Source organism: Empidonax traillii, unplaced genomic scaffold, assembly GCF_003031625.1.
Source record: "Empidonax traillii isolate 1590-97213 ecotype Southwest subspecies unplaced genomic scaffold, ASM303162v1 scaffold433:size1479616, whole genome shotgun sequence".
In the NCBI taxonomy this organism is placed as follows: Eukaryota; Metazoa; Chordata; class Aves; order Passeriformes; family Tyrannidae; genus Empidonax; species Empidonax traillii.
This window is the reverse complement of record NW_020955626.1, coordinates 1062469-1134557: the sequence shown is the minus strand read 5'-3', so window position 1 is coordinate 1134557 and position 72089 is coordinate 1062469. Positions and strand designations below refer to the sequence as shown.

Here is a 72089-nt window from a genome sequence, read left to right as displayed (position 1 = left end):
TCCATTCCAAAGATCTTCCAGCCAATCTACAGCACATGATTTGGAAAAGCTTCAATATTAATCTGAAACCCTCAAGCGACCACATCACACAACTGCTTTGGTGCTTGGTTATCTGTATTAGTACCAACGTTTTTCCACATGTGATCAACCATTTTAGAAGAATTCCAGTACAGACTGAAGGAAGCCACATTTTTCCCTGCAGAAATGCACTCTTTTAGATGAAACACAAATGCATGTTCATGTTTCCAGAAGGCTGTAATTCTCACCATACATTTTTGCTGCTGCTCTGCACTTGCCCAAGGCACTGCCCACCCCAGACCAGCAATCACAGGACTTGCTGTGAGCTCTTCTGGGGAACAGATGTCTGCAAAATCAGGTGCCACCATGAGCCTTAGCAGCTTGCACTTCAAACATGAGCTGAAACATCTTACAAAATACAGACTAGACAAGGTCACATGCTAATTGTACAAATACTTTGATGTTACTCATGTCACACCAGAGCCTGCCTGAGTCCCCTCAGAGGTGGCATCAGACTGTGACTGTCTGGCTGAGCTGTGAGAATCTTAAGATTATAAATGGGAAAATAACGTACCTAAGAATGAAGTAATCTCTCTTTCCCTGACAGTCTAAAATTCAAGGCTGGGTGTTTTTTTCTAAAAAGGTGTGTCAGAGCCCAAAGACAAGTTATTGGCTTGATGCAGAGATTGACGGGCAAGGGTCCATTGGTTTGTTGCACAGGAAGTCAGACTGAGATAAGAAGCCTTTCTGGTCTTCATAACAACTCCAGCTGAGACATTCCATGAAGACCTCACCATTATCCCCCCTGGAGCAGAGAGGCTGTGGATAGCACATGCAATCTGTGCTAAGAATGCTGCTGTTAAAAGCTTATTTTTAACTTTCCCACATCAATCAGTGAAGAAAAGAGAACAGCAGAAATCACATTTATGTGGATGTCTCTGCCAAAATGTAGGGCTTGTAAAGGCTATCAAGGAGCAAAAGGGCAAGAAGTGAGACATTCAAAGACAGTGACAAAGATATAAACAGGTAAATACTCACAGACCTCTGAACTGACACAAAAAAGAGGTCTATACAAGCCCCTAAAAAAAAAAAAAAAAAAGAAAGAGAAAAAAAATCAATTGAACCATCAAGAAAATTAAGTTAGAGGCCAGCCAAGTATCTGAGTACAAGAGAAATCCACAGCTAATGGAGGACAAGTGCTGTGATGTCTCGAAGGACATTGATTGTTCAAAAGAAGCCTGACTGGTATCCAGGACCCCAGGGAGCTGTGTGAGCAATAAAACACACACCACAGGCAGGCACTGCTGAGGGGCAGCTGGACACACCTCACTCAGTGATGAAGTAAAGCTGGTAGATTATCAGAGCTCTGAAGTCACTGTACAGTCAGATGATTATGTAAGAAATACAACACTGAGGTGCTTAATTACATTGGTTTGTGCAGGTAAAGAAAGCTCTGTGGGACATTAAGAGGAACAGTTTCAGAAAGAAAATATTCTAAATTTATGAATGAACATTCAGAGTGCATCACTTCTGATTTTGCATCACACTTCTTTCTACTCCTCTTGGATACCCTTCCACACCTAGGATTTTACAGGTAAAAGGTCTAAAAGAATCAAACACAAATGCTCTTTAAAGCCAGGAATAACACCATCCAAAAAATAGTAGGTAAAAAACTCTGTAATAACCCCTAAATTAAAACTGGAAAAGCCTCTAAATGGACAAAAAAATATGTTTCAGATTATTAAAAGTTCTTCTTAGCAATATCACTACTGCTTTCATTGCAGACTCAGATAAGAGCTTTCCAGCTAAATGGCTTTTTGCTTTTGGCCAGAGAAGCACAGTTTGACTGAGACCTTTCTCCTGAAAGCCTAATGATTTCAGTGGCACGAGTCTTCCCAGAAATGGGATAAAACTTCCGATGCAAATGTGTGAGAAGTATTTCCATCTGCGCAGAGAAGAGCGACTTCAGATGTCAAACACTTCAATTGTCAACCTCCAGCCAAAGGACTGTTCCCTTCTGTCCCCCTCAAACACTGCAGGGCTTCTCCATCCTCAGCCCCGCTTTCTAAAAACTCAGATCAAATATTAATTGGAGCAGGACTTGAGTGGGATCTTTCACTTAATAAGCAAATGCTGTAATTGCTGGGCCAGTGCTCATTAACACCTGTCTTCCAGTCTCGCTCTTCCAACACTGCAAGCCCAAAATCACACCGTGTGGTGGTTAAAAACCTCGAAGTGCAGATGCAAATAATACTTTCCTATTCATTGCAGTCTTTACAGGAGCACTGAAAGCACAAGGTTCTCTTCTCTTCCCAACAGGCAGCTTCATGGATAATTGGGAATTTCACATTCCAGCTCCCTCACAACAAGCTCAAAACCCCTCGTAGGGACACACATCCCTCCCCAAGGAGCAGGAGATGCTGCAGAACCCCAGGACTGCCAGGCTGTGTCAGATTTGCCAGGTACGTGATTGCACAGAACGGTGTCTGAAGTTCTCCACGGGTTTCCAAACCATTACAGTAATTTAAGTGGTTATTCTGTGGTACATTTGCTATTGTTACAGCTCCAACTGGATGCAGAATATTACTTGCTCTGGTAATTCACAGCCAAGTGTAGCAATTATGTAATTTTAAGCAAGTGTGGGGGGAAAAAATCAACTATTCACACCCCAGTTCACTCCAGCTTGCAACAACTAGGTGGGTTTTCTGTTTCTAATGTTTCCACAAATCTGCAACCTCTTTAGACAACTCTTTAAAGCAAACAGTTTATTAGTTTATTTATCTACTGATATTCAAACAGTTTCAGTGCTCAAGGTGGAGCTGAAATTTTTAGGACAGCAACTGTGCCAAGTTTGGACCACAGAATTCCATACAGACTACAGGACTACGTAATTATACACACACACACTCCTTTAAAAGAGAGCCCTATAAAAAGTTAACAACATGAAAGCATCCAAATGTACATAAAGACAAATATTAACACTCAGAACACCCACAATTATCCAATATCCCCCAAACAGCTCCCCATGGTTAGATATCCCTTAACAGAAATAACTGTGTTCAGCTATGAAATTGTTACTTTCCTATAAACTCACACTTTTTCACAAGCTTAAAACTCATTGCTGCTTGGCAAAATTTTTAAACATTAAGCAGACCTTGATGTTGGCTTGGTATCCAAGTTGTCCTAAGCCATACTCAGCATTCTGAAATCTCATTTTCAGCGTTGTCTCAGTTCTGCTAAATTTTTGAAAGTCCAAATTAATTTTTTAAGTCATTCCCACTCTGCCTTACTGCCATTAAGAGGAGGAGATACAGCACACAATCCTGCCCAAATTCCCAGTAATTCCATTCACTGACTTCCCAAAACAAGAGAGATCTGTCACAGCCTCCCTACGGAAGTACCCAAATTGCCGTATTTATGAACCCTAGAAAAAAAAAAAAACAGTTTAAACTTCATTAGGAAAGAGCCATTGCAATTTTGGCTGTAAATTCCTGCCCTTCTTCTGAAAGTCTCCATTCCAAAATGCAGCATTTAGTCGGCAATTGAACTAATGTCAGATAAGGGTGATAAAAGAAAAAAAATTTGGTGTCTATCCAATACTCTGGCCAAGAAAATGGCCTTAACAATAACAAAAAACTCTCAGGGCAAGATTTAAGGAACTCCAAACTCAGGTTTTCTGGAGAGTTCGACTTCTCCAAGAGAGGCACCAAACCATCCAGTTAGCATTGAGAACATCAACATTGCAGTGGGGTGTGGCTGGTGGACATTAAAATAAGCGAATGTGTGTTGTTCTGTATCCCAAACTAGAGCATTTTTCATCGTTTCACATGAAGGGAAATAAGTGTCATCCATTGTTTACTCAGAAAAAACAAACCCTTTTAGGCTTTGGAATGGGTGAAATCCCACAGCCTTTTCTTTAGACTTAAGTTATTGCTCTTTAAAAGGAAATTCAATACAAGCACAGATACCTAATTACTTGTGAATCAGTCCTATATAAATATTAGACTATAAATTAGACCGCTGGAGAGTAATTCCTCTGCTTCTTGAGGTCTACTGAAAAATAAATTAAAATAAAATACCATGGTGCCACAAAAAAAAAGGCTTCATATTTTACCAGAGCTGAAATAATGAAATATTCAAATGTTTTAAATTCTCCTCGAGTTTCAAAATGTTGTGAAATCCATATATAGGCTCCCATACAAACTCCTTTATGCACTGATAACAGCCCTGCTGCCTTCAGAGCGCTGTTTAACCAAGTTAAGTTTAGCACTCACAGGTTCCTAGCAAAGGACAGACCCTTTCCCCCCAGCTACCACTGTTTTTAAGGTGGGTCCTAACTTTGGAGCTCAGTTCTGACGAGTTCCAAGCTGGTCAAAATAGATCCAGGCCTTTGTTGTTTCAGATGTGGCGCTTCAGTGACAGATGGAAGGAGCTGCACCACGAGAGCAGAGAAAGAACTGCCAGTCTCCAGAGGGAGATTCAGCTCCAGACAGGCACAGATGTAGCAGGAGCCTTCAAGTACCATTTGCACCCCAGCATGAATCTTGTAATGGATCTGAGCAGAGCTGACACTTGGCATCAAACCCTTCTCCAAAGACCGGGCTGTCGTCTCACACGAGGGCTGTGAATCTCCGGGAAGGAAAAGAACATCATAATTATACCAGGATTTTCAGGTTGGCCTCTGGCAAACTCTGCAAAGACTGGTCAACAAAGCTGCCTTTCTGACAGGTGGATTTGCCCTGGTGAACAGCAAAGGAGCCTGTGGAACTCGGCACAAGATTCATAACAAAGAACCTGCTTGAGGCTCGGGTGGTTTCTGCAGTGCCAGCACGCCCTGGGAATTTACCCCACCACAACCACTGACATCAAAACAACTGGTTTCACTCCTCTTAAGGAACATGTACAAAACTTTCTTTCTTTCTTACCAGTAATCATTACTTCTCAGAGGCATCTCTCACACACAGCTAAACCAAATGATGTCCCAGCTCTGACACTGCTGATTGTTTTCTGCACAGCCCGGTGCAGTGATAGGACATTCTAAACTACCCTTCCTATGGCACTCATGACATCCAGCTGGTAGAAAGGTACAGGCCTAGTTGCTACTGAAAATGTATATTCATACTTCATTTCCCACTGAGAACTAAGGCCAGACACTGAGTCAGTGCCATGAGCTCCAAACCATCACAAATCAACGTGTGGGTTTATCCCCCCCATCACCCACGTAGAGCTGAACTCATCTCAAATGCAACTCCTTCATCTACACAAGAAAATAATCCTGTTCAGAGTTCAAGTGAAGATTCCTATGATGTCTTCCAGGATTTCTCCGTAAGTGAATGAAGCTGTGATCACCTTTAACTCGTTCTACCTGAAACTGCATATTTGAGTTATACTGATACTGAATTTGATTTAACAGTGTCCTGTTAGAAGAGCTAAAGATCGAGAAGGTAGTTAAATACACCCCTTTACAGCGCCTCATCAAACCACTGCAGTTGTTTTAATCACAGTTAATGATGTCTGAGATCAGGAGATGTTTTTTATAATGGGCTGTCACCAAGACTGGAAGTGTAGCAGCAGTTTTATATTCCTCTTTAGGCTACAGGGAAAAACAACATGCAAAGAAATTGTTTAAGATGGCAGTTTGCATAATGCCCAACTGCAGAGAAAAGCCTATCCCATCACAAATACCCGAGAAAACTATTAATTTTGTCCATCTCTGTGAAAACCACCATTTCTAAATTAATTTAAATGTGTTCTGTACGAACAGCCTGGATGCCTCAATCCAATCATCTTGTTTGGTATTATGGACATAACAGCTGAAGTCAGGCACAGCAACATCTGTGTGCCTGCATTCTGAATAAAACTGTTGTCTTGGAGGAGAGAGAAGCTGCAGTGCATTGCAGTGCTTAATCTACACTTTCATAAAAAAACAAACAAACAAACAAAAACACAGGCATGTGGGAATTCCAGTATATTAAATAGTTAAATACTCCTTCTTCCTATCCCCCACACCCTTCTTTTTTATTTTAAGATCCTTCCACCAGGCTGCTCTCAGCAAACTGCTTTTATTTACCTGGGTTGCCAGTCAAGATCTGTGGGCAATGATCTCTTTCACTGCATTACCCAGTGCCAGTCACAGCCTGTCACATCACACTGATGGGAAAATCCAAAGTGACTGGTATTCCTTGATACAAATGGAGCACAAGGCACATCTCCTCTGATTCTGCTGTGACAGGTTCTGTCACACAGTGACAGCTGAGCACATGTTTACCAATAACCTGCCTTGCTTAAACAGCATCTTTGGTATTGGCCTTACAGCAACAACATTCAATCTGCTTGGTTCATGGTTATATTGAGATTTTATTTTATGAAAACCACACTATTTCCAGCAAAATCGCTCATTAATGAAGGTAAGAACATGCAGGTATCTGCAGAATGGGGACACTAGGCTGAGCTGATTTTTTTAATTAGGTGTATGAACAGTGCAATGAAACCTCAATTAAGCTCTCTGGAGGTTACAACCATCCCAGCAATAAAGGCACAGTGGTGATGTCGCCTGCCATGTGCAGTTGGCACACGAGATCCCAGCACACCAGTTAATTTTGATTTACAGAGACACGAGTGCTCCGTGCTGGGAAGGGCCTTGCGCTGCTCTCCCTCGGTGAATGTTGGTCTGTGCACTCCGCAGACTGGGGCAATATTCAAATCAAATTCCAGGTGAATTATCACACTGCAGCATTTTTGTCTGTCTTTCCCACCTTCTTCCATGCTCCATTCACTACAGGTTAACAAAGCTCTGTCTCTGGAATTGGACTCTACCCTTGAAGTCTGAAAAATGGCCAAAGTTTGTGACAAATTCTAGACAAACAAAACCCATTTTCGCCAGAGCTATAAATATCACAGGCAAGCCATAATCTCTGGTTTATGATGTTTTGAGTAAACCATGGTCAAGTATCAAAGAAACCTGCATTAAAGCTATCCTGAAATTCCAGTGCAAGGTAAGATTTCAAGTGTTCCAGTAGAAGGCACAGAACTAAATCAGAAGCCACACACCTCTTTGATCCAGCCATTTTCACCCAATTTTAGTTCATACAAAAACCTTAAACTCAAAGATGAAAATCTAGAACTCTCTCACTGAAAGCAGTGATCAAACAGACATCTAAAGACCCGCTTCCACAAAGCCCCATTAACCAGATTAGAGTAGAAAATAACAGACCTTTGCTGGGTAAATTGCTGCTGACAGTTGGAGCTTTTCCAATGAAAATGTCTTATAAGCAATAGGGACATCTCCAATGAGGAGGATATTGGAAATCCTGCTCTGAAACAGCTGCTATTTCTCATGTTATCACCCCCTTGGGAACTGATGTCCTTGCACAAAACAGATTTTACATGAGGAAGCTGGAGCTGGAGCACTCAGAGCTGCTCAAAGTGCCTCACAATCCCATCTCAGATGTGCCCTGTTTGGCTGCTCCCTAAACAATCACTTGCCAGCCAGGACTCGGGCATGACACTGCCCTCAGCCTGACATCAAATCCACTGTGTTTATAATCAGTTAGGGTGGATCTGTGAAGGGCAGAGTCCCTCTATTCCACCTCTCACTTTTGTGGAATTTGGATAACAGCACAAATCAGGGCAGCTTTGGGAAGCAGACAGGATTTTGTCCTGGCTCAGGAAGTGATCTCTGTGAATGCTGGTGAGTTCTTACCCCCACCACCCCGTGACCAGCTCCCAAACCGAAGCAGGACGTTTCCAGTGGCCACTTGCACGTTTTGTATTTTGTCCTTTCTGCGATTGAGGCAATTTTCCCCTGCTTTCTTAGGAAACTGTGCATTTAGCTTTTCTTACTATAGAGGCACAACAGAATTCAAGTCTCAATCCTGTTTCCCTCTCACCCACAGCTTAAACACAATTAACTTTTCATTTGATGCATTCTTCCTGTCTGCACTCATAATGCTCCCCCAGGAAATGAGAGCCAATAAGTCCTGCCCAGGAGTAGGAGAGCAGGGTACTGACCAAATATTGTATAATGCTGTGTTACAGGCCTATGGGAAAAAAGTTAATTAAAGACCACTGGTATCCTTTGGGAAAATGTTTAATATATTAGCTCTTGCAGCACAGCAATACAATATAAACAAACCCCTCCTCTTTGGAAACTGAATATATCACACATTTGGGGCGGGGGGGGGGAAGCAAAATCCAATGCTATTTTTATTGGTCATTGGCCACAAATATGTCTAATAAGACACAAAAAGAATATTGACTTCAACAAACATGATCTCTACCATGGCCCATACATCACAGTCCTGAATTGGGAAGCGCCTTTGTGTAGTTCAGGTGCCGTCATAATTTATTTCAACAGTAGTAACAATTAATAAATATTTCCACATGGTTCCTCATGCTCAGAGAGCACGAGAAAAGGCTCAAAGACAAACCCACAGGCTTCCAAACTCTCCCAGAGCAGGAGCCTTGGAAGGCTGAACAGTTGCATCCAGAAACTAATTTCAGAGGGTCTCTCTGCCTGCCTAACTCTCTCCAAAGGGATGTACAACATTAATATACTGCAAGGTATTCATTTTGGGAGGTCAAAAACTACATGCCCCAATAGTCACACATTTTATGCAGTAGAAAAGGGGAAGTTTATTGAATAGCTTTCTCATTAACATACATTTCCAAAGGAGCTAACCCAGTCTCTAAGGTGATATTAAGCAAGCCCCTTGGCTGGGTTTTCTTTAACTTGTATTACAAACTCCACTGGAGCAGGTGCCAAATTCGAACACCTGCAACAGGTTTACAGGATTGTTAGCACTTGAATTCAAATGCAAATAGGATGTTTGCTTGAAAATGAAGGTTTTTTTCTGCAAGAGGCTCCAAAGAAAGCTCAGCTGTGCAAAGCAATCCCAGCTTCCACTGGCTTTGGTGAGGCAGAAGCACACTGACACCCAGGGCTCCTTGGATCTCCCACTGCCATCAGCAGGAAGGTAGGAAGAGCTTGCTTTGCTCTGTGCTGATGGATCACATCAGAGGAAGTCCCTAAACAAAAATGCAGACTGTGTTTTATGACATGAGAAAAATGACACCACCCAAACAACAAAATGGGAATAACGTGTTTTCCAGGGGGATCTGAGACTCTGCCTGCTGGGATGGAGCCTCCCTTCCTGCACACTCCCACAGCATCCAAGGTACCTACTGGCCCAGTGAGCAGAGGTATCTGACACACAGGTGCCAGAGAGAAAATCTGCACAATCCAAAGCTGGCAGCACAGCAGGTACCTGAGAGGTTCAGATCTGCAGCTACAGAAATCTGGGGAGGACACACAACACAGGGGCTACATTTCACCCTAAGTCTCATCACTTAAGGCAGAAACATTGATCTGGAAGTTGAATTCTGAAGCTGGGTGTGCAGTGTGAGTGAGGAACAAACAGATAAAAATGGCTACAAACACACAGTTGAACATAAAAGTGGTTTGTGGTTTGTTTTTTTTTTAATTTACACTACCATTTTAAGCTCACATCTAACATGCAGCTCGCCCTTGTTCTTACTTAACCAGGACACTGGCACTGAGTCTTGCCAGAAAAATCAAGTTATGTGAACAGTTTCCCCCCACCCACTCGCACGTGTTTTCACCAGTGGATCTCAGAACACTTCATTCAAGGGGAGGAAGAAGGCTGACATGGCCAATCAGGCTACTGCCAAAGCTGTCACCTGCCTAAATCATAAGAACTGTATCCTGTAGATAACATTGCCAGCTCCAAAAAAGACATAAACCCCCTGAATGGGATCCTCATGGGACTACCAGCAGCAACAGCCAGGTCAGCTCAAAGGAATGTCCTCTTCAGTATTTGTTTTGGAACTTTTTTTTTTTTTAAATACCCACACACAAACTCATTATAATCACACACGTGTTCTTTTTCTGGTTCTTAAAAAAAAAAAGGACACATCTGCAACAAGGCCACCCACAAACTGAAATAAGAGTAGTTTGTCTAGCAGGGTTTCTTGGTGGAACACTCAACAAGAAAGGCACAGCCTCTGTGCTAAAAATAAGTGTGTATCCTCACTATGTTTATAGTTTTAACTTTAAACCTTAACTATAAGCTCCACTCTGAGCAGAGTTATTGTACCTATGATTTATCAGGCAACATATAGCTATTTATTTTGTACTTATGAACATCTTTTTTCCAACACTCAAATAATTGTTTCCTCAAAAATAACCTCACATGAAAGGAGTAATAAGCACAAACTGATGCTTCATTAAGACCCTTAAAGATTTTTTTATTAGCAGTTCCATCAGATTTAAGTGGCATCTTTAGCCTATGCATGTGCATATGTATAATCTGTGTCAGATTTGTCAGCATTTTGATGGATGTTTTCACTTTCACTGCTATTATTACTCTTATATAGTAATAGTGGCAACAGGGACCCAGTTTATTAAACCTTATGTTGCATCTGCCACAGTGCCCTGAGGCTGGAGCAGAGTCATCTATTCCAAGCACTATTCCTTGCAATTACACTTGATTGTTAACTGTGCATGTTCAGGACCACTTATTGTTGCAGTTCTGGTGGGCAGCACTTGAGCTCCCAGACAGTTAATGGGGTTATGCAGATCGTTACAGCTGAAACACAAAGCACAAATACACTCATAGAGCTAAGGGTGGATTAAAATATCGGTGATAACAGGCAACGGGATGGCTTTGAAACCTTTTTGGTCACGTGTTGTAGAGGCAGGGGATTGACAAGTGGAATTGGTACTGGGGATATGATGTGCTGATACCACCCCAAGTACCAGGGCAGTGCCTCAGTGCCATCCAGGCTGCACATTCCCCACCATCCCTCCCACAGCCAGCAGCATCCTCCATCCTACAAGTTACCCAGAAGCACAGAAAAGCCACCTGAGGTAAAGCCTGAGGGTTTCTGTGATGTATCACAGTCACACGTGCACATCTGTGCAAATGCAGATGCTGATGAGCTCAGATTGAAAAGGAAGGACAGGATTATGTCAGTCCCTCATCTCAAGTGACAAAGCCCTCAGAGCACACCAGCGAGGAAAGAATGCAGTGATTTCTTGGCTGCTGCATTGCTGTTGGAGCACATCTACCACAAAGCCAACCTCTTCCAAGGGAAAATCACTTGTGGTGCCCTTGGGGCTCAAGGAGCACAAAACTGGTCTGACAAATACCTGATAAATACCTACAAAACACCAGCACTACACACTGAGTGGCCCTATGAGAGATAAGGCCAGTCCAGAGCACCCACTGCTCCACAGAACAGGTAACTTCAAACAGCAGAGCAAAGGAAACAACCAGGAAGGGAAATCAGTCCATCCAGTGTCTGAATGGAGGTTGGGAACTGCTTTGCAGCAGCAAACAGGACGTGGTCACTCATCACCAGATCTCACAGCTTGGCCTGAGAGGGTGAGAATAAAACAGAGCTTTGAGTGAACACCGTTATCTGGAGCACTGTGTGTAACTTCCATTCATTTGCAGCAAAGGTCCTGCAAGCCAAACAGCAAAGAGTAAAACTAAATGACAATATCTTTGCTTTCATCACATCAGAAAGCTCTTTGCCAAGAGCCAGGTGAGCTTAGACCTCAGGTACAGCAAAGGAACAGCAACAGCCAGACATGAAAACAAGCAGCTGCCACCATCAAATTATTTTGTCAAGTTATGCTTAAGGGTTGATTGATGCACTTCTAACATCAAACAACATTAATCTTGGAAGCTTTGAGATACAGTCATCATCCATCAGCTAAAAAATTACCAAATCAACCAGTGTGAGATTAATTAATACAGAAGCTGTCGAGATGTCTTTCTGTAATTACTGCTCTGCAACAATTAGGAAGTTTACATTATTTGCTCAAAGACAGACAATTGCTAAGCCTGTTAACAATAATAAATCAAGTTGTCTCTTTAACGAACTGTTATTCTCAAATATAGATACTTGCCTAGAATGTATTTATTGACATTTTTCTGAATATACTTGCCTTAAAAAGCACAAGAAGCTTTTGTGCATTGAACATGAAGTTTGAGCTATTTTATATTCAGAAAAAAAAAAAAAAGTGTACTTTGTAGCAGTACCAGAAGGATCAGGGTGGCCTCCTAAAATAGAATAATTAAATAATTAAAGTCATACCAGCAGACAAGCAAAGATAGTCTAAAAAATATCAGGAGACTGAAGGCATAAATCATGATTACAACCCATATAATCTTTGACCTACACACGAGCTACAAGGTTCAAAGGTGGCATTGCATTATGTATTTATTGCCTGACCAAGCCATTATTCACCAGCCTTCATTTTCAGAGGAAGGTATGATGGGAGTCCCATACAGGGAAGAATCCATCATAAAACCTCCCCTGCAAAGGATGGCACAGCTAATTTATCTTGTGTTGCCTCCTTCCCAATTTATGGCGTGGCAGCTTTCCACAAAATGAAGATTCACAATGCAAAGCAAGAACAGACCAAAGTGCAGCCGTTCCCAGAGTGGCCTTTGCCTTCCCCACATCCCTCAGAGCCCTGCTCAGCACCCTGACAAGCGGGAAAAGGATTGTTATTCCATGGGGGTGGGAGGGACAGGAGCAGCACAGAGCTGTTCCAGCACCAAAAACTGGGCTGAACAGCCCAGCAGCCCCTCTGGACACCAGGGCCAGGTTGGCCAGTGCTCCATCAGCATCTGCCTGGAGTGTCAGAGCAAAGAACCCAAACCACAGCCCAGCTCTGGGACTTCAGCAAGGTGGAAATGTCCCATGTGTTCATAGGGAATCCATCAGTAGTGGAGTGGTTTTGACAACCCAGTGGTGGCTTTGCCAGAAAGATGGATCCTAACCACTCCTTCGCCAATATTCAGCTCTTCCCAGGAATACAGGACAACTCTGTACCAGACACCTTAATGCAAAATATTCACAAAGAACCTAAAAATTGCTGCAGCTTATGTGAGAGTGTGCATTCAGTTTATTCTGTATTCAGCTCCAACAGAGGAAGCAATTTCTGTAAAACCCAGTTTTGCTGCCTGGTTTCTGGCACAGTTATCTAACATGCCCTCAGGCGGTTATTTGTAGTATTTACATTTTTTACCAACTTATCAAGAGGAAATCCAATTGTTCCTAATGACAGTCACACTGTGTGTCTCCCGTTCTCATATACAGGAAAGTGTTTATTATCCATTTGTAGTAATTAAGGCACTGATGTTCAATGGATCCATAAAGCCAACATCATTAAGCAAACAAAGGCACTTCTCCTAACTTATGGCTGCAAAACATATTTAAAAATAAAATCTTACTTATAACAGATAATTTGGAGAGCAAACCACTACTGGCTAATCTCAAGTACTCTTAGAATTGGAAAAAAATAGTCTGTAAAATAACCCTTTTATTCCATCATTAGTTGAAGAGTAAAGAAAGAAGTAAAATAATTAGCTGGCCAAAACCAGAAGATGGTGTTTGACTATGGCTGTCTTTCCGTATTTGTGCTTTTCCTGTACAATGGTTAAGCAAACTGCTCAGCAAGGTATCTGAGCAAGGCAGAAAACCAGGATGGGAATTCAGTACCTGCATTAAACAAACATAATTAAACCCACTGCAGCCACCCAGACCAATTGAAAGCCAATGCAGACATGTCTAAATTAACTATCAAGTCAGGACCTGAAACCTCTACAAATAGGACACACATCTTTCAGCACTTCAGGGGACTATCATCAGGATTCCAGCACATCATCATCACAAGATCCTCAGAGAGGTCAGGTGAAATCCAGAAGCCAGGGAAGTCCACAGGAACACTTGCATTAAGCTTTGGGTTTATTCTACACCTTCATTCTCTGTGGCAGCGCTGCACAACCCCAGCACTTCATGCAAACACCACTTTTATTTCATTGCTTCTTATTCCTGTGGAAGGCTCCCAGCCCACCAGCATTCTCCAGCAGAAACTTGGCTCCTCATTTCTGGAAATGCTATCTTGCTCTACATCACATCTTATTATATTTTCTCTCTTGGCAGTGCTAAGTTATCCACTGCAGCACATGTTAAATCAGGACTGGAATACTTTACAAGTATTTTCTTCCCCCAGCCATGCAGTAAAACAAACTCTGTTCCTCTGCAAACCCCTCCTGTAAGTGCAATTCCAAACACAACAGCCACAGTCATTTTTCGACTTGCAGAGCTGGAGAAAGTGGGAGTTCACATCTTCTCGTGGTGTAGGGTTTAAATGAAGTGTTTGAAAAAGGTGTCTCGCTGGAGCTGTACAAAGCTTTGAGAGAGGTGACCAAATCGTAGCAACTTTGGATTTCAGTGCAATATGTAAAACTTGGACTGCATTTTCTGAAGTCTGCAAATCTCCTTGGCAGATCTGAGCTTTAGCTCAAACAGGTCTGGACCGATCTATATTTGGGTTGAAATGATGCCCAAAACGCTGATTAAGTAAGATTTCCACCAAACGCCTCAATTCAGCTCAGGGGAGTGGTCTCACTTCTCCTGGAAGATGAGCCCTAATGCATTCACTCCACAGAAGCAGACAGATGTGCAGAGAGCTTCTGCAGGGTGTTGAGATGACAAAAAAAAACCACAGAGGCTCCAAAGACAATGATGTGTCACACAGCGCTCAGCCCAAGCACCAGTAAAAAAGTCCTGCATAAATTTCTCCTGATTAATACCCCAGTTGAAGAGCAGCTCACACTTCATCCTCCAGACCTGAGCAAAGTAGAGCAGGAGGAAGAAGTTTGTTATTTGGGAAGGCAGTTTCACAGCAACATTCCTATTTTATTTTCCCCTTTGATAACTGAGGCAGCAAAGCACAGAAAACCAGGTGCTCGGTTGGAACAAGTGGATGAAGTGAGCACTAACCTAATCCAAGAGGGGACTGCTGGCCAGGGTTTACCCCCACTGCAAGCAGAAGTTGAATTACTAATGATCAATTTATATGACATTTTATTCCTATGAAAAAGGCTATTTGCATATTTATTAGGTACAGTTTGCATTTGGAACTGCAGGAGAAGTTTTATGTATTAGTGTCCTGTAACAAAGCTGGATTTTATATTATCAATGCACAGGGGGAAAAGAACCAAAATGAGTTTCAGCAATACCTAAAGGAACAGGTTATTCAATCCTGACTGAAAACACACTCACAAAACACCGTTTCAGCTTCACATTTTAGAGGACTGTGGTACATTAAGAGAGTCTTTGCAGCAGAGTCAGTTTTACAAAAAGTTTCTGTGTTCCTCTTTCCACAATATAAAGGTTAAATAGGGGAGGTTAAAGGTTAAAACTGGGAACTAAACATCCAGCTAAGTAGTTTTCTGGATAGAAAGGTGGCTCAGGACTAAGAGAACCTCTAAATGCATCTCAGCTTCCATACTGGGAAGGAGTTGCAATTCCAGGCAAGAATTTCTGCAGGGCTTAAAATCATAAAATTCCACAGGTGAGCAAAGCTTTCAGAACCAAACAGAACCCGTGTCAGAATCAATATGTTATCAAAGCTGTTGAGACACATCCAGTATAAAAATCAGCATTTTTTCTTAATTGCTTGTGCTTCCTAAAGAACAGTCCAAGGCTCATGTGGAGAAGAATCAATATAAGTTCTAATATTCCAGTGGAAGAACATCTTTTCTCGTCTCCAGTACACCATTCAGGGAAAAATCAGTTTTATTTCAACCTGCTCCATTTCTCAGTGGGGACTTTCCCCTCTGCAAAAGCCTCACAAGTTCATGTCCATGTTCAGAGTATTATCAGTAAGTCATTACCCTTATTCCCCCATCCCGCTGACCCCCTGGGCTGGGCACTGGGCTACAGGAAGGCAGATGGGAGCTTCATGTGTCACATTTTCTGCCTTTACAAACAGGCAGGTGATTTCTAATTTTTTTTTCCTTTAAACTAACCTTCACTCATCTGTATTTTTCCCCACCAAGTCACATCTTCACAAATAGGAAAAGGAAGGCTTTTATTCTTAAACCAGAGTTTAAAAAAAAAGAATCACACCTGCTTTGCCTCAAATGCTCAGCATGGTGTTGCCAGTAACAGCACTTAGGAACATAACCACTCAGATTATTTGCTATAATGGTGGCACACTATAGTTCCCAGGAGAATTGGAATTGCTGAACGCTCCAATCTCCACAAGGAAGGAAATGCTAGTGTGGTGCTCAAGTGAAAATTCACTGGATTCCTCCTCCCAGGGGAAGAGTTTCTCCCCCTGTGATAATGGTAAACATAAAACACATTGGATTTTAGGACTGATGAAAATAAAATCGGTGTGAATAAATTATTATTTATATAAAAATGCACAGTCAGGACATCAACTACATATGTAGGGCCATAAAATTTTAGTATCTCACTGTTGCTATAGCTATTGTCCATCTGTGGCCACATGTATTTATCTTCATCATCTACAAGGCTCATGCCTGGGCACTGCATTTCATTATTTAATGGAAAATGAAGTACAACTGTTTTAGGGGCAAGCTGTGGGTTGTTGTATGTGCAGTCAGCAGACCCACTCAATCCATGGGGACACTGCAGACTACATTTCCCAGTCGCCACTGAGAGTTTAGAACAAAGGAAACATGCAGGACCAGAAAATGGCTTCAGCTTGGCCTGCAGAGTCATTGCCCTTCCTCTTCCTCTTCAGCTGAATCTCTGCTTCAACCAAAAAATCTTCAGAGATAGAGGTGATGCCAGAGATGATACAGATGTGGTGAGGAAATCCACTCTGAAGACACATGGTAATGCCTTTACAAGCAAGCTTATGGCACGAGTTCTTGCATTAACATGACAAAGGCTTAATGCTGTTTTAAATAAAGGTTCTGGTTTCTCCTTGTTTCCTGGGAAAGCAGTAACAATTTAAACGGCAGAAATGGACAAACTCGTGCACACAGGGAGACTCAAACTTTTCCCGTCTCTCTCTCTCTCACCTGCCTCCCAACAGTCAGGGTTCTCCAGTTGGTTACCTTTATAAAGGGAGATGGTTTGGTGTGACAGACACTTCTAGGGCTGGGAATTTTCAGCCTGGGTGGATTCAGTGTTTGCAGGGCATCGAACTTACCTCAGAGTTTGCTTCCCAAGGGGAAAAAAACCCAGGCTGTTGGAAGATGTGCTTTACACTTCTCAAAGCAAGATTTCAAAAACCCCATCCCATTGATCAAGTAGTTAACCATCAAATAACACATTTAACAGTCCAAAGGGGTGATCCATAAAGAGATATAAAGAAACTGTAAGAGGAAATAATACCACGACCTATTGCTTAACACTGGCAAGTCAACACCCAGAACACTTGTTTAAAGCCCTGGCTCAGCTGGTTCCTGACAGCAGCACTTCTGGAGTGACTGGAGCCCTCATGCTCAGCCTGGAGTCTCATCCCCAGCCACCACCCCTTAATACCTGCCCAGATACAGCCCTCTTTCTGTGCCATCATTTTAATTGAATACTAAAAACTAATAGTTCACTGAATGCAAGATTTACTGTAAGGCATAAAAGTAAAATGACAATAAAGTCATACAGATAAATTGAGAAGCCCTGTGATCTACTCTGTACCAACGCTGTATTTCTCCTCATGCCTGTCTCATTCTTCACCTTCTTTGAAGTACAATAAGTTACCACTATTGGTAAATATTTATAGACAGTTCTGCAGTGTCAAGATGCTTACAGTCAATATAATTCTTCCAAAAAAGGTTCCCACCTTCCCAAGGCAAGACAAATATTTATCATATCTGCCTTTTTGGAGGCTTATGCCTTTTTGGGAATGAGTTTTAAGATTATCTTTATTCTTGTCTCAGCAACTTTTAGCTGAGGAAACTGGAACAAATTAGGACTCTGTAGCCACATTCACACTAGCTAAAATCAATAGCTTTAATTTTCACATTTAAACCTACAATTTTCATCTGACAGGCTCAGCAGGTTTTAATGCACACAACAATTTACTTTTACTGTTTTAATTGTTTTTAGTCAATCACTTTTATTGCTTCTCTGCATCTGACTAAACAAATTAATAGGGCTATGTTCATAAATGATTACTTTGTGAAATGACTTGATAGATACATTTGCCAGGTTCACCTTCAGTTACTGCCAACATTAGTAATATTTATACCAAAATTACATTTATCCATGTTTTATAATTAAGTGAGCAACAGAAGCAACAATAGGAAAAGTAAAAAAATCTATTTCCTGAGCACCATAGTATCAAATTTCATTTTTTTACATCTTGCCCCAGGCCTGATGAAAACCAACAAGACCTGCCTGCACAGTTGGCTGAAAAAAGCCTTTCCTGGATCACAAAGACAACAGGATGCTCAAAACTCTGGACTCTGCATCTTCTTCATAAATTCTTATTTTATTATTTTACCTAATGAGATAAAACACCACAAAAACAGGTCCAGCCTAATTCAACATGCTTGGCTCTCCAGACACACCCAGACATAGTCCTCTAGCAGATAATTCAGTGCTTCTCCTACAGCTGACATGCCAGTTCTTCTTCCTACCCCACACCTGCTTTATCACCAGCCTGTGGATTTTGGGGCAGTCTGTCCATCCTTCTCCATATTTCATCTTTCCATGTGAGTGAGTAAATACTTCACAAAGCTCTCCCCCCCCTCTTTACAGAGCATGTTCTTTTTCCAGGTAGTCACCAGAGTCCTAAACCAGCTGCTGATTTTGTGCAAATGATTCCACACTGGTCAAAACTGCTGACATCAAAATAGTTTTTCATTTTATATTCCTACCTAACAGCGTTTGATTTTGATTTAGACCTTCACTGAATGTGTGCCCTCACAAGGGGTCTGGGTCTTAAGCTGTAGGAAACTGATAAACTGCATAGTGTGGTAGAGGGGCTTTTTACTGTTCTTTTACAAACCTGCATAATATCTCGTATGAAAGAGCCCTGATCTCTGGCTGAGGCTGCCAGGTATTTCGTGAATATAAACTGAATGTATTAATTGCCTTGGTCCTTGAGCTACCAAGCCTACACTCTACTGTAACAAGAAAAATCGTGTAAAGCTTGTATGACAAAAAAAAAAACCAAACAAAACCAACCAAACAAAAAACCCACCTGCAAAGAAAAAGCCTGTTTATTTCCTGAGGTTTGTGCAAAATTATAATTAGGATTTGTTTCAGTGTTTCCATATTCCTTAAATTAGTTCCCTGGTCTAAATACACATCATTTTAAGTTGAGGCAGCCCAGCTGTTCTGCAGCAATATCTGAAGACCTTAATGCAACTTACTGAGTTGGCCACATCCTGCAGTAAAAGCCTGTAGGTCCCAGTCAATAGAGCCTTAAAAAACAAAACAAAACAACACAACCAAACAACAGAACAAGCAGGAAGTGGGCAAAGATAAATTCGTTCACCCCAGGTCGCATAGAAAGTCTGCATCAGAATCAAGAATGACACCTGATTCTCAGGGTCTTGCTGTCCAGACCATCCTTTGTCACTGTACAAAAAAACCCTTTTTAAAAAAAGCACAGGACATCAGCATTACTATCAAGACCCTAATTGTTTTTTCAGGAGGAAGAGCTACACCAAGAAACAGCCTCATCCACGTGTTCTTGTTGGGGACAGAAATCAGCACTTCACCTTGCTAAAGTTTATCAGAAGTTCACTGCTTGGCAAGATCCCTTCTTCCATCTCAACTACCTGAAATGAAAAATACTTGATATTACATTCCATGACCACCCTACACACATCCACTGTGCTTTGCAGAGATGTTACAGGGTGTATTCCCAACTCATACATAAATATATTAGGAATGCACTGTTTTCTTCCCTTCCCTGAATTCCTGTGCATCACCCAGTTCACTTTGCAGCCGCCAAAAGAGATGAGAAAGAATTTATAACCTGGATGTGATTCTATCAGCCCTTTGCAATTAAACACACTGAAATTCTAAATCCCCCAAAACAGACTTTGCAGTGATACAATTGCTGACTACATCTACCAAATACTCTAATGCTGCCCTTCAAACGTGCTTCCCATTTACAAGCTCAGAGCAGCAACTTTACTGCCAATTCCTCCACTGATGGCACATTTTATTGACAAAATACAGCTGAGCCACCTAAAGCAATTTCAGCTGCAGAATAACCTTTCACACAAGAAGTTAACCAGCTCCTCCATCCATTTGCAGTAGATTTAGATTAGCAAACACCACACAGGCACATTCAGGTCCTCTGAACAGCCAGCTGATGGCTGAGGACAGGGGAATGTTAAACAGTATTTCATACTCTGGGTTCTGGGAAGCAAAGCCTCCTGTGCTCAGAATGGAGAGGTTTGGATTCCCACTCTGCCACAAAGTGTTTCATCTCCCTGTACTCTTTCTACCCCATCCCCAGATTCTCCTTACCTTTGTCTTCCCCCCCTCTCCTGCATTATAATTTTCTTGTTACATTTCTACAAATGTTGGCTTTGTTTAAACGATGCTGATTAAAAAAGAAAAAAAAAAAAAAAAGAAAAAAAAAAGCTGTCCAGTCTTCCCACAAATTCAAAAAGCACCAGATATGCACAAGCCTGTCCAGAGTGCAACCACTGCCAGTGGGGTGGTGCTTAAAACAACCAGCCAGTCAAAGGGAGGCTGTGCAGCCTCAGGCTGACAATTCCCCATCATATAAATACTCTCAAAGCAGTGGACTCCAACATAAAATTACTCCTCTCTTTTCCAACACAGTTGTATAAAACTTTTGCTCTGTATGACTTATGGAAGAAATCACAAATCTTGAAACATGCCAAGACTCGGAGCTCCCTGTCAAAGAAACTTGCTAGGAAGAGAAAGTTTTAGAAGCTGCTTTTATTGACAGGCTTAATTCTGCATTCCTGTCAAGTCTGTCTTCAAGTGAGTTTGCCTGATCAAAGATCTTACATCTGACCTCTCAGAGTTTGTCTATAGATCCCTCCAAGGGCTGCTCTGCTCCCAGCTGCTCCCAACATCTGTCCAGGGATGGCTCTCATTGCCTCCTTCAGTTTAGCCTGTGCTAAATAATTCCAGAGGTGGGTGGGAAAGGAGAGGGACCACGGAGAAGCCCTTCTGCCCTCGTGCAGTTGTTCCACGCGCTTCATGACACAACCTCCCCAGCCCTTCCAGTTCCCACAGGGCTCAAGGAGTCCTGGGCTAAAATCCTCCCTTTGTCAGAAGGCAGCTGACACTAGCTCCAAAAATTGTAAGGCAAATTTTAAAAGAGCCCTATCACCTTCCAAAACCCACACCTTTAATTTGCTGGATCAGTATCCCAGCCATTTTACTGCTGTGTCAGATGTCCCCACATCACTTTCCTTCTGCTCAAAACAGATTTCCTTTAATTAAACTCAGATTCCACTGGGAGAGCCAAAGAGAAGCCATTACCATCCTTACCTGCAGAGAAACAGCAAAACCAGCATCCCCTCACACCTGCAAGAGGCTCAGCCTCTGTCACAGCCTCTCTTTATCCCACCCCTCTGCTCTGGATTGGGAAGTCAGTATTGCTGCCAGAAATCCTCCTTGCTGAAACAAATCAGCTGGGACTAGTGAAGATCCCTCCTACCCACCCATGTGAAGGGTTGATTTCCAAGTCCTCAGTTTTTGGCTGAGAATTTGGTTTTGGCTTTCTACTTTTACTTGCCTTACTACAGAAAACTCACAAGCTTATTTTATAAACACCCAGAGGTTTATTGCACCACAAGAGATACATCAATATGCAGTCCCTCTCATGGAGATTTCTTAGGAAAATGCAAAGATTAGGTCAATGTTTTCCATGAAGTTCCTAAACTGGAAGTTCATGTTATGATGTAAAAATGCTGTAAGAATTTAAGACTATATAAAGGTGAAGTTCCCGCTGTAAACATTTTAAATGATTGGGAGAAACACATTTATGCTTTAGAAGGTAACTCATTTAGGGTAACTGAGCTCCAAAAGGTGACACCTCTCCACCTGAGGAGGCCTGGCTGGTTCTGTGGCCCCAGAGGGCTCTGCAATAATGCCCTGGTGACAACCCCCTTTACAATCACACAGTGGAGATGGGCGTTTCCCAGGAGTTGTTTCAGCAGCAGCACTGCCAGATCGCTGAGCTTTGCACTGAGTTCTGAGTCTTTGCCACGCACAGGACCCTTTGAATGCCCAGACTCAAACCAGGCAGGCAGGACCTGCAGTCAGAGGGAGATCTGAAGAGGAGGCCTTTGGTGAAGGGCACACGGCTCTTCCACTGAGCTGAAAGTCAAAGAGAATGCAGAAAGGAATAAATAATCAAAAGAACAGAAGTAGAAAGAGGCTTGTAAGACTCAGAGAGGCACAGATCTATTCTGATAGTCCTACAGCACCAGGAAAACAAGCTGATTCTTTTGTTGTTTAAATTCAATTTTGTTCTAAATTGTCAGTTGTTGCTTAAAGTCAATTTTGTTCTATTACAGGGGAAGGAGAGCCTCATGATAACCACAGGGTATTTATTTTCCACATTATTTTAATTTATCCCCTGTACAAGAGAAGAGTCAAAGTTGTGTGTGTACAGGAAAACAAAACAAACCAAAAAAAAAAAGCAAGTTTGGGCATCATCCACCAGCCCAGTGATCAGGGCAGTCACCTGGTCAGGGAAAATATGTGTCAACCTCCTGCTCAGGGGGCTAGTGGGGAATTTATGTGGATGACTCCTGGAATAAACCACGAGTGCAGCAGAGACTGGCCAGGGATGCCCCGGAGACAGAATATCCAAAGGCAAGATCCTGAACTGCCTGGAGAGAGGCCCCTGTAACAGGGACTGCCACTCCTTGGGAAGATTCCCAGGGAGATAAGTGATGCCACTGGAAGGCAGGAGTCTCTCTGTCTCCCACATGAGCAGTCATTTAGTTGATGGAGAACCAGAGTCTCCTCAGCATCTTTGCAAGTTGGTTATAAAATGCCACACAGGCCCAGGAGTTCAGGAAAGAGCAACTGAAGTCACTGGGAGTCACTGTGAGCAAAGGGAAAACATGAAACACTTGAGAGAAGTGGCCCCAGAGGGAAAGGATTGGCACTCAAAAATAGGTGTGTGTTGGGAGAACTAGGACAGCTTTAAATATATCTTGGGGAAGTGGGATGGAACAGAGAGAGTTTCTGAGGAACATCAAGGAAATAAAACCAATCCTGAAAGGCAAGTACATTTGAGAGGGGAATTATCTTAAACACCTACACAACTGAGGGCTATCATCTCTGTTCTGAAACCTAGAAGTCATCTAGTCCACCCTGAGCCATAGGGCTGGGCTCCATCACAGGGGTGAAGTGAGGGAAGAGTGCTTTGAGAAAACCGGGTGAGCTATTCCAGCACATCACTTACCCCTACAGCTACCCAAACACCTGGACTATTTCCCTCTGGTCATCTAAATCCACGACTCCTTTTCCTGAGCAGATCATGCAGCACACAGAGCTGAAAAGCTTTCTGTTATTCACACGGATTTCACCGAGATCTCTTCCACAACCTCGGTCTTGCCAACTTCGGACGGGGAAGAAGCAAAAACTTTTGCAGCTCCCACATCTCTGTAGCATCTCAGCTCCCTTTTTCCTGCAGTGTGAGGTTTGCCTGTTCTAAAGCTCCATCTCCTGGAGCCACGGAATTAATACAGAAACGGCTCAACTTTCACTGAAACAGGAATGTAAATTTAAGAGGAAAGTTTGCAGAGGTGGGAAACTTTAAGGGGCAAGTTTGAAGGTTATAAAAGTATCCGTGATTTCTTTAACGTGGAAGAGTATCTATCTGATCTGTGGGTTTATTTTCTGGGCGCTCAGAGCAGGGATCTGTGGCGGGGCTGCTGTGGCAGCTCCTCTGATGTCTCATCACATTCCACGTTGCCGAGGCGGCCTCTGCCGGCACTTGGTTGTCACTGTCAGCTGTCCCCGGCCTCGCCTCCCCCTGGCACACCGAAATATCGACCTGCCGAGCAGCCGGGTCACGTCACTCAGCGGGGTTTCCATTCCAGACCCGCAGCTCCGGCGTCTCGAGTTCCCCCTCGTGCTCTGCCCCGTGTCCGGAGGCAGCTCCGCATCTCGGGTTTCTCGTCATGGGAACGAGCTGGCACACAAGTTCCTTGCCTATCCAAGGAATCCGTGTCCTTCCACTGGTGTACTGACGTGTGTGAGCTGTGTGACATCAACACCAGGACCACGCTGTGCTGGGCTCGCTGTCTCCATTCCTGTTATCCCAGTGCATCTGCCGGTGCCGCTGAACTGGATGTTCCAAACCCCCACTGCCGGTTGTGTCCGCAGGGACCAGTCACAGTCACCTGGAAACACGGGACTGTCTCACAGAACCACACAATGGTTCAAGGTGGGAAGGGACCCCTGGAGATCATCCAATCCCCCTGCCAAGGCAGGTGACCTGGAGCAGGTGACACACGAACCCCCAGGTGGGTTTGGAATGCCTGCAGGGAGAGAGGGGCCACGCAGCTGTTCCAGAGCTTTGCCACTCTCACCTCCTGTTGAGGTGGAACTTCTTCGGCCTCGTTTTAGGGCCATTGCTCCTCATCCTGTCACTGGGCACCACTGAACAGACTCTGGCACTGTTCTCTGACACCCACCTTGGAGATATTTATATGCACTAACGAGAGCCCCTCTCAGTCTCCTCTTCCTAACCCAAAAACTCCAGTCTGCAGCAGAAGAGTCGCCGGCATGAATGTTTCTTGGCAGGCTGTAGGAACCCTGGGAATAAGGTGCCTTGTGTCTCAGGACCTGCTCACACACACAGGGCTGCAGACAAGATATCGTCACCACTGCCAGCCTGTGGGAGCAGCCCAGGAGCAGAGCAACTCACCACACACAGGTACGGGGAGCACAGGTGGTGGCACAGCCTCTGCGTGCCCATTTCAGAGCCAAACCTGTCGATTAAACCAGGCAGGCACTGAGAGAGAGCACGTTATAGCCAGAAGGAATTTGCTGGCTAAAAATTAAAGCTTGTTTCTTTTGTTCCAGACCCAGGATTGTCGTGATGCAGCTTCTCAGATTGCTGCTCGAGTAAAAACCACCACACACCAAAACTTCTCATAGGTTGAAGCAGCAGCAGAAATCTCTTTCATCCATTTCCTGCACCCCCCAGGCCAGGCACACACTGAAATGCAATTCCAACTTACTCTTCTGATCAGGAGCATTTCCTGCTGTCATGTTTAGAAACAATTCTCGGTGCTGCAGAGGTGCCTCTGCCTTGGAAACCCACAGAACAATTCTTGTACTAAAAGTGAAGTTCACTTTGTTGAAGCCAGCAGTAGATCCAAGAGGATTTACACAAAAGAAATCTCAAATCCATGCTGTAGCAGGAAGCTCTCCCTAGTGCAAGCATCCCAACGTTCCCTGAGATTTAAAAATCAAGGTTGACTGAACATCTTGGATACTACAAGTAAGTAATTTTTAAAATTTGACTTCTTTTTAATATCAAAAGCAGAATTAAGAGCTGACTTTGATGTTGTACTCTGAAAACTGAACTCCATTTCACTTTCTATTTATACTCTGGTCCCACGTAACAGTTTTTAATAGGAAATACACCCATGAATGTTCTAAAGCACCTGCTGCCTGGTTTTCTGGGGTTTAACCACGTTTCCTTACAGAAGTAAAACACTGAATTTGGCTGTGTGCAGGAACACAGAATCACAGGATCACAGAATAGTCTGGATTGGAAGGGACCTTAAAGCCCATCCAGTTCCAGCCCCTGGACACCTTCCACTATCCCAGGATGCTCCAGCCCGGCCTCAAACACTTCCAGGGATGGAGCAGCCACAGCTTCTCTGGGAAATCCATTCCAGGGCCTCCCCACCAGTACTCAGGAATCTCTTCCCCATATCCAATGTAACCCCATTCTCCTCCAGTTTGAAGCCACACACTCTGGAGTGTGAGGGAATTCAAAGCAGATTTCATTTAATGGAGGGACACATTAGGATTAAGATCCTTACTGGGAGGTTAAAGTCTGATTTTTCATTTTCATGAGCCATTAAAATCAGCTGCAGATCCACACCTCAAAGTTCTGCAGGTCTCTGCAGGAGGGGCACTAAGGCTGCTAAAACAAACATCTGGAAAGGTCACAGGTGCTTAAACAAGTTTATTGACAATATCGTCACAAATAAACAATCTAAAAGAAAATTTCAGAAATCTCTAAACTTAGAAATCTTAAAATTTTCTCATTGGCAAAATATTAAAAAAAAAAAAAAAAAAAAAAAAGAACTGTAAGATGTCACTATATTCTTAAACTTTCCTAATCTCATCATTTTGGTTCAGTCCTTTAATTTGATAACACACATCCAAACCTTCAGCACAATGAAAATGAGTCAAAGTATAATTTTCCTTCTTTAAGGGGAACTCGATCAATACGATTTTTTTTTTCTTTTTTTTTGGCAAGCATCTCCCTGAATCCTGTCTGCTCACAACTTGATAGGTAACATCAGCAAGAAGTAACTTTATGAATATTCCAACTGAGCCAAATTAATTCTGGTACTAATCAAAACCTAAATTTCCCCCCAAACGATACAAAGCAGACCATGTAGTACAAGAATCTATCAGCATGCATTTTAGAGGTCATTTCTGTACTTCAGGTACATGAACTTAAAAACCAAAGAGGGACAATTGTGATAAAAATGTACTCAGATATTTCATAACATTAATATTTATTGCTTTATATGAATACTGTATTGAAAGCCCAAGCATTCAGTTTACACACAGAAATTATACAATTATATACCGTTTCACAATGGCAGTGAGCACTCATTACAATCTACAAAAAAATCTACTTTACAGAAATTTAAAAATCCTAAATATCAAAAAGGTACAGTTGAAGAAACAGGTATAAATTTGGCAGCCAGTAATCGTGACTGGGAGGTTGCAGCTTGCATGTCTTTAAATATGGGAACTGGAAAATATTGAGTTTAAAGCAGTAGTTTGTGCTTTGAGCTGGTCTGAAAAAAAAAAAAAACGTAACACTGGCTGTCAAAGTAGCATGTTCAAAAATATTTAGTTCACGTCCAAAATGTTATACAAATCATGGTGATTTCTACGCACCCCTAAACCTCGTAGCTCAGGTACATGACCAGGGTCACATATCCATCCTTCCAATCCAGTGGTGCGATCAGACCGATGCCATCTGCAAACCTTAGGGTAATTCTGAGACTCCTCTACAATATTCACAAAAGCTCCAACAAGCTCAAAAAAAAAAAAAAAAAAGGCAAGTACCTTCTCATTTCTTCCCAGATATTTTCTTATTTTCAAACGTTTCTCCTACAAAAGTTTAAGCTAATGTTTGAATTACGACGTTCTCAACATAAAGCACATTTTCTCATAAATAAACGAACTCCTTTCACTCAGGCACCTCAGAAGTGTACAAAAAATGTTGTCATCGGAACAGTTCTCTTGGAATGTGTTTACTCTGGTGTTTTCAACAATGTTAGTATTTCCAGGGTTTCATATGGGCCAGATTTCATTTGTTTCTTTTTTTTTTTTTTTTTTCCAGAGGCAGAACAAAGTGCCTTGAGAGGTGAACTCAGTCTTTTCCTATAGAAAAAAGTATTTGCTGTATTTATCTTTTATAGAAACAGAAAAATATACCCTTTCCCCCTTAGAACAGCGAGGGTACACACAGGTGTGCATGCGTGCATACAGATGTGTGTGTGAAATGTAACACATTCTAAACACACAACAGAAGGTTTCATAGTGTGTATTCAAATAAAAACCTGGAAACCAGCCTGAAACCCCATATTTCGCATGTCGAATGTTGAAACTGTAACCAAAATATGAAGTAACTGCTAAGAGCTGTCAGAAAAAGACAAGACAAAAAGCTTTCTTGCTTACATACAACTAGGTGTGGTGATCTCCAAAAAAGTTGTCAAAATTATAATTACCTTCCAGTTTAAAAACTTTTATTCTAAATAAAAAAAACTATACACAAACCACTGATTTGACCAAACGAAAGTTCAGCGGTAAGCAGGACCTGAAGGAGCTGGTATTCACAGTTCTTATCATGTACAACTCTTTCGAGGTTCAATCCATGGAGAAGTTTTATTTTACAACCTGCTTCTTTTTTGTAAAACTAAAGGTCCACTTTATTACATAAAATTATTTATACAGTGTAAAACCGGAGCCTTATGGAAAATACTGCATCTAAGTTTATTTAAATTAGTCTTGCTCCATAGGTTCATCTGCAGCTTCTGTGGCTTCATCACTGTTTTCCATCGGGGTCTCTGAGGAGTTTTCTGGAGTTTCACTAGCATAGGACCCCAGCTCTTCTGTTTCACTGCAGTCAGCTCCACTACTGGCAGATCCACTAATTTCACTGTCATCCGAGTGTAAATCCTTCTCTGCCCTCGACTGGTCGGACTCCTCCATCCGACTGTTCTCCTCAGAGCTCTCTTCGGTCGCACCCGAGGATTCAGTGTCTTTGTCTTGATCTTTTCTGTCTGGGCCAACGTTTCTGGGAGACATGAAGGACTCTGGAAATAGGGAAAGTAGAGCATTATTGAAGCGTTTTCAAACATACCTTAATCCTGCTACTTTCCATTCCCAGCTGTGCTGAGCAACACTTCCACAACACAGCCAAGGACAGGAAAAACAGACAAACCCAGATTTCATTAGATGATGTAAAGCATGAGCCACCTTCAGGACATCCAAACTATGGTAATGTACCATAAAACAAAGGCCAGTTATTTTATTTAATAGGAAGCATCGATTAATTAAGCTTGAGTGGATAAAGACACATCTAACAAGTGACTTTTTCTTGCTTCCCTCCTTTGCCTTCAGAAACAGTCTTCTGGAAATGATGAAAACACGACTGTTTCAAGCCCACAGCCATTGTGATCTGAAGGAATATTTTACAAATGTATGAGCCATCAAAAAAAAGAAAAAGAAAAAAGAAAAAGATAAATTGGGAGAATACGTAAAAAATTAAATTAGTCTCCTAATTACAGTTCTTTTTTAATTTAGGTGCTCAGAGTGAGGCAATTTTTCTAATAGGATGTGGAGAGATTGTTGCTCAGTCTCCTCAGCGAAAGAACGTAACTTTCTACCTGTATTTGAGTAATTTATATCATTATTAAAGACACTCAAACAGAGGTATGACACACCCAACCAGCAATCCCAACATTACCAGTCTCCAGCACAGAAAATCCCAACTCCTTGGAAAATGCAAAAAGACAATAAATCTGAAGTACCTTCCTCCTCTTCCTCCGTACAGTGCTGTCTGGCACAAGTAGCCTCTTTTTCTTTATCCTGAGATGTGGAGGATGCTTCTGTCTCTTCCCCCATGCCTGAAGAGACTTCACTGGAGGCAGTTTGGTTTGGTGTATCTCTGGCTTCCCCTTCCTTGTCGAACTTAAGTCTTTTTACCTCATGTCCTTCTGCTTCTGCAGGATCATCCTCAGAGTGCTTATTTTTTACTGGGCTGCTCTGAGCACCTTCTGATTCAGATGCTGGTGATTCACTGAAAGCAAGAAAAGCAGCTGTAGCTTTTACTGAAGAAAAACATTCTCTATCTTGTCAGACTTTAAAAAGTAGTACCAGCTACTTCAATTTAAACACACTATAAGAGATAACAGTAGAACTCACTCGTGACAAAACCTCAAAGCCATCATTTCTGATTTAAGACTCCCATTATAAATCCCTTGGATGGCCAGTCTCTTTTAAACTATTCTTAAAAATGTAAGTTAAAAAACTCTGAGAACAATAAAAACTCAAAGCACATTCCTCCTGACCAACCTGTGTTTCTTCTCTTCTGTTTGCTGCAAGCTTGGCTCTTTGTGTTCTGTGCTGTCTGGCAAACCGTTTGTTGTCATCGGAGTCGACAACGAAACCTTCGTTCGATTTACTGGTCTGGGGGTTCCAGGGCCATTTACATTAGATCTTTAAAAATAATAATAAAAAGTTAACCCAGCTTTTCAATAAAGTAATCTGCTCCTATTTGGCAGAAAGCAGCTATGCCCTTGTTTAAAAGATAAACAAAACAAATAGATCGAGTGCTTTGCCGTTTTACATTCAATAAAACATTCCTCGTGTACAATGACAAAAAATTTACATAACAAAAAAAATTCTCAACAATAAGGTTACAAAGAGATCAAAACACAGAGTACACAGCGTGCATGTTCATCCCTCCTCTACCGCATTCCCCCACTATCCCATGTAACACATCATTTTTAAGGCTACCCATTTGGGATCAGAACAGGTAATAAGGGATCTGAACCACCTGTTTTCAGAACTGCCTTGCTTTGATCCAGAAGGAGTTACCTCCTGGATCTAAACTCACCTGTCAGAGTACCCTGGCGAATTTCCTGGGAACATAACACCATTCATCCGATTTAAACTACTGGAATTATTTTTCCTAAGAAACAAAACAACAACAAAATGTTAGGAATAAATTACTTGCAGCTTGTTTGCACAGAACTCCCCACCCCCAAACTTAAACAGCCCCCACTGTCAGTCCCCACGGGGTTCTCCATTATCCACTTCCAAATTACTGCACTTGCAGACACCATCCCTGCTGCTGACTTAGCTATTGACAACCAAATCTGAACTCTGTCTTTGAGATACAACTGCTGCCAACAAGAGAAATACATCAGACACACACACACATTCTCCCTGTTACTAACACAAGCTGGAAGTTTCATGGAAAAGGAGATTATACTCACTCTGAAGATGGATATACACAGCTGACAACCATGACATTCTGTAACACACAAACAAATAAACACATCAAGAGTTCAGAAACAGAAGCTTCAGCTCTTGACAACATCCCAAAACTTAAAAGAGTTACAGGATTTTGGTGATATCTGTTAAAGTATCTCTGCTCCCTCTTACCAGGTCAGGTCATAATTACACTAAAATTCAGTATTTTCTGAAGTGGGTTACTGTCCTAATAAGAGCAGCACATTAAGCCTCAGGCCCAGGTGTTTGTAATTTTTAACTGAAGGATCTCTGGAAAACAAAGTATTCGGAAATGCTAAAAAATCCTATGTGGAAGCACATCCCGAAAGTCTGTTACTGACTTTTGGACAATCCCACATTCTGACACAGGTTATAAAATACACAACATCAGTGTCCTTTTTTGAAAGCACAGTCCTCCACACCATGGAATTCAAATACTAAACAAAAGACACTGTGGGGAAGGGGCCTCCCTTCTCCTTCACCTCTGGATCTACTCTGAACTCAAATGTGGAAGGAAATGCCTGATCAAAAAATTCAAATTATTTCAGCTGATTTTTTTTTTTTCTAACTAGGACTCAATACAAAAAGCGTCAATCCACCCTCCACAAACTACAGCTGGAGTACTGCACAGTGATTAGGAAACACAACAGTTGCAGCCCTGAGATTTATTTTTATGTCTCAAGTTATTTTAGAACTGGTACAAAACAAACTCATACACTTAAGAGCAGCCATCAGGTGTACTCTGAGCCACAGTGAAACCACGAGACCTTTGGGAGCAACTGGGAAGTTATTCAGTGGGAGCTGTCACTGTGGAGCTGCGTTCTCTCCCAGAGGAGTACTTACCTTTTCCACACCTCTTAGAAATTTGTCTGTTCCTGTGTAATTCCTCCTAGGATCTGTCAGCAACTCACAGAGTCGCTGAATAGTGAAGGGGATGCTGCAATGAAATAGATTTATAACAATTTAATTTTATTTTCACAAGTATGACTGTTAAGAAGCAACAACATTATTGCTTTCTGTCCCTAACTGAGAAGGTGGAACAAAAACTGCAGGGAAATTTGTTACTAACAGCAATAATAGCTTTATTTTTCCCTGTCTCATACACAAAGCTCTGCCTTCTGAGCTCAGCAGCACAAAACACAGACGGAATGAATCCTAAATGCGTCGTCCCACAACTCAAAGGATGCAATAAAACAACAAAAAGGAAATCAGATCATCAACAGTAAAGTTTCTGACTGCATTATTCCAATACACAGAGCAGAAATGGTGATTCAAAACAAATTTGAGTCATACACACTAGAGCTAAAAAAGTCTCAACTTGCAGTTTATTTCATGTTTTACAAAACGCATTTACAGATAAAGCATTAAATCAGCACAACCATTATACTTCAGCTGTTACAAACACTCCATTTTGCCACAACTGGACAGTGTACTTATCTATCAAGGAACAGATCAGGAAAAAAAATTTAATAATTAAAATTTAATTTAAAAAATTAATAATTAAACTCTGAGTGATGTATATACCCACAGGCACCACATTCACACATTTTGGGTTTTGACAGTTGTGCATCGTGCACTGAATTTCATCCCTGGCCTTTGAGACAGGCAATGCTTTACAGACATTCACCTGAGATGTCACGCACCTTCATCCCAAGCTCAGTGTCGCATTTTAACAAACTTCTGACAAAAATATTTCAGTAAACCAAGAGAGAATCATGCATTTTTACAGATCAAGATGAAGCCATAAGCATTAAAAAAAATTTATCTAGGAGGAATATTTGGCACAATACAATATTTAAGACCCATTTCTTGAGCAGCAATACAACAAATCCAGAGCAGCATCAATACAGACTTACATGCATGTGTGTATTTATTCCTATTCTGTCAATTTTTGTCAAAATTCACTTTTTATTATTCCCTGAGGAACTCAGTACATGGTGTTTTCAGCCTGTTTCATTAGCTAACACAGTCTGTATCTCAGGCTTTGTTCATTAGCTAAAAAGCCACATCTTGGAGGTGCCCTGCTCTGTCCCCAGCTCAGCACAAACAGGTCAGCACAGCTACGATTTATCATCCCACACGACACTTCACTTTAACTAAAAGCAGGTGGTAATCACAGAGTGACTAAGTATCAACAATTTAATTATGTTTTTCAGAACTGCCTGTACATGGTGTTACTGAGGAAATTCTAATCCTCAACAAACCAGAAAAAAGCACAGGAACAAGTGTTCCTTTTAACTCAGTTTATCACACGAAGCCTCTTAAGCTTGGCAATGGTTCTGCCACCGTTAATTTCCTTTCCCTTGGTCTTCAGCAACTCTTGGTCACCCAGCAATCTTTGACAACCACATTCTTCATGGAATCAGAATCATCAAGGTTGGAAGAGATCTTTAAGATCATCAAGTCCAACCATATTCGTAACATTGACCTTCTGTGCAGTGCCTTCTTTTAGCAAAATTCTCAACTCTAAGTCACAAAGAATTTACTTGATCTGTTAACTTTTCCACATAGATACAACACTAATTTGACCTGCTGTTTCTTGTGATGGCCATTTTGGGTTTGGGTTGAGAAGTCCATAATTAAAGAGATTTTGCTATTTTAAAGTTCAAAATCAATTTATTCTACTGAAAGAAAATATACACTAAATTTTAAATTATTTTTCATCAGTCAGATCTGTAAGACATCCTGGGGAATCACTGTCTGGCTGATTTGGATTTAGCTGTACCTCACATACTTCAGAAATGCTGTGACATGTTTTGGAACATCAACCCCCGTCTGTCTTACTTGGGAACAAGCAAATTCAGGAGTGTGCAGCCTGCATTTAACTCCAGAAGTAAAAGCTGCCTTTTTATTTCATTCTCAACCGTGAAAAGCTCAAACAAAAGCAAAAGCCAGTTCATTTCCCTCCAAAATTTTCCAGAGCAAAGTGAACTTCGTGTTCTGAGCAGCAGATGGCACCAGGTGTCCCGTTACCACAGCCTCTGCGGGGAACTCCTTCAACATTTGTAAATGTTTTCAGTGGGCAGAACCCAAAGTTAACTTGACCTCAGGAACTCTTTTTGATGAAATTATTGCTTTAAAATACTTTAACAAAAGTGATCTTAAAACAGAAGTAATTTAAAGTGGTGCAAATCTATACAGGAACACCAATGTAGGAGTTTGTGAGCAGTATGAGAATTGATTGTAAATGCTCAGAAATCTAATTAGTTCAGCACATGAGCTGCATGAATAGTCTTGATCTGCCCACTTAAGGTAACCACTTAAAATTCCATACGAACACACTCAGAACTGCAGTTCCAGCACTACAGCTCAGAATGAACTACAAACCAAAAATTCACTGCACAGACAGGATTCAGGAGGGATCTGGGAAAATTACTTATAACAGATATATTAAATTGTAGCATTTTATTGATGCTGTGAAGACTTTTCTGTCATCAAATGTCCTCAATAACTTATATTGGAACTTTCTTTTACTAACAAAAGATAAAAAAATGGCCAGTCTTATGAAGTTTCCTACTCCAAAGCAGTTGTAAAGAACAGCATGAGAATCTGGCTCTGAAAGCCTCTGACACCATGCTAAGTAAGACACAGACAGGTTAAAAAGCCAGTCTGTGCTTTCTTTGAAAGACACTTAGCTAGGGAGACCCTGAAACAGTGGTCATTCCTTATTCGTTACTTCTTCAACTCTAAACAGAAAAGTTGTTCAAAAACTTGCTCGTTTTAACAATCTCTTTCCCTGCTCTTTTAAACCAACACTAATTTAAAAATCCCAGTAATAATAAAGTCACATCAAGTAGCCTCCTACTCTGCTCTGGTACCGTGAAGTGACATCTACAACTCTAAAGAAGCTGAATATACCTGATCACACCACCCAGGACCTGCTGCTGTTACTTTCTGGCCACATCTCCACAGGATTCAGATTCCCCAGTCCTGCCCTCACTGGGAGGGGGTCACAGGATTTATGGAATGAGCCTCTCTACAACCCCAGATCTGCAACATCTTTACTTTCTCTCAGGTAATTACTGGTGCAGTTTGCTGCCTCAGAGCCTGGAGTTTCAGTGCCAGCCTGGAGGAAGTTGAGCTCCCTGGGAGGGATGGAAAGAGCTCAGGCACAGGGTAAGCTCCAGACTCGGCCATCCAGAGGTTTGGTCCGTGCTCTTGGGAACAACAGCAGATAACAGCAGCCCATTCATCAGCTGTCCCTGGGAGAACATTACCCACTCTGTGGGCAACGGAGCATTAACAAAAAGCTGGGGGAGGCGGGAGAGAGGCAGACTGGAGCATAAAGGCTAGGTTTGTTTTTAAATTCCTGCAGTGAAGTAGCCCGGTATAAATATTGGGTGGCTGAGAACAAGCGGAATTTCACATTCTTAGAAGTCTCCTACACGAGAGCAACTGGAGGGGGTGGGGGTGGGTTGGGAAGAGGAGAGCTGACTTGTGAGATGCTTAAACTGCAAAATAAAATACTAAGGATGTGTTAGTAGCACCTCCAAAGCTGAAATTTCAGTGGAACAGGGAGGCAAGATCAGGAACGTGCCCATTTATTATCAGGCTGAGAAAGACTTGCAGCATTTTTCTTAACAAGCATCGAGTCTCACAAACAGGATGACTCAGCTTATGGCAAGTATTTAATCCAGTTTAGAAACAGCAAAAATACTATGCAAGGCATTAAAAAAGACACACCAAGTAAGACAAAAAAAAAAATCAGCAGCTTTATTTGAAAGGAAATAAAAACTTCCAAAATGACGAAAGCAGCAAGGGGCACAGATACACTTTAATCTACGACACTGTCAGCAACAGATGAACACCCCAAGGCCCTCATTAGTAAGTACCACCCCAGCTATAAATTGGAATCTGCAGTACAATTCCAACAATTCCAACCCAGGTACACTTTTGCCTCCTGGTCACACCCTCTTTATCACAGTAGGAGTTCTTCAAAAGCTACCGAACTGCCACAAAACGATTGAGAACTCAACACCAACAGACTTCTTTCCATTAGGTATTTCAAAATACACTGAAAGAAATCTGACTTTACTATCTATTTAACCTCTTAAATACATGAAGTAATACGATGTTTCTTTGAACTGCATTGTTTAAAAACTAACTGCACACTGAAAAAAACCCAAGTGAATGATGTCACAGGACGTCATCATTTTCAAAGACAGAACAATAAGGTTCTGGAAGCACTGTAATATACCCAAGGTACATATTTGCTTCTGCTCAGCTATTTCAGGAAGCAAAATGAACAATCACAGACAGACAATATAAACTCTTATGTTAAAAAGTGGGGGAAAAGTTTGCTATCCTGATTTTAGAAAACAAAGGATACATACCCATTAAATCCAGTGACAATTTTCAGGATTCTTTCTTTCATCTCTTCAAAGGGAATATATTCCACATTTGGATTGGGAGGCCCTCTTGGTTCAGGAGCTGAGGTTCTGAAATCATCCATGACTTTCTCCAGTTTGAAAATAAAATAGCCTTTAAACTGAGACCACTGAACCCTGCATAAAACACAAGGATTAAGACATGAAGACATGCAAGTCAGTCCTAAACCCAAAGAAAAACAGTGTAAGTTTATGTTTGCATTACAACATTCACCCTGGCATGCCAGTCCTAAGATAAACGAGGCAGGTAATGCACTATTATTTTCCTTCCTGAATTTAAAGCACGACAACTATTTAAACAATGACAGCAGAACAATGCAACACGAGTCAACTGCCATTAACAGCAGGGCAAGACATTTCCCTGAAGCCCCAATATGCACTGACAAGGTGGGACAGTGCTTCCTTCTACACCCCCTGCCTCACTCAGCAGCCACAGGAAAAAAATGGGGGGAAAAAAATGGGAGGGTACAAAAAATGGGGGGAAAAAATGAGGAGGTACAAAAAATGGGGGGAAAAAATGGGGGGCACAAAAAATCGGGGCAAAAAATTAGTGGGGTACAAAAAATCAGGGGAAAAAATGGTAGTGTACAAAAAATCGAGGGAAAAAATGGGGAGGTACAAAAAATTGTGGAAACAAATAGGGGTGTACAAAAAATGGGGGGAAAAAACAGGGGTGTACAAAAAATGGGGGGAAAAAATGGAGGGGTACAAAAAATCGGGGGAAAAAATGGCAGTGTACAAAAAATCAGTAAAATTCCCTGTGCACCAATGTAGGCTGGTTTCTCACATGCTTCTGGCAAGCAGACAAACCCCTCAACTTAACATTAGAGCCAGAAGCAAGTGCTAGAACCTATGGGTGTTTCTGAATGAGCAATCAATTCTAAAACTTGAGGTGCTCCAGCACAGTGAATTCACTGAACACTGTGCCTTGCTGTAAAAAGCGAGCTCCTGTTAGGAAAACACTGGCAAACACTTCCTGGGGGGGGTGTCCTGTTCCCTTTCACCTGATAACTCATGGAAAATTAAAACGCTCTCACGTTTTATCTTCAGTAGGATTTGACCTCATGTTACCTTTCACTTTAATTAAAAATATATTGAAGGGCTCCAAAGAGGAAAAACTGGTATTTCCCACAAGCACAGAAGGTGTTTTTCCATTTTCACTCACTGATTGTTGTCAGCCTAAATTAAGTCTTTGCTCTCCTTGAGGAGCCACAGAAACTGTCAGGCATTAGAACTTCATCTACTTCAGTAGTGAGTGTTCATCCCTCTACTGCCTGCAAATTACTGCTGCTCCTGCCAGGAACAACAAAATTAGGCCTTAGTTATGGAAACACGCAGCTGAAGAACACGTTAAAGGACTATCTGTAATCATCAAGGGACTAATTCTGATCTCTGCTGATAAATATTCAGCTGACTCCAACAGAACACAGCTGTCCCACGGAACAGGAAAGTTTTTCCCTCCAAAATTTTCTAGAAAGTACATTTCTTAATATAGTTCCCTAAAACCAAACTCAAGTACCTTTCATTTCTTTTACTTTCAAGGCAGAAACTGACCACAGAGCAAAAAAGTACAAGATTACAACATTCTTCATCAGAATTAGCTTCCACAGAGCAGAGCAGGAAACAACGCACACAAAGAAACTGAAAGCCAAAAGTAAAAGTAGATGGTGTTTTCATTCACTTTCCCTCTTCCACTTGAAAATTTACCTGAAGTCACCTTTAGCTGGTAAGAATAAACTGGTTATTTATTGAAATATTCCACCTACATGCTTCTGCAGCGTACCAATATCTAAAGTTTTTCCTTACTGATTTTTTACTCTCCATATAATTTTACTTATGCACATACTCAAAATTTATTATAAATCTCAAGTCTTATTGAAAGTAGAACGGTCATCCCAGATACTGACTTTCCTATAAAGTGCACACCAACTACAGAGGTCTCCAAGTCTTTCAAACAAAGAAGTCTGGATAACCATCACATAAATATCAGCCCAGTCCTCATAGCTGAGCTCTAACTAAACTTATTTACAATTTAGTTACCTTTTTTTTTTCTATTATGCAGCAAAATCCCTGGCTCAGGCAAGCACACTAAACTTATGCCACAATATATGCAGAGCCAATACCTTCCTGCTGACACATATTTTACAGGACACTTTACCCCAAAGTTTATTTCTCTAGTCCACATAATATTTTACCAATATTCTGTGTAATTACTACATTTATCCTTGTGAAAATATTTGTTAGCACCCTTTGTACTAGATTTTCTTGAGTTTTGTGCACTTTTTAATGTGACTGACAACTTTCTAAACAATATTTCCTGTGTAAATGAACTGTCAAACACAACTGTTCAGAACTCTCAGTCATCACTTTGTGTATACAGCAACTGTTTTCCCAGCCCACATCTGCCTCATTTCTGTAGAAATCTCAGAGTGTCGTGATTTCAGTGACCACACTCTTGAAATTCCATTTCGAATCTTTAAACTTCAGTTCAAGGCCATTGGAATTAACCTTAGAATTGCAAACGATCTCACTCAAGCGGCTGGCACAAAAAGCCCATGGGGAAGGAAGGAATCTGACGTCTCTCCCAAGTTACAACCACAAAAGCCTGAAGAACATTTATATCCCTCTGCTCTGCCAAAGGCAGCTGCATCTGAACACTCACCACAGATCATCAATAGCAGATAGGCACCCTCTGTGTCAAAATGCCTCCCCAAAACCACTGACAGAGTTCAGATCTGCCTTAACATGACTGAACGTTTTGTTGAGCTTTAGACAGCCGTACTGACTCCTCCTCTAACAATTCTGGGGATTGTTCTCAGCTTTTGTTTATTTCCATTTCAGATCAAATTTGACAGAACAGTTCACCGAGTTTCAAGAGTGATGCTGTGCACTGTGTAGTGGAAATTCTGCAGGAATTCCACGCCACAGTTCAGAGTGATCTGATTCAACAGATACTGCACAGAAAAATAACCCACCAGGCAAAGGTGTGATATCATTCCATAGCACTCTGGAGTTGATGCAGATAGAATACAGGAGTATTAAAAGATGACACTTCCTCAATAAACTTGTATACTATGAGTAATATAAAATTAATGTCTGGATAACTGCATATATGGGTACATCAGCTCTTCCATAAATAAACTAAATTCCACGTATCTACTAATATAGGACTCCTGTGTTGCTCAAGGTATCATCGGTTTGTGCAGAACAATCAAATACACACAAGAAGTGCTGTAACTCCCCTGGTAAGTGTAACTATCACTGTTAAATGACCTGGTTACCTCAGAGGAGCAGCAGACCACACTGAGATCACATGGTCAGATCTTCACTACATCAAGGAATAAAGCTGGGAAACCAGATTAGGAAAGTGCACCCTGGATTTGCACTGTACCCCTACACCTGCCAGCTTAGGCACTGTCCTGCAGAGACCACAGCCCTCACAGCAGCACCACTGCCAGCAGGTAAAGGGCAATTCTGTTATTAATTCCTTCCAAAACAGAAACAAAAGCCACCCAAACTGGCTTCTACACACAGACACACGCTGAGCTTGGGCTGACGAGGTGTACCCACCTCAGTGACCTCACACACAGGCATCAGGTGTTTGTGCATCATCACCACTTCCAAACCAAGCCTCACCAGCTGTAGCCATCCTGGAAATCTTGTAATTGTCTTCGAGCAGTTTTACTTCTAAAACTGATCATCAGAAACATGTTTAACTGTATTGAAACTGCTACAGCATAAACAGTGGGGTGGTTTTCTGTGCACAGTGAACATGAACTGGCTGAAAACATATTAGCAGGCAGTGTGCTTACACAAACAACTGTGTATGGCAACAGGGAAGGGAGATGTGCTTACAGACTGAAGTCTGAATGCAAAAACAGCTACATTTGTGGGTAAAACAGCCCAATTACCCTGACAAGTCACTGCTGTGATCAGTTTGCCTTCTGTCTTTCCTTACATGTGCACTCTACAGAGAGACTAAAGTTTATTAGGATCAGTTCATCACACACATTTTATAATGGCAGTTAAAGTCTGACCTTTACACCATAAACCCCACTCCCAACAGATATGAAGTGGCAGCACTTAAAATAAAACACTACAACAGTGTGTTTCCCAAAGGAGCAAGTGATTTCATCAGTATCACAACTGGTTCCTCTGAGGTACTTCTACTATCAGATACTATCTGATACATATACAGATCTGGTTTTTATAATATAGGTAAAGGAGCAAGGAGTTAACCAAGCTTTGACAAAGAAACATCACCGGGTTTTGCAGCCCAGACCCCTCTAATTGCAGGCATCAGTGGATTATGAGACACAAAACAGTGTCAGTGGAATGGGAATTAGTGGGGAATAATTCCAGACATTTAGTGGAATGGAGTTAGTGAGGAATAATAGTGGGGAACAATGCAAGGAAGTTTACTCATATCTCTCGCTTCACTAAGAAAATGGTAATGGAAGAGGCTTATACCAAAAAAGGCACTCAGACTTCTTCCAGAAAAATATTATCCAGCTTTTTATGGCAGAAACTTGAGAATTGTTTTATTTCATTGTTTAAAAAAATAATAGGGAATTATATTCTCCAAATAGGTACTAAGATCTCCAGATAATTATTTGTCTTCAAATCAGAAAAAATACTGGCATACACATGTTGAGCAAGAAAATCACCAGCTAAATAAAATCAGAGAATATACTTTAGAGAAGAAAGTAGACAAATTTAAGCACGTGAAACATGCTGAAGGACATACAACTAAAAAATCTATACATCTGTAACATGAGAAAGGATGTTTATACAAGAGTTCAGAGTACATGGTTAAAACACTTAAGCTGAGAATGCAAACTTATTCTTGCAGAAGTTCATGGCTACTGTATCTTCACTCAGATCTCTCCCACAGCTGACAAACTATTTTACTCCTGCAACAACGTAATACAAAAGTTAAACTGATTCAAAAAGCATTAAAAACGCAGTAAGAAAAGAGTTCACTGCTACACGAGGTACGCGAATCAGAAAAGGGTTAAAAGTATTTTTTTGCCCATTATCTTTGGTAGAACTACAGTTATGTAACTTACATTTACAGTTATGTAATTTACCAAAGGCAAATTGTCCCTGATCCACCTGACTGACCGACGGGGAGGGAAGATCAGCACACGCTGTAAATTCAGCCTGAGCCAGACACACAGCACAGTGTGCCATGGCAGGGCTGGGCAGCTGCGGGCCCAGGGGAGCATCAGCCCCAAACTGCAGCCACTTCCAGATGATGGTGCCCAGAGCCAGTGCGGGAGTGCAGGGGAAGCTGAGCACCTGTCAGCCCATGCTGTGACCACGCCCAGCACAACAGACCCCTCTGCCCGGCATTCCCGAGTCAACAATGCAGGAGTGTCTGACCTGGGCTCACACAACACCACACAGGGAGCCAAACCGAGGCCATGGAATTGCCATCACTGGAGATTTCCAGAAATGCTGCACAAAGCCCTGAGCAATTTGAAGCAGCTGCCCCTGAGCACAGGGTCTGCCTGGATCACCTCCAGAAGCCCCTTCCAACTATTCTATGATGACAGGATCGATGTCCCTGTTTGCTCCACAATCCCATGTATTAAACTTGACTCAAGAAATTTTGCAGAAAAACACTCAGTTGGTTCTCAAGGAAGCAAGTCAAGAGATAACTTCCTTCTGTCTTCAGGCTCAGATGAGGTTCAGATTAACATTTCAGATCTTCCAGGGAAACTCTGAGGACAGAATGTCACTGCATGAAGAAATAAAACCAGGATTTATTTTAATGGCTGTTTATGCTGCATTCCAGGCAAGAACTGGTATAGCTGCATCACATCCTGCCCAGGTCAGGATCTCTACTTAAGCCTGAAAGTATTTTACAGTTACTCACTTCTGCCTACATACTGTATTTCTCCACATTTTGGTACTTCCCTACTTATTTCTGGATTCCTTCATTCTCACTAAGCATCTGTATTACACTTTCCACTACAGTGAGCCATTATAGGTTTCCTGCCCCAGGGCAGGAGCAGGGGAAATGCAGAGAAAACAGACATAAAATTGTTGATTGCTTTTGTTTTCTAAGTTTTATTTTCCACTTTAGAAAATCCTAATTTTCCTTTCCAGTTCAATAAATTGGATTTTCTTGGTGAAGGACCTAAATAAATAGTTTGAAAACATTTTTGCTATTGAAGGGGCAGAGTGATTCAAAAAAACAAGAAAATTTCCTAAGATGTAAGAGAAAATATATTTTAAATACAGGGCAACATCACAATTGATAAATCAATTTCATATCTATTTTAAGAATTCTTTAGAAACAATAAAAAAAACTTCACTGCTGCATTTCACTTCTAGCACTGCAGTGCTGTGACTTCCACCCTATCTCTTAAAACCATTTCTACTTCAGAAAAAAACAGATAAGTTGCTTTCTTATGCAAAGCACAAAAACATATCCTGTTTTTAAAGGTCTTTCAGATAAAGTATTAAGACTAACAAATTTCCTCTCTCTTCACTTTCCTCGGATTTGCAAGTCACACTGATCTGTTACAGACTAGAGACAAGGAGGTTACAACAATCGTCTCTGACTATACTTGATCTCACTAAGGAAATTCCATGTCGGTATGTCAATTAAAAGTCAGGTCAATTAAGGAGTATGTCACTCCTCTAGAAAAAAAAAAAAGTCCTAAGACTCAAGACAAGTTTAGAAAAGGTTGAACCATAAACTTAATACTTCACCTAAGGCTAAGTCTTACCATAGCAACTATTGAGAAAGAAAAACATTTTGAAGCAGCCAAGCAATCAGATTTTTGCTTCTGTCACTTCCAATATAGGAAGTTTAGACTGGCTTTTGTAAATGTAGGCTATAATCTCACAAGCAATTAAGTGAATGTTTAACTCTGCACAGGAGGAAAGCTCCAACTTCAAAAAGATGAAGTTCATACACACGATGGTACCATCAGGGTTTTACTGCCCAGCACCGATAACACAACTAAGCTCACACTGATAATACAACCAAAATTAGCAGTGTTTTTATTCCACACCTTCCTTGGAAATGAAAAGGCCTTTAATGACAATAAAGACACATTCCAAGAGCCTTATCAGAGCTGCAGTGGCTTTAATATCTCTCCCCCTTTGTTCCTCCCCTTCACCACCTCTTCAGCTGTGCTGGAGTCTGACACCCCAGTCACCAGGGACAGACCAGGCCGGATCCAGGAGCTGAACCTTGTCCAAGGGACTCCCAACCGGGAGCACTTTTCCTGCTCCAGGTTCCCAGGCAGCTGAACCAGAGCGAGTAAAATAGTAACACACAGGCTGCCCCAGCCCAGGCTGCTGCCAAGAGAAATCCCAGGAAGATCAGAGCCTCACCTAAACCTGCACCTACCTGTTCCCAACTCCCTCAGATGAATAAGCACTTTGTAGCAAGTGGGGGCAGGGAGTACCACACGACCTTGCGTGAGCCTGTGCTTCCCATCTGTTGAACAAGCTTCATGTGTCACCACCGTGCTTTGAGGAGAACCTTAAGAGTCATTTTAATTGGCTTTATTAGTATCTCTTCAAACTAAGTTTACTAATTGCTGACAGGAGCTGCTGCAACTGTGTCCAGAAGAGCTATGGAGGGTGAGAAGATTTAACCCAGAATGTAGACTGCAGTATATTCTCTAAAAATCAGCATTCATCACGAAGTTAAAAAGCTGGCAGAACCCCCATTAACACTGTGTAACTCTCCTATAAACAATAACTCAAAGCAAAACTACTTCATATTTCACTTGTCCTGATTTGCCTCGGTCCTCACTTCCATGGTGCTCTTTGGCTTTTACTTCAGGAACAGGCTGTGACTCAGATCCATTGTTTTTCAATAATCAGCTCTGCAAACCATTGGTGCAATTACCTCTGACTGAACCATCCTCCTTTTTTTTTGTAAGCTACTCTGAACTTTGTAAAAATCCTAATAAATGTCACTGCAAACTATTATTTTATCTTCTCGTTCCAGAGTATCTATTTATTACTGGTTTAGATTTCTATTAAACAAAGTTAGTTTTGCATAAGAGGAAATAAAGAATATCGAGCTCATTTTAAATTTATGTGTATTTGGTAGGTTTGTATATTCAAGAACACTTTTACAGTGGTCAAGCTGTACTAGCTTAAAAATATGTTAAGTTCTTAAAATGCATATTACCAATTTTTACATGAATGATTCCCATGAGATTTCAGTCTTTTACTCATTTTTTCCTGATATTTCTATACATAACATGGCAGTGAAAATACAAGCATGTTTGATGAAGAAATACAGACTTTGGTAGATAATGGGAAGCAAATTTAACATTATAGAACAACATTTCCATGTCTGCCTCCAAATTACATTAGACACCTCTGATGTTCATATCCAACACTTTTTAAAAAACAATTTAATTCAACTGAAAGGTTCAAAAATGCTGAAAAGAGCTACAGATCCCCAAAAAAGCCCAACGAAAAATCTGGAAACAGTGTCTGTATAGTTTCAGATGACAGATTCCAGTTCAGGTTTAAGTTTGTAAAAACAAAATAAAAAATATTAAAAAAAAATGTAGATTTCCTAAGTGAAAATAAAATTCATTCTCCAAATTTCAGATAGGAAATAATTTCCCACAAGAACTCACCCCTAACAAAATCACTTTTTAAAATTACTTTGGAATATATGTAATAGTGGCAGAAACAACAAAAACAACCTGAAGAAATATCTCAGAAGAGGATATTTTAAACATATCTTAGTATGGGCTTACTGTGTAATAAGAACTACACCAAAATATTTAGCATTACAGCTGTGTATGTCTGCTGAGCCTGAGCCTTTTATTCAAAGAGCAAAGTACATTTCAGAACTTGTTTTTCTTTCCAAACCATCAATCCAAGCTTGAAAGCTACGAAAAAAAAAAAAAAAAAAAAAAAAAACACACAAAAAAAACCATCGAAACCTACAAACCTCTCCCAAGTTGGAGGGACTCTAGAAACCCAAACAAAGCCCCTGTGGTCACTGCTTGCTCACAAAACACTCGTAAAAGCACATCCCTCCTGCTGGAGCCGTAGCCTGGCACTAGGCCTCAAAAACAAGGAGACAGCCCGGGAGCCAGAAAGTGAGCAGAGCTGCAGCAACGCAGCCGGGGAAGCCTTTCCCCTTCCTGCCAAATAGTGAGCCGCAAGGAAGTCACCCAGCACCAGCGCTCATCCCCGAGCAGGAGCGCGGCTCCTTCCCGCTGCCTCCCGCACCTCCGCACGGCAGGGAACAAAGTCCGGGAGAAGGGAAACTCCCGGGCGAGCTGAGCAGCCAGGGGGATCCAGGCGAGTTCCCACACGGCTCCTCCCGGCTCTCCCCTCCTCGCCAAGAGCAGGCACAATCACAGCACGGTTACAGAGCCCACAGAGAAATACTCTGAGCCACCGATATCTTTCTGTAAATAACACAATTAGATACTGCGAACGCAGTTATTACAACAGTTTACAACAGAAACTGCGGCAGGGTAAACTCGCCATTTACAAAACCTGAATCTCACATAAAAGGAAGAGAAAGCAACAGGTTTTTACTGGGCTGAGCAGGATCAGTAAGACCTGACAGATACCCTTGAGCAAAGCCTATAAAAGAAGTCTCCCCCCCTCGTTAGTTAAAACTACCAGCAAACAAAACCAATCAGCCCAAAATTATGGGTACTAAGGAAAGCTTGTTTAGCTCCCTGAAGCAACCCACGGGCAAAAAGAGAATCCTGGTAGAATCTCACTGACCTAAAGTACAGAATTGTTATAAGCCACAACTGAGGACCACCAAAACAGTCACACTTACATCGTCTCTCCAGTCTTAGCCACATGACAAAGAAACTGATCCAGTATTGGACACACTTCCTTCTTCCCCCTCTTCTCAAAATCTGTTGGCATGAGAACGACACAAAAGGAATGGTAAAAGAGGACGGGACACAACAACAATTCATAATAGTTAGCTATTTGCTTTAGTTATCAGTACAGCTCCCACACAAACACTGTCGCACTCTCACAACGCTCCGGCTGCTCCCAAGAGCTCCACCAGCTTTCCCAGCCCTGTAAAACACCTAATATTTCTCCAGTGGAGAAACCGCACGCACTGGAGTATCAGAAGTTGATTAGCAACTTCTTCTGAGCAGCTACAGCAAAGAAAGAGGCCGATTTCCTCGGGCTGAGCACAGAACACGGTGGGCTGGGGAGGGAGAAGGGGACAGGTCCGGGCAGGGCCGGGATGCGGGGAAGGGGCCGGGACAAGGGGGGAAGCGGCCTGGATGCGGGGGGAAAGAGCAGGAACAGGGGGAAGGGGGTGGGATGCGGGGAGAAAGGGCAGGACCGCGGGGGAAGGGACTGGGACGCGGGGAAAGGGGCGGGCGGGCCAGGCAGCCCCGGGCCTGCAGCCGAGGGTCCCTGACGGCCCACACTCAGCCCTGAGGGTCGCCGGGCAGCGGCACCGGGGGCTCTGCCCTCCCCTTCCCCACAGCGACCCCCGCGCTCTCCCCGCTCCGTGGGACCCCTCACGGCGAGCAGCCCCCTCCCCACAGCGCGGGGACCCCGCCAGGGGTCGGGAGAGGGGGACCTGCCGCCCTCAGCGCGGGGCGCTCCCCCCACAGGCTCTGAGGAACCCCCCCGTCTCCCCCTGAGCGCGGGGACACCGCTCCCCGACACCCCGCCGCCCAGCCCCCCCGCCCGCCACCTTTCAGCGCCTCCTGCAGCCTCTCGACGTCCATGGTCGGCCCGGGCGGTCCCCCCCGCGGCTCCCCCGCCCCAGCCCCGCAGACCGGGCCGCGCTCGCAGCCGGACCCCGCGCTCAGCGACGCTCCAACATGGCGCCCGCGCCGTGCCCGTGCGCGGCCCCGCGGCCCCGCCCGCCGGGGGCGGGACCAGGGGGCGGGGCGGGGCCGAGCGAGGGGGAGTGGCCGCCCCGAGGGGAGGTGGCGGCGCGTGAAGGGGCGTGGCCGCGCGGCCGTGAGGGAGGAGGCGGGAAAGGCGCGGGAAAGGCGCCCGCCCGACTGACCACCCCCCGCTCCCAGGGAGGCTCGGGGGGCGCCTCTGCCCTTCTCCTCCTCTCAACTGCGGGTTATCGCCCTCCCCATGCCGCCTCCGCCGGGCAGATCCTCGGGGAAGGGGATGGGAACGCGGAGCCTCCCCCGCGCCAGCCTCCTGGGGAGCTTTTGTGCTTTCCTTCCCCCTCAGGCTGAGGGCGACTGCGCCTCCCCCACGCTTACCAACCAAATCCCTGTTTGTGCAGGGTCGTGCCCGTCTCCCTTTTATTGTTCAAGAAGATCACGGAATATCCCGAGTTGGAAAGGACAGACAAGGATCATCCAGGCCAACTCCTGGCCCTGCAGACCCCAACAATCAATCCCACCCTGTCCCTGAGAGCGTTGTCCAAACGCTCCCTGAGCTCTGACAGCCTTGGAGGGGGGGGGGGCCTGTTCAGTGCTCGACCATCCTCTGGGGGAAGAACTTTTCCCAGTATTTGATCTAAAGCTCCCCTGACACAGCTCCAGGCCTTTCCTGGGGCCCTGTCCTGGTGGCGGAGCTGCCCCTCGGGAGGACTGCAGACCCCCCTGAGGTCTGACCTCCCTCTCCTCCAGGATGAACAGACGAAGTGCCCTCATAGAATCCAGCCCAGCTCTCTCAACTAACTGGAAAAGATTTCAATTCACAGCAAATCATCTTTTCCTTCCATTTTCCAAGGTGAAGCAATTAAACATAATCCTAGAATACAAAAAGCTCGTAGGTAGTTTCATCACCGATTTGTTGCATGATCTCAGGCAAAGGGGGTGAGGCTACTCAGCTTCTTCATTAATGAAACAGAAATGATAATTACTCCTTGTAAGGTATTTGACACACCTTGTAATAACAACACATACAGAGAGGATGATTTCATTTTGCGTCAGTTCCCAGCCTGCCTGTATTCACGGAGATCCAACAATGAGAAAAGTCACCTTCTCGGGGAAGATGGGGTGGTTTAAACATTTAACTAAAGAACAATGAGAAACTGGTTTACAATCCAGATTTTTTTTTTCCTTCATGCTTTAAACTCGCACAAATTCCCATTCGCATTTACATTTTAGATTTCTTTTAAGCTTCTGCAAAACATTCATTTTGAGAGTGACAGGCTGTCCAACCCCTGGGCATGGATTAATAATTAAAATGCTGTGGGGTGTTGGACAGTAGATACTTCTGAGCCCAGTAATGCAGCTTAGGTTAGGTATCTAGAGGTTCCTGACCCAAGCTTTCATTCATTGATAATGTGACAGCAATTTGTAAGGTATTTCCACCCAGTTTGAACCAAAATTGATTGTTGTGTAGCAATTCAATACAGCATCAATCCAGTGAGAACAATAAGAAAATAAGAACAATCATGTTGTAAGTCTGACTTAGGTCTTCAGACAATATTGTACATCGATACACATCAAAGGATTTACAAAAGCAGTGTAGTGATTTTGTTTGGTTTGATTTACAGCTGCAGAAAATGACCCTAAAAGTTGTGTCTCTGTTTTCCATTCAGAATGGAAGTTTTTTTTGTTTTTTTCTTTGAAGTATATCACAGCCACTTTGTGCCAAATTATGTCCCTCCTCTAGGAAAATGACTAAAAATCTTTAATGTGCTTTTGAAAAATCCGGAAGACTTGAAATGTTGAAAGATCAGAACAGCTCACGTGCAGTGCCTTAAAAAAAGGGGCTGAAAACAGAAAAGTGGTATTTGTGGGAGTTGGTATTTATTTTGAGAGTACCCACAGGAACAAAGAAGAGTTAGATGTGATAAACGCTCCTGGCTTTACCTGGGTCAGCCACTGACACAGAGTCCCCATGGATTGTCCCCTATTAATCCAAGAGCCCAGAGCAAACCAGTGCCAGGGCAATTCTCTTTCTAAGCTGCTTTCTCACACCTTTCTTCCAGTATATCCTTGGGACAGGAGCTTCCTGTGGATCCACAAACTACGAAACTTGTCAGATTAAAACCAGACCTGTTTTTTCACCTGGAGGAACCTGTATTCAAACCACAGCACCCTTTGGAAGCGCTGAGCAGAATAGGAAGAACATCTTTTTTTAAAGGTGTGTGCCCTGAGAAGGCACCTGCTTTGCACAGTTCTAACCCCCACAGCAGGGAATTAACCTGTTTCAGAAGGATTAGGGAAAGATATTTCTGCAAGAACAGGTCTTTTTTTAAAAAAAAGGGCTGTGTCATTTCTGCGTCATTATTTCAGTATTACCAAAATATTTTAGTTCCAAGACAGCAGTTCCACATTTTAGGACTATAATGTAGTTTGCACAGCAGCAATTAAGGTACTTTTATAGAAATGTAAAAGTCAACACAAAATATTTCACCTTGAAAGAAAACATTAACAAAGTACTTTGCTCACCTTCAATGCTGATTCTCATTTTGGTGTTTTGTCTCCATTTTCATTTCAAAGGAAGTGCTGACAGTTTGATTTTCATTCCAGTCCAGAATGAAAGCAAAATTTCCAAACATTGTTATTTCTTCTGAAGCCCAAAGAGCAATTCCTTATCTTGGGCCAGGGAGAGGTGCATCCATACAGATCCCAATGGATCCCACTGCAGCTGCCTCAAGAGCAGTGGGGGAGTATTTCCAGCCTCCAGAGGGACAATCCATGTGCCTGTCCTGTCCCATTCCACCTCTGGAGGGTTGCTCAGCGTCTATTCACTGCTGCTGTATTTGACTGTACCTGGTGGAGAGGACAAAAACATTCCCTGACAGTTGGCTCTGGAAATGCTGCTAAATGAAACGGAGAAACAGCAAAGAGTAAAACCATTTCCTTTGAGAGCAGGTCCTGATCTACGCTCACCATAACACAACTGGAGCTGCAGCCTGACACACGAGCACTTTGGGGAAAGTTTAATGTATTTGCCTCTTTATATCCAATATCACACTCTCTCACTACAGTAAAATGGTAAAAGAGGAACATTTATCTCTGTTCTGTGCTATCATACCCTGTGTACATACACTGTAACATCAATTCTAAACTCCATCACAACCCCACACACACACAATTTTGTATTTAAAAGAATTAGCAAATGACAGAGCTTGCTTAAAACTTCATTTATTTGCACTGTTAGCCAAAGGAGCTCCTCAACCCAGAGATGCACTGCTTGGCCTCCTTGGGAGCTACAGCAGTCGGGGCACTTGTCAAACACACAAGCAATTCAACAACAGAGAAAAGGTGCATTTTACACACACACACACACACACACACACACACACACACAGAGCTGTTTCCAGTCTCCACTGTGGGCAAAATGCTGATGAGCTCTACCCAAGCCCACCTTGTATCATCAGACAAACAACTAAACCCCTTCCCCTTACAGAAACAATGCCACAGCTCTTTGCTGTACAATGTGCACTGGCATGGGGCTCAGGGGAAGGGCTCAGCAGCTCCTCACAGAAAGCCCCTGTTTATCTGTCTTCAGCAAGCTCAGGGCTCAGGGCTGCACCTGCCCTTCCATCACAGTGGAAAAGGTGATGCTTTTCCTTTGCTGCCAACACATTCTGTCCACGCAAAGAAAGGATGACGCTGCTCAAGGTGTTACATTAGTGAAGGTGTTTACGTTATGCCACTGGAAATAACCAAAATACAGGAGAGGAAGGGGAAATGAGGACATAAAGTCTTTATGAGTATTTACACATCCCACTATTAAGATAAATGAAGGCTAATTAACAAGGAATTAGCCACAAGAATGAAATACAAAATGAATTAAAACTGGCTTCTAAATAAAATGAATATTACAACCAACTACTGTTAAAACTAAAATATAACATGGGTTTGGAAGATAGAATAAAATATAAATTAATAATTCTAACAACAAGAAGAAACAAAATTACATAATTGTTTTAAAACACTTTGGAGAGCTGAAATTATTGCTTTTTTTCCTCAGAAAAAGCCCAGCAGGGAGGAACCTCCCCATTCTTCCTGCCAGCCGATATTACATTAACAAAAGTCTTCATGTAAAGCAAATACTTTATATATTTAATAGCTGTTGAGAATGTAACACAGTTCTTCCTGAACAAAATGTAGCACCTCCTGTAAACATTAAAAGCACTGCTTTAATCTCTAACCAGTTCATATGCAATAATGCCTTTGTTTTGTAATGAATTCCACTCCTTCATTTGAATGTGCCCGTGGTTGCAGGGTTCTGCTGAATCACAGCTTACACAACCTCAGCCTCCCAAACTCCAGAGCCTCAGCACCAGGGCTGTGACTGTCTGGGCAGCAAGACTTTGCTCTGCAGCTTTCTGTGGCTTGGAGACACCATGGAAATGAGGAACGCGGCGTTCACAGCATGCGGCTCCTTCAGCCTTGTTTGACCTGCAGTCAGTTCTACCCTGATATGGGAAAATAAAGACCAAAAAGCAAGCAAATACTTTTTACAAGCTCTCAGAAACTGCTGGCCAAAAGGTTTCCCTGTCATGTTATCTTAAACTTCTTAAACCAGCATGCTCAACCTTCCTTCCTCTGCCTTTAGGATCTGAATTCTTGAATGCTGTTTGGGTTACATTTCAAACTTCTCTCTGTAGGTAGAAGTTGTACTGTTCTTTAAAGTGGCAACTGAAACTTCAGTTGAATAAAAAATCCTAAGCAAAGTTGGAAAGACAGCAACATCTACAACTCAGAGCTGCCTCTGTTCTTCCCACATCAATTTACACTTTGGTGGCAAACACAGGGAGGTAAGAGACGGAGTCAGAACGACATTGTTTAATCCAACTGGTGGATTACACTTTGCAGCACACAGAGGTGCAAACACACATTTCTGTTCCCCTGCCCTGCCTGTGAGGACTGTCCCTTACTCCAGACCCCTGTCCCTGCTCTCTGCCCGCCTGTCACACACCCAGCACGCTCACAAACGTGTCACAGGCACCCTCACACTCCGGTGTTTGGGAACAGCTTGTCGGCACTTCATGCCGTGTACCGGCTGGTATCTGGGATACAGCCCAGGATGCCAACAGGGCCGTGTTTTCCCTCCTTTCAGGAGCTGCCACACAAGGAGAACAGAATGTGTGAGATAAAAGGACTTTCTCTTGGAGTCTGTGCATCCTGACTTGATAGAGCAGAATCCCCAAAACTGCAATTCTTCAGAAATCCAATTTTAACTTTGGAAACATCCTTTCCCTCTTTCACACACCTCAAACATTTACCTCTAATAAACGTATGTTACGTGGACAGGACATCAGTTTAATTAAAGGTTTTCCTTTAATTAGGGGAAAACTGTATTCTCTCACCCTGCTCACCCCTCTCCTCCTTTGCCTGAGCGAGCAGTTCCAAGTCATGCCTAATGTTTTTTTGCTGAACAGACTTGAAAAGTAAGATCATTTTCTCTGCTGCTTTCTTCAAGCACTCGCCCACACACACCCTCGGGGCTTACACCTAGAAAATGCCCTCTGGGAGTCTGCTCTTGGATCGCTGCTCTTCAGGAGTGAGTCTGCTCTTGGATCGCTGCTCTTTAGGAGTGTCCTCACTTCCAGTTCCCCAGGGACTAGTCCCAAGCACCTTTCAGCTACTGCAATTTTAATAAGCTCTTTGTGCATATCCTAAGATGATCATACTTTGGAAAGCTAAGCTAAATAAAGCATTTTAAATTAATATTAAATTCTCTTTCACTTTGAGACTGTTCGTTACGATCCCAGCATAAACCTCTGGACTTCTCCATCCCTGGAAGTGTCCAAGGCCAGGCTGGACAGGGCTTGGAGCAACCTGGGATAGTGGAAGGTGTCCCTGCCCATGGCAGGGGGTGGGACTGATAGGCTTTAAGGTCCCTTCCCACCCAAACCATTCTAGGATTCTGTGGTTATGATTCCAGGAGAGAAAATGCCAGGGCAGAAATACATTTCCATGCCACAGGTTTCTGGCAAAGCAGGAGAGGGGAGTCACAATATTCTCAGACTGTACCTAATGCAATTCACATCACCAAGCCAGAGAACACATTCCTAAACTGTATGGGACTGGGGGAGCAGGAGCATGACTGTGCTCCATTCAGGAAAGGATTCTCCTGCTCTTCAGCTGAGCAGGTGCCACAGCTTCCCCTGCAGTCACCTCCCACTTCTTGTACAGGGCTGTCTTATGCTTTAAGTATTTTCCTTCTAATTCCTCATGAGGAGCCCTCACAAAACTACTGAAGAGCAGATGGGGAAAATGACAATCGCTAGACAAAAAGTGCTGTACAACACAAAGGGAACAGGCACTTCTATTCCCCTAATCTTTTTAAGTGCAGGAAATCTCAGGTCTTACATGTGAAGAACAGCAGGTAATAGACCTTCAGACAGAAGTACCCTTTCAAGCACACACTTTCCCTTTACTACAGTAAATTTTAACTCATCCTGTCGCAGGAGTGATCTTTGCTGTAATTCAGAATTCTCATGACACTCAAGAATATTTGCCCCATCATTTCAAGAGTCCCCATGTTACAAAGCTCCAACCATAAATTCTCTGTCAAGCCTCAGAGCAGCACAACCTTTTGCACAGTTTCAGGAAAGTTACAGCAAGACAGCTGTTTAAACATCCAAACTAAACCCAAATTAAAGTGTGAATCATCATCTCTCCCTGTTGCAACAAGAGTAAACCCGGGAAGAGAAAGAAGGTCCAAAGAAATAACACTTAAAGTAGGCTTCTAGGATTTCCTGCTAGCTTAGTTATTATAAAATTGGATATGGAAACATTTCAATTCCAAGTTTCAGTAAAAAGGAGTTCATATTGTTCATTTATATCCTTCATGAGATGGAGTGCAAGAATTAAAAACTCTGTAAAAATAGAGCTACAGTTAATATCTGTGGTTGGCCCCCAAGTAGACAATGACACGATTTTCATACACCTTCTTCATAGTTTTCTCAATTTGCTTCAAAAATACTTGTGGAATTCTCCCACATAAAGTGTGCACTGTATCCAGAAACTTCGACTGCAGAGGGTAGTACAAGGACTGGAAGAGATTGTCTTCAAATGGAAACTAAAGAAAAGGAAAAAAAATGAAGTATTATTTTTCACTAGTTGCGAAATGACACTTTAAGAGTTTCTGTAAGAGAAAACCTCCTATGGGTAGGGAATGACTCGTCCCTCACCTGTCCAAGGTGTCACCAAGCCCCTCACTTCAAACCCTGCCTGAGAGCACCTGCTTTCAGAGGAGTTTGTCTGGGTAAATTACCTGAAACAACCAACTCCCAGAAACTGCACTTCCAGAGCGTGCATTTACTGGAGCTTTACTGGCACAGGGACACTGTAAGGAAACAGCTGTTTTGGGGAGTGCAGCTGTACACACACCACATTCCAAGTGGACACATGCACTGTGCAAGCCTCTGCCTTCCATGTGCCCAGAGGCTCGAGGTGCTCAGGGAGGACAAACTTGCACGGGGTATCTGTGGCCCGGAGCTGCTTCCCAGCAGGAAGAACTCCATTGCAAAGCTTTTCTCCTAGCTTCAGTATTACAGAAAAGTAGTTTTATCAGCCTTTGTGATTGGAAGTTTACTATAACAAGGAGAAATGTTTAAATCACCTCAAATATGGGTGAAGCCAAAGCGGCCGTGCCCTGTTGGGTCTGATGGGTTTACACAAACATAACCACGCTCAGCCTGATCCGCTGCAGGAGCAATCCCAGGAAAGCAGGAACCTGCACTGAAATACAAGGAGTGCCTGTGTGGAGGCAGCAGACTCACATCACGGATCACCTCGTAGAGTGCCTTGAACGTGGGCTGCTTGTCATCATGGTAGACGCCCCTGTTCCCGTGCAGGATGGACACCCCCTCCTCCTCGGCCCCTCTGCAGTTGCTGCCGTACATGCAGTGGTCGGGCCGGTAGTTCCACTGGCAGGGGAACACATAGAGACACTCTGCCCACGTCGGTCAGGGGAGAGGGAAGGGAAAAAGACAAGTAAAATAAGAGTTAGAACAAATTAAACCATGTTTCTGTGAAAAGCTTGGAACTGATGGCCAGGAAATGTTCGGTTACTTCTTCTACAATTATCCCAAGCAGCAGCTCAATGGAGATGCTTCCTTCCCTCAGAGGATGACTGCACACACCTCAGATATTGGTCCTGAACCAACAGACAGGGAAACACAACCCAAGGGAGCCCTTTACAGAGCTTAATCAAACCCAGTGAGTACACATCAGGTGGCACTATCCAGTGTCCTCTGCCAGAGGAAGGAGTTTCTGGAGTGACAGGAAGGACTAGGGAAGGACACACAGCAGTGAAGGTTACTTAAAATCCTGATTCCCTTGGAGATGGCATGGGAAAACTTGCAAAGTACATCCAGTGTTTGCTGCTGAAGCTGTCGAGGAGGCCACAACAATCTGTTACACAGCAGAGCATAAGGACTCGTGTATTTTATTGACAGCCCTCCTGAGAGTTATCACCCATTAATTTCACAGGTCTGGTTTTATTTAAAGATGAACCTAATTCCTCAAAAGGGCTCGTAACTCCCTTTCTCCTACTGATTTTTTTTTTAAACTCTCTCTGTGCACACAGAACTCACAATCTGCTTGTCATAAATCACACCAGTCCCTGCGACCTTTCTGCCTCGGCACTGGAGAACAATGAATCATGTCTGGTGCCAGCAGGTCGTGGCAGAAGTGCTGAGATTTAATTCGTCACTTGGCCTTTCCCAGCTTCCCAGAAGTCTGCAGCTGGTCCCATGTGGCTGTTGAAGAGTAGGAGAATAAGCTTCTGAACCGTTTCTTCCCTCAAGGCCTCTCAAGCAGGGGAGTTCTCCAGACAGGGAGAAGAGCCCTCAGAGCTGGGCAAAGGGAGCAGCTCCTCAGGCCCCAGGTAACGCAGTCCTGCGTGGTTTTAACTTGCATCTGTAAAAAGGCACCTGCAGCACCTTGGCCGATTCCTCTGCAGGCCAGTCTCAAAAACCTCAGAGAGTCCAGTTTTCTGTGTTAATTGTATCCAGGTCTTTTGTTTTCCTTTCTTGAGCAGTCTGATGTTACGTAATTCACAAAAAATTATTTGCCAGTTACAAGGGAAGGACTGTGGTGTCCCAACATGTGGCTTTGATAGAGAACACTCATCACAAAATGAAGATATTCTTGCAATCTTTGGTTTTTGCTGCACACTTCAGTTAGCAGCTTGAGTCTGACTTTATAACTAATCAGGCTTAATTTCTTTTTTCCCTCCAGGAGACCCTATTCCCATAACACTCATTTCTTTTGGAAATTAATTCCTGCTCTATTTTTCCCTAGGTCTAAGGGCAATGTGTGGTGTACCAGGGATGCTGATGCCTGACATCTGTCTGCAGTGAACAGATGTTGTTTATTGCTTTGCTTCTGCTCACTCCTCTTATTTGCCTGGATTTGGGTACATCCAATTACCTACCCTGTGACTCCTTGGAGGAAAAGGAAATGGAACAGGATAAATAAAGATAAATCCAAACTTGTTTCGTTCTTAAGATCACTCCAGGAAATACAGGATCACAAGGAGACAGGAAAAGCAATAGGAATGGATACTCAGCATCCATTCAAAGCATGAAATAAGGTTCTCAGCTTCTTTGGGAAGAATGTACTATGCTCCAGTGTTTAAATCCCTGCATTTCTCACTAGCAGGATATCTATGACACTATCCTGGTGCCTGCTGAGTGATCACTTGGCTCAGAGGCTGGAAGCATCTTCCTCCAACAGTAACTTTTACTGAAGGAGCAGAAGCAGGGAGTGCAGCAGTTTTAGACAAGATATTCCAGTGACTGTGCCCACTTTCTGTCTATATTAGTTCTGTCACTCATTTGTTACTCAAAATTCTGAATTTCAGGAAAACAGGGCAAATTTCACATTCAGAAAACATCTGAAAAAAAGCACTTTTGCAGCTACACCCTGGTCCAGTGATGCCCTAAGGCACACATACAACCTGAACTCCATTCCTGCATTTGATCATTAATCCTATACTTCACTGTTCTCTCCAAATCTCCAGGAATATATTCAATGGAACCAAGTCTGAGTCCCACTACCTGCAGCAATGTCAGAAGCATTTTCATAGGTTGTAAATCCAAGGTGCACTTACACAGCAGTAACTTCATGCCAGAGTATTTATGCAAATCATAAATAACAAACAGCACTTAAAAGAAAAATCAAGTTCAAGAGATAATCACGACTCCAAGGGATCATGACTTACCTGGGTTAAAGTAAAAAATGATATTTAGTAAATCCTGGTCTCCCCACGTAATGTAATTTTTGTACTTTTGGTACAATGGGTATAACATTTCCTCCCAAGTCAAACCACCTGGTATCATGCTGTTCTGGAGGGCAGAAAAACAGAAACAAGGCATTAAAACTGTGCTCAGTTCTGTGATACCTGACTCAGAGTGGGGCACACACAGCTCTGTAAGTCTGCTAAGCCATCTCAGACACCAGGTGAAAAACGGAGAACTGCCAGGAAATGTCAGACCTGGACAGGGCTGGAACAGCAGAGCTGAACGTGCTCCTGTTTACCTGGACAGGAAAACAAGGTCTCCTGGGTCCAGCTCTGATGTCAGCTCCTGCTAGTCACAATCTTCCTGTTCTGAGCAACAGCAGGGAAAAAAGGTGGAAAAGTGGAAAAACGCAGAGACAAGGCGGAAACCAAGTTATAAAACCAAGGAAAAACACAGTCTAAGGATCATCTTCCCTGGGAATTATGGTATTAAGAGCAATGTGGGTTTTTTAACTCCAGCTGTTCTTGCAGTGGTGTGGGAAACACCTGGCCTTGCCTGAGGAACCACTTGGGGTGAGCAGAATTTTAGTGATTTCAGAACACATGCTCAAGGAAATCAAAGCCTCTTTCACAGAAGAGGGGAGATGTCAATGAAAATGCTCCCTTCTCACTTACATCAGTCCATGGAGTCACTTTTACCTGCAGCAGGATACAAAAGTCTATTTACAACAGACGCAAAAATTACCAGTTTCTCTGGATTTTCATATCAAGCTTTCCAATTTTAAAAACAACACAGCGACTGCACCGAATATCCTTGTGTTTATTCTCTCATGTTTTCAAGGAATAGGAAGATGTTAAAGGAGCCATTTTGCTTCAGCTGCAGATTCTTGTTTCACGTGTTTCAATAACCATGTTCACTAATTGCTTTTAGCATGCAACGATATAAATTCCCTATTTCTCTGATTCTTTATACGACAAACCTTAAATAATTTTACCCCAGGTTTTCCAAAGTGAGAAAAATACATAAACCCTGAGTTCCTGCGACAGCTGCTTCTCCTCTCACCTTGAACTGAGTGCTGCGGATGCGCGTTAAGTTCATCAGCATCACCCCGGAGTTGACCCCCGTTGTCCCGTAGTAAGGGTGACGTGCGAAGCGGCTGTACCAGCCAATCTTGGGGATCTCGTGCTCCGGGGCCATGGCAGCCAGCTGTGTGGAGTTGAACTCCTGCAGGATGTGCCAGATGTCGTCGATGGGCCTCAGGAAGAGAACGTCGGTGTCCACGTAAAGGAGGGAATCCACGTCCTTCAGGATGACCTGTTGGGTTTCGCGCAGCGAGGAAAGGAAGAGAGGGAAAAGAAATCCAGGAAGGTTATTAGCAAAAAGTACTTTTCTTTTAAGTCAAAAACCTCTTCCAAATGATCAGTTTATCAGCTAAATGTAATTACACAGAGGAACAACAGTTATCAGGTTATTGTCTTGTTGTTTGCTGTGGTTTGTTTTTTTTCTTTAATCTGCACATTAAAACAGCTACCAGAGCACAAAGGTTGGATTAACCTTCATATGGAACAGCAGCACACTGAGCTCTCAAAAATACCTGCAAGGACTATTTCGTATCAGTTCAGAAATAGGATGTAAATAATGTCTATGTGCAGAGCTTTGTCAGCTCTTTTCAAGAGCTGTAAGTGGTAAAGCATGACAGACTGGGATTTTGGGAAGGAATGGCCAGGAACACGCCTTGACTGTGCTTGTCTTCCCCCTCACTCTGCAGGCGCTTCCAGCTTAAAAGAAGTGTGGGGTTTTTTTTTTTTTTGCTTTGCAGCTACAGAGAGTATTCTTGGTAAATCTGTCAAAAAGTTCTGCACAGAACTGGCTATATTTAGCCTGGCACTTCACTTAAATACTCAATTATCTGTAATTTGATTTCACAACTTCTGTCTCCATAGATTCTCCCTGTGTTAGCAAGGTTAGCAAGGAATAACACACTCCTGGGTAAACATGCTGGTGCACTGTGAAGCTGGGCTACCTCAGGGTTTGTGAGGGCTGGCCTGGCAGCCTATCCCAGCTTTATCCAAAATTAGGGACAAATCACAAAGCTTGATGCTACTGTAACAGTACCACACAGCTGAGTTAGTAAACTTAATTGTAGTAAGCAATTAACTCAAATTACAACAGAGACCTTTGTATAGATAATGCCCTGGTATCTATTCCCAGTGCTGCCACCAATCCACAGAGTTGGATACTTGAGCATCCTCAAGAGGAAAGCTCTAACACAGGGATATTGCTAATCTACCTTAAAAGCTCTTTAAGTAGATTAAGTGTTTTGAGAAGGGTTCTAAATGTTCATCCCAAAATCATCCGAAAATCCCTTAAGCATTTCAGGATACTTTAGCTGATTGTTTTGGTAGCTCCAGACCAGCAGCAGGGTGACAGCTGCTGCCAGCTCTGCAAGACCAACATCCCTGGGACCAGAGGATGTTCTTCACGCACTGTCTTAACATCCATGTCAGTAATACAAACCACTTTCAGGTGACTGGTGAGAGCATTACCCTCCTAGTTTATTGTTACAGTTTCTTTTTGTGCTCATGTAAAGATCTCCATCCTCCTAACTCTGCTTTTACAAATGCCCTGGATGGTTTTACTGCAGCAAAAGATTGGGGCTTGTGAGATTACACGGAGGCTCAACCTGCATTATCTGCATCTAAGTGGCTAAACGTGATCAGATGTCACAGAATGCCTCTAAAAACGCAGGATGCTGCACAATCTTCCGTAGTATTTTAGCATCCCAGGTAGATTTAACAAGCTGGGAATGTGCACCTCAACCTGTTACCCAGGACAGAACAGCTCCTCCCTGCAAATGCAGGGTCACCTCCCACAGCTCCAGATTTATCAGCCAGTAAAGCCACTGAGAGGTTCTTACCCAATTTTCCCTTAACACATTCCTCACACCCTCCTGTCCACTTTCACACGCCTGCTGGTGCTGCAGAGGAGATTTCTTTGGCAGGAGAGGCACTTGTGAATCAAAGACTCGCATTCCACTCGGGCTTAGCATTATCAGGAGCAAGACAATTTGCACAACTGAGAGCTAAACAGCTGATAAACTCAACTACTGCTCCCCTGGGGTCCTCCCTAAATCCAGGCACGTTTTATGCTGCTGCAGGGGAAAATGCTCTGTAAGGGGAAGGATAAGAAAAAAATTACACTGACATCCTGCTGGTATTTATTTTAAATAAAAGTCAGAATAGTTATCTAAAGAATAAGACTTGGAACCCTCCGCTCCTGCTGTGTGCAGACTTGTTCAAATGGGATGTCAAAAACCCAGTTATCAAGCACCAAAACAAAAATAATGATGGCTGAAATTGCCCAGAAACAGCCCAAAGTTCTGTCAGCCTGCAGGCTCGAGTACCAAAGCCCAGCTGGACACTTGCCACCTCAGCTTGTTTCCTTTACTATACCCACATCAACTCGGTGTCAGCTGCAGCTCCTCCAGGACAACCCCCCTATTCAAAGACATAAACCTCAGCCTGACCACACACAACATTTTGCAACTGCCCCAAGAGACACAAACATTTACAGTCCAAGCTGCCTCCTTGTTTTGCTAAGACAACGTGCAGCAGTCTAATATTCTTTACAACGAGTTACTGGAGAACTTCAGCAACGTGTGAGTGACAAAAAGGAATCCATAAAAGCACTGCTCAGCCTGAAGGAATCAGCACAAAACCCTTTCTGTGAGCAGAGGGGTGATGACAAATGAAAGTGAAACCGTAGCCACTGTTGTGTTAGTCCACCAAAATAACAGAAAATACCACAGAAATATGAAGAGCAGAGATTTGTGTTTACCCAGCACATCCTGACAAACACTCTGTATTGAACAAGCCAACGCTCAGGGATTATTTCCCAGGTGATACAAATATTTACTCAGGGAATAGAAGCTCCCTGCTGAAGCTGGAGTTACTTTCAGCCCATCTGGCCTTTGTGCAGTTGATCGTCCACCCCTAAATGGCAGATCAGCAGAACTGCTGACAGCACATATTTTCTCACATATGTATTCATAGGCTACGTATCTGGACGTGCAGCTGTCTCCTGATTGCTTCCATCTGACAGAGTAAAGATTTCTTTGTGTCCCCCCCCCAGTGTCTCATAAGACAGCAATGAAGAAATCTGGACCATGTGAACAGCTTGTCACTTCACTGGAGTCACCCCAACCACCAGCAAGGCACGAGATATTTTTGATAGATGTTCTCAGTTCCACAGAAACTGCTTTATGCAAAAGTTCTTTCCATTTCTGAGACGCAAAATTGTTATCAACGCTTGCCTTCTCTCCAGCAACCTTCAATATTTTCCAAGTTTCTGACACTAGGTATTATACAGTAAATAACACAGCTTTTCAGTGAACTTGAAGATCCCAGGACACACAGAGCTTTTGCACAAAATCTGATTTTGAGCACACTGGAATTGCTACCTTAAGGGTAATTCTGACAGTCTTGGAAAAAGAAATAAAACTCAAGCAAAAAGGGATTGCTGAGAGCATCAGGGCTAACATATGGAAAGGAAGATGGTGTGTGACGAGGACATGTTGAAAAGAACGTTATTTACAGAAGGCATGCAGCATCTACCCCAAAAGATCTGCCCTCAGAGAGCTCTCACACTTTCTCTGGAGTCTGGAGAATCTGGAGAGCCCGAGAGGCTCCTGGAACTGGAGACAAATCAGAAACACACATCCTTTGTTAGCTGAGGAACAGCCAGGCCGGGTTTCTGTGTTGTTTTTCGTTAAAGCACAAACCAAAATATCTTTATGCAGATGTTTGGGCCTGAAAACGCTTTTTAATGTTCCATCAGCAAAGCTGCCTTTCTCAGGAATTAACCTTTTCCTGGAGTGAGCTCCTCAGAAATCCAGGTGCCTTACCGGAAGGAAGAGGCGCTGGGCTGCACATGGTTTGAATAACTTCTTCCATTCCTGAGCATTTCCCACTGAGAAGGTTATGGGGTAAATGTTGGATTCGAACTTCTTGGTATATGAGGAAGGCCACTCCTTTAACTGAAAGACACGAGGGGAGGAATCAGACACTGCATGTTATAATTATACAGCTTTAAAAAAAAAAAACCTACGCGTGCATAAGGAATTTATAACTGTGTACAGTAAACAACGAGCTCGGCTGCTGCTTGTTGATGTCGGTGTAACTCTTCTCAGAGACTTGCAGCTTACAACTGAACACGTTTATTTCTTTATTTACCAAACGACAAAGGAACTCACCTTCTTCTCAAATTCAGGCTTAAGGGAATCCTCAGCAAAAATGTGAAAGCAGAGCCTCCTGTTGCTGAAGAGAACTGCTGATTTCAGCATGATCAGCGTCTCCTCCAGCCGGTCCCCACATGCCACCACTGCCAGATGCATGCACTGCAAGGATGAAGGCTCCTTTGGATGTTTCTGTTCCCCAGGCTTCCTGAAAATTCAGAAATAGGCAAATAAAAATTACTGAGGGAAACATGAAGAGAATCCCGCATTAACAGACAGCAGGGTTTTATCTTCCCCTTCCTTGTGTCAGGGGTGTTTTGTGGTTAGATATCCCCAGAACATGCACCGGCACACTCACTCTTGTCAGTGGTACAGATCAATAGTGTTACAGTTATAACACAAAGAAATTTGCTATTTTCAGAAATTTTCTTTTATTCCTACATTTCTGGATTTGCATAAATCACTGCACCACAGACACAGATGAAACTAATTCCACAGCACCTCAAACCAGACACCACCTTGCTCTGTGCAAGCTCCTTTCCCAGCTCAGAGGTCAGGAAGCCAGGATGGAGTTACTACTACCCAGCCAACTTTCTAACACATTGCAGATCACACAACTACATCCAGCAACTTTGTTCCCAGGCTTATAATGGCTAGACTGGAAGAAGGCATCCATACTTTAAAAAAAAAAAAAACAAACAAAAAACAACTCCATCCATATGTAAATTGTTCTAACAGTTAATTAATTTTGCTGTTAAAGATGCATGCCTTAATCCTGGCCTGAAGGCACCTGCACAGTTTCAAAGGACTGCTCTCCATTTCACCCCATGGAATCGCTGAGATTTTGCTAAAATAGAGAATTTTGAAAACAAACATATTCACATGTCCCAGATGAGTCAGACTATATTCCACAAGTGGTCAAGGGGCAAACTATGGGGCTTTCACTTAGCACCCACCTGTGTGGGATTTATATCCATTTCAGCCAGACTACTGGGGAATCTGTACATAAAAGGCACTTTGTACCTGCTGGCCAGAAATATCAGTGCTCTCCTGGGGAGCTGAAGATGTTTGAAAGCACAGCCTTTTGGTTCTGTGTGTCCCCCAGTTCAGCATGGAGCTAAAAACTGCATCCTCCAGGAATGGTTCTACCATGTTGTATTCACATCCTAACACAGATGGCACTTATATTGCATGGGATGAGCCGACCAAGGAACTAAATTACAAGCACAGTAATCACTCTTGGAGAGTTCAAAAGGCAAATCACAGATCACTGCCCTTTCTGTGCATATCTCTGAGCAGAGGACATCAATCCTGAGCCCTTCTCAGCACACATAATTGCATACACACAATCAGTAAAGTTAATAGCACAAACAGAAGTTCTAAATAAAGAGAAAAATGGCAGTTATAAAGCTGTTATTCTTTTTTTACAGACATTAGAATGCTGCTTTGTGAAACAACAGACTTCTGTCCTACAGAGCAACTCACCTCTGTGTAAAGGAACACCATCTACTGGCACTTTACTGACTACCCAAAGCAACATGTTTCATTAAGGGTTTAAAGTCTTCTGCTTTAGTCTTAATTAACCCCCAATTTCATCAATGTATAAATAATGGAATACTACATCTATGTGAAGTGGTATTTACTTTCCAACCTATTAGTGTAAAATCCGCTGAATTATTGAAGTGAATAATTAGCTGCTCACACAGATCACCTTTTCCCCCTTCTCCCTATCTGTTTAATGTTTCCTCTTAATTGAGTCTCTAAATCAAGCCATTGGCAGCCTGGGAGCTGCTTTGATGTAGCTTGTGGCAGTGGAATTCACCGGGAGAGGGACTAAACTACACTTTTATTGCAGCATTTCAAAACCCAACACCGAAGCACTCGGCTTTGCCGTGCAGTTTTAGCCACGAGCTCTCCATTATGCAGCTATTTCGCAGTGAAAAATCCAGTGTGTGCAGACAAGCACTTCCAATGGACAGACTCGGCAGAAGCAACCCTTGATGAAAGCAGAATTCCCAGTAAGCCCATGGGATTATGGATAACAAGAGACACCTCACCTCCCACCCCAGCAAGTGCAGGACAAAGCTGAGCCTTGGAGGGGAGGAATTATCAGTTGCAAAGGGGGCCAGGAGCCTGTCATGGCTTAGGGAGGAATAAAATGCCTGAGAAGAGGGGCATGAGGTAGTACGTGAACTATGTCAGGAACAGTCTGGGACTCTGAGGGCAACAGTTAGTGAGGAAAGTCACAACGAGGAACAGAAGAACTTTGGGACACAACATTTTGCGTATTTTTTATAAGTACACAAAGAAAACTAGAGGATTGTGGAAACAAAGGTGAGCTGGAACGGGAGATAAACTGCCACAGCAGGATAAATCTGACTACAGTTTTAACCTAGCCCTTAAAAAATAACAATTATCATCCATGAGCCTGAGGAGAGGAAGGTGTAAAGGCAAGGTCAAACTGCCAGGAAGGCAAATGAGCAAATCACAGCACAGAACATCACAGCTCCCCTTCCCTCCTCTGTTCATCCACACACCCACACACAGTGCAAGGAGCAATGGAGGGGACAGGGAGAAACATCAGCTGGAGGAAAGGATATTCCTTAAAGATCTGCAAGATACAGCCACGTTGTCCCACCTGTTCAATGGGAACAGCTGTCGGAGCAGTAAGAGTTCCCCACCTCAAGAGACTCCCAAGCACATTAAAAAGCCCCATAGATCCACATCAGCCAGTTCTTCCTAACATTTATATGCACATTCATCCATTTACACTCCAACTTGTTGGTTATGAATAGAGCCTATAATCGGATTTTATAACCTAAACTAAAGGTTTAAATGCATCTAAATCAATACAGTGACCTGGGCCTTGAAGTTTAATGTGTTTGACAGGAGCAAACAGAGAAACTAAGATTAGGCTCCACAGAAAGCATCACAAAATACAGACTTGATAAGATGGAGCACAATAAAATGTTTATAACAAAGACCTCCCAACAATACAGGGCAGCTCCCATCCAGTTGTTCACTGGTATTTTATTTACTGCATACATTTTTTTCAGGCAGGCACTGACACAGCAGGAGCAGCCTGAGTGCTCAAGCACAACAGTGTACATTTCCAGGCCTTAAAGTTTAGATTACATGTAATTTTCTTATTAGTCACAGCCAAAGTGTCTCAAACATAATTAACCCAAAACCTGTCTAAATCAATCCAAATCCATTCAAAATAATGCATTCCCATCTCATTACAGAGCCTGCTAATCTATTCAAGCCTTCAAATTTATTCCTGAGAGATAATGCATGCAGATTCTTACAAAATGCAATATAGTTGTTAATTTTTGAAACCTTCTTCATATTATGATCTCATTTACTGTTGCAGCACAAACAAGGTTCGATTTAGGCGTTGCATCCCAACTGGTGATTCACTGAACAGGCTCCTTCCCTGACAGTCACCCCTGAGTCAAAGTCCCAACAGCAGCTCCATGATACAAAACACATTTTCTCACACACTTCAAAACATAAATTAGAAAGTCTCCAAATGTTTTTAAACAGAGTTTTCTCACTTCAGTGCAGTTGCATCAAACCAACTGTAGCTGCTGACAATCAAAAAAATTGAAGTTTCAACCTCCTCGTACTGCTCAGAGAAAGGGGAAAATGACACTCAAAACCAGAATGGGTGTTTCTGTCTCCTGTTATCAGGGGGGTTCTTTGTGAAATAAATATTAAATACTCGGGTCTTCAGCATGTTATTATCAAACCCAAGCCAAACTTGTATGTGTGTGCACACAGGCTGCAAAGGGAGAAAAATATCTTGACAGGTTGCCATGCAAGGGATGTTTTGCTTTGGAAAAGTTACTTTCAGGGAACTAAATGTGCTGGCAAAGGTTCCCTTCCTGAGCCTTGCCACGCTGGTTTAATAGAGAGCATGGTCACATCTGCCCCTCAAATGTAAAATAACCCTTCTGCTTTTGGATACTTTGCACTCACTGGTTTGGCACATACTTAAAATTCTTCACATAAAAAATGTCTTACTGACAGCCTAGGACTTGCTACTTCCTATAGGAAGGAGCAGTAAAACCAGCATCAAAAAATCAGTTTTCAAAGCAAACCAGAAACTTAAATTCAGTGCTCACCTAGATTTGCCAAAAATTATTTAAAGGCCAAAGCAGGACCCATGAACGTCGCTGATAACATTTGCTAAGTACCAGCCAGCTAATGATATGGGCATACATGAAGCTTTTATCACGTATAACTATTTATGTTAGAAGAAATCTGTACTTAAAACCTAAAACCTATTGTCTTCTCTCATTATGTGAACTACAGAAAACAGCATTACAAACCCTAGCTAAAACACAATTCACCTCCAAGTTCAAGCTCCTCACGCTCCTTTCAGCCTCGCCTGGATCAGGACTTTTAAGCTCAGCAGATCCTACCACCTGCTGCCTTCCCAGGAATTCAGGCATCACCTCCACTTGGACCAGGTTATGTCACACCTGCCCCACAAAAATTCTTTTTTACGGAGACCCTCACCCAAATACATTAAATCAGCACAGCATCCTTCTTCAGCAAGGGGCAGAACTGGACCCACACAATTGTGCTTCTCAGTTACACAAACTGCTGGGGCCAATGGCGCAGGATCATGAGGGGAAAAAACAACCACCAAACCCCATAAACAAACAAAATGTTGAAGAAAAGGCATGGTTTGAATGCAGAATTCCTCTTTTGTTGTTGTTGTGTTGCAGACCTTGTAGAAAGTACTTGCAAGGTCAATAAATAATCGAAAAGTTAGATAATGTCAAAGTTTGAAACATGAAGATGCTGCAGAGAAGCTCATTGAAATGGAACAGTTGTTTACACTCTCTGGCAGTTCCACACTTTCCAGGCTCCCTCCTTCAGTGTTCTTCTTGATTTCCATGATAATCGCAGAGATATGCCTTAAAGAAAAATGACTTCAGGAGGTGCAGTTGTTAGTGGAAATAATCCTGCTTTAATGCAGGCATTTGGATTCTGCCCGTGACCCATTCTCAGCCCCAGTAAACATCTCCTGCATTCAGTGGGGTAACAATGCTGGTGAGAAACCAACTGCCTTAATAAGTTAAGGAGTAAGAGCTCAAAAAACAGGAATAGTCTTTTCATTCAGAACATCTCTGTGAAATCATGAATCAAAGACACAAAGACATACCAAGTTAATTAGATATATGAGGTCACGCTGACCATAATATAATTGGAATGCAAAGGGGAAAACAGTCCTCCACCCAACGAAAGCTGCCAGGATCTCTTTCTGAACTAATTGGGGATTTTTAAATATGCTCCCTGTCAGGTGCTGGGAGAGGAAACACAACACACCAGGACTGCAAACTTTTTAAAAGTTATGCATAATGAATTTAAATAGAAAAAACATTCAGAACAAAGAGTTGGAGAGCTCAAACTGCACTGGTGCCTCCGCAGTTCGGAACCCGGTGGTACCACAGAGCAGCAACCAGGCACTTTCCCTAATGAGAAATCTGCAGAAGCGAAGCTCCCGAGGTGACAGCAGCTCCTCGTTCCAGCCAGCGAGTACCACATTGCCCCCGTCAGCCTTCGAAACGAGGCCAAGACTCATGGAAAAGCGGCTATTTCAGGAGCTGCGCTCGCACAGCCTTGCAAAGGAGGGGACCCGCTCCTCGGAGCGAGGGACCGGCGGAGCAGCGAAACCCTCCCCGCACCTTCGCGGCATCTCCGGCAACTGCGCTGCGAGTGGAAACAACGCAGGGGAAAGTTTACACTTGCAAACCAGCGCAGTTTGCACAAGGGTCTCCCATCACCGGTCACTCGCCGAGGCGACGGGAAAACGTCTGGGAGAGGGGAGCGCTGGAAGCACCGGCGGCATCGAGAGGGGACCCGCCGGGCGGGACCCGCGGGTCACGCGTGGGGCTGGGCACGGCCGGCACGGGGGGTTCCGCGGGCAGGGGCCGGGGGACGGGGCCGCCCCCGTTACCTGTGGCCGGCGGTGCCGCCGCTCCGGCGCGGGGGGCTCCGGCCGAGGCGCGGCGGGCGGCGGGCGGGCGCGGAGGGCGCGGGCGGCGGGGCCGCGCTGCCCGCCAGCAGGTACAGCAGCAGCAGCACGGCCAGGCACAGCAGGGCCGCCGCCACCTTGCAGGGCCGCCGCATGGCCGGTCAGCGCGGCCGCATGGCCGAGACCCCGCCGGTCCCGCCGCCACTGCCCAGCCCGAGCGGGGACGTGGCCGCCCAGCCCGGCCCGGCGGGGCGGGGCCGCTACCGTATTGTCCTACCGTACTGTCTGGAGTAGCCGCCGCACACGGGGGGAACTCGCGGCATTTACCAGCAATAAGATTAATAAGGTTTATTATTGGCTAATAACTCCAGCAAGGAACGCCAGGCAGGGCTCCCCACCCCGGGGTTACTCTGAGGTACCTCTCATTTCACGCCTGTGCAGGTGCGCAGTGCTGGAAGGGGAGTTTGCACAGCAAGGTGAGCAGGAGGGAAAGGGGAGAGAGGGAACTGAGCTCCGAAACGCCTTTCCTGTGTTTGTGCCAACAGCCAAACTGGTGCTGAGCTTCCCTCCGCCTTGCAGCCCCAGTTTATCACCTTCATACATGCTGTTCTCATCCCACCTGCTACGAAGGCAATAAACTGCAATACCTTTAGGACAGTGAAGGAACAAAGCATTCACTCCCCTCTGTGTGGCTTTGAACTTGTCCCCGTGTGACCCATCTTAGCTGGTCTTCTGTGCAACATCATCAGAGATTACCACACTGTGAATTTCACAGAAATAAATCCTACTTGGGTTCATAATCTGATTTATGACCTTTAAATGAGACTAATGACAGAAATGCAAGGATTCTTCTTGCCCCACGGAGCTGGAGTATAAACTTTGCACAGAAGGGAGATGCCAGCTTTGGAGAGAAGGGAAAGTGGGGCCTCACAAGTCCCTCACAGAGTCAGCACTGGGAGTGAACTTGGCTGTGCTTGGCCTTCACTACTTAAATGGCATTCACTTGGCAGAGAAACTCTGCAGCCTGTCCGTTTTACGCTGCTCTCACCATGTGCCTTCACCAGTGGTATCCCAAAATGTACTTTACCGCAGTATCAGTGCAAATGCAATGGACAACTACTGTTTCAGAAATTCATCCAACTCGCTTTCAGACCAGATATAATAATATAAATTACTTCATCCTAAGGGAAAATAGCAATACTAAATGAGAAACTACAGAAAAGCCACAACGCATAAACATATGCTCTTTCCTGAGAATATATGTACTATAATAAAACCCCACCAAATTTCATACTTAGTAAAAAACCATGAGCACCAGCAGCAACCCCCTGAAATCCTCAAGCTGTTCAAATGTGTGATGTTATACTATCAACACAACCTCTTTTCTTCTCTAGGAGACATGTCAGCAATGTCTGCACACAAATCCAAGGTAAACATCAGAAATCTGGGAAACATTCTAAGGGATTTTTAGGTACTTTCCCCTTGTTTCCATGACCTGCTGAAGTGCCACCGTTCGCCTGCCTACTTGCACCATTTTTTATCCAAATTAAGTCGTGCAAATATCAACTTTTCCATGCTGCCAGCTGCATGCTCACCCAAAACCAGCTCCATGGCTGGGCTGGGACAGAATTACAGTGCACACTGAAATCAGTGTTGCTGAATCTGCTGCACTCTCTGATGTTCAATTTTGGCTGTAAAGCAACAGACTGGCCACAATGTGCAGCCTTGATATGTGACAGTGGCTGTGATCAGAGTGATGGCCTGGATCTATAACAATAAAACTATAGGGAGGCACCTGGTTTAGACTTGAATAAATTTATTAGTACCAAGTGTGTTCAGTGTATCACAGACACATATCATGGCATCATCAAATATATTAAGAGGTTAATCATTCAAAGGCCTGTGTTTTAATATACATTTTTTTAGTGTAGCTCTGTAAAGCACTGATTTAAAGCATAGTTATATTTTGAGAAAATCCTAAAAATTAAGCCCTCTCAGTAATTTTATTTCTTGTGGGCTACCATTTCTAAGGTTGTGTAAGATGACCTATTCTCTGCAGCAGCCAAAGAGTCAGGCAAACCAATGCAAGAGTAAAGGACTGGGTGAAAAGAGCCAGGTTCCCAGGAACAGGGATGTAAGACATGCACCCTCTGCAGATCAGACACAGAAAGAAAATTATGCCACCTACTATTTAGGGAGTAATACATTTCAAACATTCACTGTCCTACATCTGAGCTAAAAACCCAGACTAGCAAACAAAGGTGTTTACATGCTGCTCCTGGAGTGGAAATTGAACAGCTCCAAGGGCTTTTAACACAACAGCCACGGCAGGTCCTGGAGAGCTGTTAAAGAACCTGAAAGTTGCTTCAGCACAAAAACCTCTCGCATTTGGCCCAAATCCGTGCCATACCCAATGTGCCTCTGTGCTGCTCCTGGGCCATTGACCCAAGAACTCTCCTGCAATCAGTGGCAGGTCAGGCTCTCACAGAGGTTCATTCGGGGCTCTGTTACTGGAATTACAGTTTACATCCTTCCATCACCAAAAAGCCAATCTCAACTTGGTCTCTCACATGCAGACTTCACACACAGTTACTTCAAAGGCCGTTGCAGACCTGTCAAGCAGGTAAAGCTACAAAATGTAACACCAAGAGACACATTACAAACTTACACCTCTCGCTGTTCCCACTTTATCCTTTTAAAGATTTGCAAGTTTGATCCTGGATTTATAGAGATCATCATCCTGTCTCCAGAGACCCAGGTTCTTATGCTTATCTGAGACAGCACAGAAGGGCTTTGTGATCCAGGATCCTTCTCTTCTCTCGAGAAATAGAATGAGAAGCTTCATTATCTTTGGATAATGGAAACTGCAAGAGGAAAGAGAAAAAATACAGCTATGGAGATATCCTGATATTGTGGCCACAGTACTTCTGTAAGTGAAACAGTTAAGGATTATAAACTCCTGGAAAATCAAAACTATGGGGAAAGGAAATTCAGATGAAAATGCATTAGATTTGGAGGAATGCTTCAGGCCACTTAAACAAAAGAAGTCAAAATATTTGGTTTTCACTTGTTTTCAAAGCTAAAGGGAAGAATAATATGAATTTTGCTCAAGTGTGCAATGATATCTGCTATTTCCATCTCAGGAAAAGCCTTCAATTACGTTTACATTGTTCATTTACATCAAATTTTTGCTAAGTGTAAGCCTAACAACTACAGAACTACTTCCAGTTGTTTATAGAAATTATTGCACTGATAATTAAGACAGTGGAAATAGTTAAGTGTTGCATTGTATTTTACAAAGTATTTCACAGAGAAATGCATTTCTGATTGAAACCTATGCCTAATTTATTTCCATTTGTTTCCTACACACAGAAACCATTTTATTCTTTGCTTTACTTGTTAAACTAAATGCATATTCTGTATCTGATTACCATTTGTATGTATGTGCCAATTATATATCTAGAATACATCATGTATCATATCCGTGAGATTATGCCAGATTTACTTGTTATTATTAGCTGCGTAGAGTCAAATGTGCTCACAAATTGCAAAGCTTCATGTTTCTATTTTTCAAAGGAACAGCAAGTTTTCCTAATTACTTGCCCAAAACACTGTAGATAATTTTTTTTTCATCCTTCAGTGCTGCATTAGACATATAGCAGCCAAATCTACTTCTTCAGAGAGAAGCACCAAGAGATGTAAAGTGGTCTTTGTACGTTTCCAAAATAAACTTTTTATTACAGTTGTAAAAAAATTCAGTATGCTTTTCGCAGAAGAAAGAAACAAACG

The 72089-nt window shown here is 42.9% G+C and overlaps 2 protein-coding genes across 4 annotated transcripts; both read right to left on the bottom strand.

Annotated features, from left to right (window-relative positions):
* Nucleotides 1-25972: 25972 nt before the first annotated feature.
* On the bottom strand, nt 25973-46787 carry PPP4R2 (protein phosphatase 4 regulatory subunit 2). Its single transcript, XM_027894591.1, has 9 exons — nt 46639-46787; nt 45751-45832; nt 35901-36071; nt 31411-31504; nt 30552-30589; nt 30170-30244; nt 29626-29769; nt 29082-29350; nt 25973-28364 (listed from the first exon to the last, which is right to left on the bottom strand). The coding sequence occupies exons 1-9, from the start codon at nt 46670-46672 to the stop codon at nt 28051-28053; spliced, it is 1221 nt and encodes a 406-aa protein (XP_027750392.1). The 5' UTR covers nt 46673-46787; the 3' UTR covers nt 25973-28050.
* A 6457-nt stretch (nt 46788-53244) lies between these two features.
* On the bottom strand, nt 53245-68455 carry GXYLT2 (glucoside xylosyltransferase 2). 3 transcript variants are annotated; one of them, XM_027894587.1, is made up of 7 exons: nt 68283-68455; nt 62330-62519; nt 61982-62113; nt 58141-58392; nt 57060-57183; nt 54613-54785; nt 53245-53909 (listed from the first exon to the last, which is right to left on the bottom strand). In XM_027894587.1, the coding sequence occupies exons 1-7, from the start codon at nt 68453-68455 to the stop codon at nt 53727-53729; spliced, it is 1227 nt and encodes a 408-aa protein (XP_027750388.1). In that variant the 3' UTR covers nt 53245-53726. The 3 variants fall into 3 exon arrangements, with proteins under 3 accessions (XP_027750388.1, XP_027750389.1, XP_027750390.1); XM_027894588.1 differs by lacking the exon at nt 68283-68455 and adding an exon at nt 68011-68038; XM_027894589.1 differs by lacking the exon at nt 68283-68455 and adding an exon at nt 67793-67914.
* Between the last annotated feature and the right edge of the window lie 3634 nt (nt 68456-72089).

Bases quoted from the DNA above. Each gene is read 5' to 3' on its own strand.
- PPP4R2 (XM_027894591.1), bottom strand. From the start codon at position 46,672: ATGGACGTCGAGAGGCTGCAGGAGGCGCTGAAAG. The intron at 36,072-45,750 runs GTAAGTGTGACT...TGTTTTATGCAG, and splicing joins GCTAAGACTGGAGAGACGAT to GGTTCAGTGGTCTCAGTTTA. The intron at 29,351-29,625 runs GTTGGTCAGGAG...TCTTGCTTTCAG, and splicing joins ACAGAAGAGAAGAAACACAG to TGAATCACCAGCATCTGAAT.
- GXYLT2 (XM_027894587.1), bottom strand. From the start codon at position 68,455: ATGCGGCGGCCCTGCAAGGTGGCGGCGGCCCTGCTGTGCCTGGCCGTG. The intron at 57,184-58,140 runs GTGAGAGGAGAA...TCTGCCCTCCAG, and splicing joins TCCGCAGCACTCAGTTCAAG to AACAGCATGATACCAGGTGG. The intron at 53,910-54,612 runs GTGAGTCTGCTG...CCTTTTCTTTAG, and splicing joins TCTACGAGGTGATCCGTGAT to TTTCCATTTGAAGACAATCT.